The sequence below is a fragment of the Photinus pyralis genome, unplaced genomic scaffold, assembly GCF_008802855.1.
Source record: "Photinus pyralis isolate 1611_PpyrPB1 unplaced genomic scaffold, Ppyr1.3 Ppyr1.4_LG4, whole genome shotgun sequence".
Taxonomy (NCBI): Eukaryota; Metazoa; Arthropoda; class Insecta; order Coleoptera; family Lampyridae; genus Photinus; species Photinus pyralis.
In genome coordinates, this window is record NW_022170511.1 from 10,399,825 (window position 1) to 10,471,913 (window position 72,089).

Sequence of the window (72,089 nt, forward strand, 5' to 3'; positions counted from 1 at the left end):
AAAAAAGTTAGCGTTGGTCATGAGATCCGATGCCGGGGTAGCGTGCTGGCGTGCCAGTGTTAATCAATTTGTATTTTGTTATAGTGTAGTTATAGGGTAATCATTTTATTCTTTCTCGTACTGATAATACGTCACAATTTGTTATTATTTACATTAAGCATAGAATGCTGATATTTATTTATTGTAGTATGGCGTGTCCAAGCTTTTGTTTTCAGTATTGTTACTGAAACAGGTTTGTTTTTATGTACATGTTGATATGCCTTTATTAACGAGCTCCTAGCGAGTTTATAATCTTGCGGTGTCTGTCTGTCCGTCCGTCCGTCCGTTAGCACGATAACTCATAAACGAATGGACCGATTACGATCAAATTTTGCAGGTGGATCCTTTATCAAATTTGTAGATCGGAGTTCGTGAATTGGCAATGTAGCCCAAAAAATAAAGTAGGCCCTTTTGACATCTCCGTTAGTTATGAACCGAATTGCATGAAATTCAATATGCGCATAGCTTTAGCCGTATAAAACACAATTCCAAAAGTTGAGCCTAATCGAGCAGCATTCACAGTGCCCTTTGCGCATCTCGACCATTTACAGACCGAATTGCAAACTTTCTTATTTATGAAGGTATTTAAATGAAATTTGATACATAGCCACTTGGAATAAAAGAAAATTTAACACCAGTTTCAAAATTTGGTTTTGCGCATGCGCAGTGCCAACTTTCTTATTTATGGAGGCATTCAAATGAAATTTCATACATATATACTTTAAATAAAAGCAAAACTAACATCAGATTTAAAATTTGGTTTTGCACATGTTATAGCCATACCCAGGAGCTCGTTTGCTATATTTGTTTAATTTTTATTATTCTATTTAGTATTTATTTATGGATTCACGTAGAAATATGTTATCTGTATGATGTTGGACGAATTGTTTCCTCCGTGGAGTGAGTACCTAATACAATTTCGATTCTATACTATGTGTTGTCTCCTCAACTCGTGCGGACTGCACCTCTTGTGTCTAAAGGTATCTGCCCACTACACCGTACCGTATCATGACCGTACAGCGTACTATGAACGTATCAGGCACGGAAAACATACGATACGGATTACTATGCCCACTAGACCGTATCAACACCGTATCATAGCCGTACGTAACGGTTATAGTGACCGGAGCATCCACGTGTCGTATCCGTACGGTTCCCGTTGGCTCGGATGTACTTGTAAACAAACGCGTTAGGAATAGGGTGCGAAACGAAAATTCGAGGGAGATACTGGGCATTATTTAGACCTAGTAGATGACGAAAAAAATGTCATATGTACTTCCGTTTGTTCATCATTTCTGCACCTGCGCGCACCGGTTTGGGATCGTCGCGTGCCATGCACGGAGCGTATTGGCACCGTCAAAATATTCGTTGATGCTCCGTCCATGCACGTTACGGTGCTGGTCGGTGACTAAACGATCTAGGGGCATAGTCCCATACTATTCCATGCAAACAATATTTTTTTTGCCTCGCATGTTCCTATTACGGTCATAGTATGATACGTTGTAGTGGGTGCAGTGCAGTGGGGAGACACTCACGTTCAGTTCGCCGGCAGTCCGTGGAATGTCAAGTTTTGGCCGGCCGGTAATTATCATTACTCAAAATTACTCCGGATGCATTAATCTTTCAATTGATACGAAAGTGAGATGCCTATATTGACCGACCTGCGTAGCTCGGATGAGTTTACATTAGTAGCTCTAACTTTGGCTACAAGGGTCCTGGGTACGAATCCCAGGTAAGGCATGGCTGTTTGTGATTGTATAGTGGGTTGAGTGGGAAGAGTAGCTCATTAGATAACACTCCGCCCACTATAAAATAAAGACAATAAAAAAAATAACAATAAACAAGTTTGGTTTGATGACAGTTTAGAAGGACGCGGACGTAGCGTTAGATTACGTCCTAAAGAGAAAGTAGGTAATTTGGATTTGAAAGAACAATTTCTCAAAAATGAATTAGGAAACTGACTTTTTTTCTGAGACAATGTAAGGTCTAGCAAAGAGTATACAACGTATACTCTTTGATTCCAGTTAACTGAACGGGGAAAGGAAGGGCCATAGATGCGGTAGATTGCGATTTCAATTCTTCATAGTGTTCGAATTATTTCCAATTAATCTATTTCTTTGAGTGAATCGGATTCTTCCGATATTTTGGTTTGTTTTCTTTTTTATTTTTCGGGCTCTTGATTACTTTAGGTTCTTCAGATTACATATTTGGTTTTTTTGTAAATCAGATTCAGATTATTCAAATTCTTCAAATCTTTCGTTTTGTGTAAATAATATCCTTTAGATATATGTGATCCTTTATGTTCTGCTGTTTGTTTTAATTCTTCCGATCCTTATTCAAGTTCCACAGCTCCAGCAGATTCTTTCTTTTTATCGAATTCTTTCAGTGTTTCAGCTTAATTTCTTAAAATCTGTCAGCTTCGTAAAACTATTTAAGTTCTTTGGTTTCTTCGCATTTATTCGACTTTTTGATTTTTCAGAATAGCTATTTAGATTTTTTTGATCTTTTAAGGTTCTCAGATTATTCGGAATGTTTTTTCTCTTTCGATTCTTTTAGATTATTACAATTTTCTAGATTCATCAGACTTCAAATTGTTTGTATTATTCAAAATTGCATGCTTCCCATTCTTCATTTTCAGATATCCGTCGTATTCTTTTTAATTCAGATTTCTTTGATTCATCAGTTCTGTCAGACTTTCAAGATTCTTGGGTGTCTTTTAAAGTTACTCACATTTTCAAATTCTTTACACTTTTGTTCCTCAAATTCTTCAAGTCGAAGCTTTTTTAGATGCTTAAGATTTGTCGGATCCTTCAGTTTCTTTCAATTCGTTCGATTATTCAGATTCTTGTGGTGCTCCGACTCTTCAAACTATTCCATTTATTTGAATTCTTCCAATTCTATTCCTTCGAATTTAATCCTTCTGAATTCTTCGATTATATGTATACTTTTTCGAATGCATCCGATTTGGAAGATCATTTTGTTACTAATAATTCATCTGATTTTTTAGTTTCTTCGGATACTTTTGAGATCAGTCAACTTCAAATCCATCGGATTGTTAAGATTTTAATTCTTCCGGATCTATAAATTCTTTAGATCCCTCAGATTCAATTTCTGCAACAAAAACATTTTAATAGCTATTTTGCGAAAACTTGCGAAGTGTCGGCAAACATAATGAAATGGCTAATTTAGACATCACTTCAAACGCATTCAAATGGTCACCGATATCGACAAATCTGATTAAATTTCGGTGATGGAACCACGCGGCACTTGTGTGATATTTTATACGTCGACTCAAGTTACATTGCTTCTAGGTATCGAGGGTCAAATTAAAAGGATTGCGTGAGTCGCTGAAAAATTTGTCGTACCAGTTAGAAGACCATTAACGCCAATTAACAAATTGTCGTACGGACTATACTTTTAGCAAACGGAGTCGTGCAATATTTGTGTTATTCATAACAGCATGTTTCTCAATGCAAAGTTGGTAAATTTGAAAGGATGTGATTGATATAAAAGCGCACTCACCCTTCGCTTTGAATTTATAATAATTTTTTATTATTTTCACGATACACACATAAAATGTTTAAATTTGTGTGCGAATTACTGATACATGCGCGGCAATAAAGTAAGTTTGGGGTTTACATGACGAATTACAATGCATCAATACAAATACAAACGTGACTATAAAGGATAGAAGAACTATACAACAGAATGATGGTTACATTCGGGAAGGCATTAGTATGTTCTTGGTATCGTAACTGAATGTCGACACGCTAAAACACCAACTTTGTACATGATCGGAGTGTGAAACTATTATTTCTTTGTTGTTTCTTACATGTGAATATGTCGGGAATTGTCTTTTTTATTATTTCCATAAACGATTGTCTTGTTCTTAAACGTTTTGTTTCTTCTGAACAAGAGGAGCGCGGAGGATCTTACACAGGCGGTTTTTGCAACTTTGCAGACGATGATGTATAATTTTTCTTATATCTCTGTTCATTAATAATAACGCAAAATACCTGTTCGTTACTAATGGATAAAGAAGTGGGTATAGTCTTACGACGATTAGAAAATAGTTACATGGTATTTGGGTACATACCTCAGCACAAATAGTCTATCACTTTCGCAAGTCAATGACACAATTCGTTCATTATTCGAAGCGTTTCTGCCAAATTGAGAGTGGCAGATTAATAAGATTGATTGACGTATCATAATGTAACAAATTCATTGTTCTTCTACACTAGAAAGGCGTACCTTGAACAGAAAGCGTTTCGTGCATTCTTTACGCTACTTTTTAGCATGAATACGTTTGTGTAATCGATACAAGATGGAAATTAGCGTTTTCTCATTGAGAAATGTCGTAAAACTGCGCCATTCTTGCCTTTATCTGCAAATAGACGATTACTTGCATATTCATTAACATTTATTATACTAAATACTTTCGTTGTAACATTTTAAGTTAATGTAAATAAACCTGGCTAGTGTTAAACTCTATTTGACTAATTAGATTAAAGTTGAGAATTTGAAGAATTTGAGTATTTTTAAATTGATCTATCCGTCTTCGAAGTGAAGTGACGTGAAAAGTATCGATCAAATTCTTGTCTTTGTGCTTCTTCATTGTAATATCATATACGTTACATTTTGTGTTCTTATAGTTTAGATATCCAAATTTTTAGAATGGGAGCGTAAATTTGTATAACAATTTGTGTTTTTACGATGTTTGAGCAAGTCATCTTTCTACAATGGAACTTTTTTTTATTTATAATAATAATATATTGATAGATTGATTGATTTTTTACTCATTCGTTTGGCATACATACGTACAGTGAAGCTTCTTTGAACCAAGCACTAAGCTTATGCAAGTAATTATTGCATAAGTTTGTGAGTAATTTCTCGTCCTTATGGGACACCAGCAATGACGTGTCATCCGGATATAAGAAATGGAGTACTTCTGTCCCGAGGAAAGTGAGTAGATCATTTATATACAACAGAAACAGCGTTGGTCCCAGTACCGATCCCTGCGGGAGCCCAACATTATAACTTTATTCTGCGATTTGAATATTTGCTTGGTGCCGTTTACTAGTCCGGTAATAGAAACAAACTGTTCCCTGTTGTAAAGGAAAGAGGAGATCCAGCTGAGTCCAACACCTCTGATGCCATTATTCTCTAATTTTAAGAGCAACTTATCAATGTGTACGCAATCAAAGGCCCTTGTAAGGTCACAGAAGATCCCTATTGGACATTCTCCGTTGTCTATGTATTTAATTACCTTACAATAAAAGTTTTGTAGGGCGTCTGTTGTTGAGCATTTCGGTTGAAAACCGAACTGTTGTTTCGACATTAGTTTGTGTTTTGTAGTGAAGCTTTGGAGGGGTTCAAGGAAACAATATTCAAATATTTTAGAGAAAGTGGAGCTGAGGGCTATAGGACGATAATTGCGTATATAAGTTATTAATTTTTAACATTTTTGAAAATTCTCCCATGCTAAATGACAGATTTTATAAGGTATGTCAGTGGAGATATTTTTGATGGTAAAACTTGTTTTATAAGTACTGGTGTTATTCCGCCCGGACCGGTCGAGTGTTTATTTTTTAATTTGGAAATTATAAGGACTGATAGTTCACTAGTGGTACTTAAATGCATGCAAAACAAATGTATGGGGATTATTATTCATTTTTGGGAAGTAATGTGAAATGTCGGTTTCGGTTTTGTTGATTATTATTTATTAAGAGTTTGTGCTATGTGACGGAAAAAGTCCTTAAAATGATTGGCTATATTTGTGGGTTGGTTCACTGTTCTATTATTGACCTCTCAATAGATCAACGGTGCTGCTCTTATTTCCACTGTTACGCATTGACTGACCAAATCGCCAATAGGGAAGTCTTTGAGTATGGTAATAATTCTTTAGTTCAGGAAATTGTTTTGTCATGACGAACAAATCGTAATTTTTTAGACGATGATCTTATACCATCGTCAAACCATGTTTTTGATGGGCCGTTCACTTTATGGCGTCGCCTTAATATGGGGAAATTGGAATTAAATTTATTAGAGAAAACATTATGACACCATTTTTATGCATCATTGATATCTCTGCATTCTTTTAGAGGGCACAAATTTACGTTTTCTAGACAGTTTTTAAATTTTAGCACCCTATTTGGATAGTAGGAGCGGTTAAGATGGGAGACCGGGGCAGGTTGTAACAAAAAATTTACTTTTTACTCTAATCTAAACAATTTTACTTGGAAAATTATAATATATTTTTTTATATCTTTTCTTACATCTAACCTACAAAATAACACAGTAACGATACTAAAAAACGTAAAAGTATAAGCTAGGATTTTTTTTGAAATGCTTGTTGTATTTGTTACAACCTGCCCCGTATCAGGGGCAAGTTGTAACAACACTCAGGGTAAGTTGTAACATATAGTAAAATTAACTAAACATTCGGTTTCTTAGCAAAAACTAAACACATGTAACTATATTATTGAAAATCACAAACTAGAGATATAACTGTTTATATATTTTATGTATTAGTCTTCATCGGAATCGCAGTTATGACAAATATAAGGAAATCCCCCATCAGTGCAGGCTTCGTGTGACCAAAATTCACAATGGAAACACTTAATCCATTTTTCTTTAGGCTTACTTCTGCTAAATGGCTCAGTGCAAACCAAGCAAAAGCATTCTTCATCAGAACTACCATCAGATTCTACCATAACTTTTCTTTTTGCCTTTTCAACCTTTTTCTTTTGTATCTCTTTGGTTTTCTTCGACTTCCGGCTGTTTTGTTCTGCCTCCAATTCGTCTTTCTCTGGAGTATCGGTTAAGACAGCAGACTTTCTTTTCTTCCGACCCCTTGTAGATGTTTTCCTTTGTTCAGCTTTCGGAAACGGGCGCACAAATTCTGGAGAAAATTCTTTTGGCACTTGAATTGTATGTTCTTGTTTATTTTTAGGGCTCAACGAGTCATTTTCTGGGATCACTTGTTCACAATGAGCAGAAGAAGTAGATGGCTGGGACATGTCTTGACTATTAGCATTTGAGGAACCAGATAATTGAAGCACAGGCGAGGTAGCTGACGATTCAGCGTTCGGCAATGGTTGATCCGTTACGCCAGCAGGCAAAAACTCGTCATCAGTAAAAATGTCTCTGTTGTACGGTTCAATACCTGACACTTTAAACCCTTTCATTATGTTTATAGGAGTCAATGCTTGTGGAAGAGCATCTCGAACTAAAGATGGTATGTCGTATATGGTCATTGATTTACCTGGGTTATTCCTGAGCCAGGCAGCTTGAGAATTTGACAAATATTTCTTAAAGGGACCATACACACTCCTATCTAATGGCTGAAGCCGGTGTGAGCAATGCGGTGGGAACGACAGCATTATCACGTTATTTTCCTTAGCAAAATTAATAGTTTTTATTGCTAAGTGGGACTCGTGATTATCGAGTAGCAGAAGTACCGGATTTTCTCGAGATGGACGCACGTGAAACACAAAATGTTCCATAAATTTAAAAAATTCGTCAGATGTCATCCACCCTGACCCATTTGCAGCACCAATGCTTCCAGGAGGCCTATCTCGTATAAAATAGTCATGGTACTTTTTTCTGGGAAATATAAATTGCGGAGGAATAGAGTTTCCTGAGGAACTAACAGCAACCAACACAGTGACGAGTACACCTCTCTCGCTTGATGTGATACCACCAACTTGCTTAGTTCCCTTTTCCGCCAGAACCTTGCTAACTTTTTGGACCGTCGTCACTCCAGTCTCGTCCAAATTCCAGATAGTTGCTGAATTAAAGTTATATTTGTCTCTTACGCTTGCCAGTTTGTCAAAAAATGATGACACGTTCTGTTTATTAAAACTTATGGCTCTTTGTAAGCTAGTCGCCTCGGGTGTCCGAATTGAGAGATCTTCGTGCTTCTTTAAAAATTGTGTAAGCCAGTCCTCTCCGGCGCATTTGTTTTTATTCCAGGAATCAGGAACTGTGACATTATATGTAAGAGCGCACTCATATGCAAACTTTCGCACTTCTTTTGGACTAAGGCCAAAATAAATTTTCGATGCATGTTTAATGTAATCCACAAGTTTTTGTGCTTGATTTTCATCAAAAACAGGTTTTCTAGAGTAACCAACATTTGATAGACTAACGGGGCCTTCGTTATGACCAGAATTCTGAACTTTTCTTACATATCTGTGAAGCGTTACATGACATATGTTTAAACTTTTAGCTACAGATCTTTGCGATTCATTGTTATTTAAAACACGATTCACGGCTTGTTCCATGTCCTCTTTCGAGGTATTGCCTCTTTCCGTTTTTTTCTTATAGGTCCTCATTGTAAAATTACCTATACAAAACAAAATATAGGTAGGTAATTATTAATTCTTAAACCCGGGGTAAGTTGTAACGTGTTACATTTTGCCCCGGCGAGTTTGTTACAACTTACCCCGATGTTGATTTTTCTCTTTATCAAGTCACAACAAAAAAGTGTATGGATATTTCAAAAAAAGAACTAGTCAAGCATGTAGTCTAGAGAATTCTGATTCATATAAGACATAAAACTCAGATCTGTACAAATGCATCTACCAGGAAATCAAAAAAAACCAAAAACATGCAACATTTACTTACGCGCCAAAAAAGGTTATTCCGTCGTATTTCTAGAACACGGCAGTACGCACACTTCCACAACTTACATCAGACTAACCGTTTTGAAGGCTCTTTCAATAAATGTATATTGCGATGTTGCCAGATTTTTTCAGTTTAACAGAATTTGCAGTGTTACAACGTGCCCCGTGTTACAACCTGCCCCGGTCTCCCCTATATATCATTCCTCGTTGTAAGATAAGGCGAGCTGATTGGGTCATATTTTTCAAGAGCGATATCTACAAAAAGTGTAAGTAGTGGGAACGCGTTTGTGACCGGTATTTCCAGTGTACGCATCCAACCGTCCAGTAACCAGTCCCACAGCAGCCCAGCAGAGCCCCCAGAGCCGTCCCTGTTTCAAACAGCCAACCGGAGCCGATTCGGAGACCAACCGGTCTACAGCCGCTGCGTGAAAGGCACAGTTAAATTTATTTTACATTATCATTCTGGTGGTCGCCTCTTACTTCCGGTTCTCACCCCACACCCACACCTATGCAACCTACAAATGGAACACTCGTCCTTTCAAGCTCCTCTTACGACTCCGTCATGTCCCACCACTCGATAAACTCATCCGAAACATACTGCTATTGTATGCACAACATTCCGCACAGCATCACCTCTTAAAAACAACTATATAACTCCATCCTCAACTTTAACCTACAACCGATCAAGCTAACGTTCAACTTTAATCACATCGCCTTGATCGCAACAAAACTCCCCATTCCCTTGACATGACCAAAAACTTCAACACCTTTTCCGTGACCCCAACATTACCTTTATCCAACTCTAATAAAGCCAAAAACCCACATACCTAAACCTCCGTTCTTTTCCTGCGCTATCCGCAATGTCGAGCGCCATATTACAGAATCCGAAGCCCTTCAACCCATACCTCTCTCCAGAATTACCCGCGCCCTGCGCATCGTTTTCCCACCCTCGTCCGCAGCATAGCACCAGTAAATCCACCTTAGAGTGTCTCCTCGAACACGAGTGTTTGCATGTTTAGCAGATACTATCCATGCGAACCATCTCAAAACACTGCTCCATGTGCACCAAAATTGGCCACCTCTCCTCAAAATGCCCTACCCGCATCCGAATCTGTCCCTCCTGTGGTGAAAAGTTTACCACGGTACCACTGAGTTTAGGTGCTCTACAACGACCGTTATATTTAAAGGCAAGATTGTTACGTTTACATACTTGTGCTTTCAGTGTGTATCAAAACAATTATCGATCGTATTTCGTTTTGCTTTTGGGAACCTTTTGTTCTATAGATAGTCAATTAGTTTAATAATAATCGATCATTCTCGATTAGGGGTTTGGTTAATTGGGGAATTTCAATTTTACAGTGAATTTACTAAGACTTGTGAGTAAGAAAATAATTTTGAATATTTGGGGGAATATTTGTGGTATTTGTGTGATACGCTATCCCAGTGCTTCTCAACCGTTTTTTACTGGTGGCCTACTTGTGAATGTTATTTATCTCTGTGGCCCCCTCTGCGTTAGATCAGGGGGGTCTGGTATCTCCCCTAATGAGGGGGATTATATCCTGGGAAATTTTTGTAGTTATTTAGGTGTTTTTAGACTCATTTACGTTTTTCTCAGATTGCACAAAAATACGAGTATATAGAATAGAGGTCATTAAATGTGGCATTTCAATATTTTAATCACTTTAGAATTAGATCAAAATTAATTTGAGTTATTTTTTAGTTATCAAGAAACCATTTTCAAGTTCATTTTGTGTTGACGTTGAAATTTTTTTTAAAATGCGTCGTTGAGAGTTGTATAAAAACTAATCTCTACAGAAAAATAATCCTAGTGGGCAGTAGAGGGGTGTTAGACGTGTTAGAAAAAAAAACATTTTCTGGTATCGCGTCTATCAATAATTGTATTGTGTGTTAACGTTTAAATTTAAAGTTGTGATTAGGACAAGGGGTTTATTGTTGTATAATTGCTATCCAATAATTGTGGAGACAATTCTATTTTAAAATTTGTTGAATTTTTGTGTTTGAACATTTAAATTATTATAATCAAGTTATGGGGAATCAAAAACAATTCGGTGGATAAGTTTAATTACAACGAACACAATTTTTTTTGTGCAATTGGACGCGAAACAACAACTTCGCGTTCGCCATGGCGGCCGCGAAATTCACTTTCGCGGCCGCTGTCATGGCGACGGCCGTTAAAGTAAGACAATGTCATATATATTTTGACAATCAGCATGTAGGCAATTACAAATCTTTTGGATAAATGTTAATATCACGATACACTTACACACGGTATGCTCATTATTTTTCTCAAATGCGTTTTTTACTGCGCATTACGTCACCTGCGAACGTGTGGCGCCAAAATTCAAATGTTTACGCACGGCCCGACCCAGTACACATGTCACGCGTGACAGTTTGCAACTTATCAGTTGTATCTACGAGCTTTAGGGTTAATTTGTTGATAGCTAATTAATCATTAGTGAAAATTCCAAAATGCCAGCTTGTGTAGTGGCTCAATGGGGCAATTCTAATACAACAACAAAAGGAACGGAAATAAACTACTTTCGATTTCGGAAAATTGAAGACTTTTCTCAAAAATGGATTGTTGCAAGTCGTCGTAATGACAAAATTAACAAAAATGGTGTTACGGTAATATTAAGTAAGTGGTGTATTTAAGTCTTTCCATTGCTGTTTAGTTCTATAGCCTGTATTTGTTCTGAACATTTTGAAGCACCGCTAAGGGAACGACTTCTTAATTAGACCTACTTTTAAAAACAGCGGACATTTGAATCCTGATGCTATACCTACTTTAAAAACTACCAAGCAATAATGAAAATCAAAATGAAAGGGAAACGGAGGAGAGATTCAATCTTTTAAAGATAACGCATCAATTACATAATATTTACTGAAAAAGCCGCACTTGATGTTTAGAGCCAATATTTTTGATTAGAGTTTATTTCATACGATCTCGAAATTCCAGAAATACCCGACGCGACGATCCCTACACAAATCAGTGTGATTTGTCGATAATTTTGCTCTATATTCTGTGGTTTTGTTCGCACGTGACGTCACGCTAGATGCGCAAGAGCATACCGTTGTAAGTGTATCGTGGTTAATATTAAGCCTACAGTTCGTATTGTTACTTATACTTACTCCTGAAATAAAGTCTAAAGTGTTAGAAGCGTTATACTTTGAAACTGTAACATTTTGATTTTCATTAGAACTCAAACTGACAGGTACACTTGAAGTCCTTGTACCATTTTTCGTACTGCCGCTTCGATTTTTCAGGTACTAACTCATAACTGCAACACAGCAGAATTCACAACAAGTTTTATTTCCGGAGGAGTTCCGGATATCGAAGAATCACTTTCGGAGTCACACATTTTGACTTTTCTTTCACGAAAAATTATTCATTGTTTATCTCATTTCCATGGTAAAATGAAAACTGGCCGTCTTTCTATTTGCGAAGAAAATTATTATTTTCGAAATCTCATTTTTATTATTGACGATTCTACGCAATTGCACAAAAAATGTTGTGTATACCACGGCCGCGTCATTCTTTAACGCCCTCAAAGTTGCCTTGCCTCGGCCGCAAGCGGCCTCGGCGTCAATCTTCTTTTCGGTACGTTAAAGAATGACTTCGCGGCCTAAGTATACAAATAACTATTTTATTCCCCATAACTTGATTATAATAATTTAAATGTTCAAACACAAACATTCAACACAATTTAATATTTGACAATAAACCAGTATTACTTTTGGTACGTAACTGGATTTGTACTGTTATTACTACTCTCGTATCTTCTCAATTTCATACGGGGAGAATTAACATATAAATTAAATGGCGTTCAACCCTATTGGTTAGTGGTAACAAAGGACGAGAACGAACCACCGCTGTGATAGATCTCAAGCTTTTATTTTATTTTCCAACTCTGAGCTAGTTGGCCGTTTATGCGGCGGGTTTGCTAACTTTCGCTACCGTTATACGGTTCCTCCCTCTGATTACCTGAGGCTTCCGAGAACGTTCCGAAAGCGCGGACCTTGACCAGAAGCAGGGTTTCAGAATCTTCTGGTGGCGCTCGACTTATCGTACCGCCGACCGTCGCCGTGATAATAGAAAGAGGGGAAAAATTGACAGGTTGACCAATCTAACGATGCTATAAGAATTTAATGTACAGGGTGGGCGCTTGTATGATAGTGCTGTATGATTTATAAACCAACGCCCCAGCATTGAATTTATAACTTCAATGGCCCCAGTATCACCCACACAAAAATACTGAAATGTCACGCAGATCTTCAGTGGTAACGTTGCGTCTCCAAAATAGAATTCCTACCATGAAATCCCTCAGGAGAAATTATCCTTAGGTAATGTATACATAAACGTAATTTTCGACGTTATCAGCAATCAATCTGTGTTCTCATCGCTACTGCAAAAGGCAACCTACGTATTTCGTTCATATTTCCCTTTTGTAACTGTTCCTATTTATAGAACATGTGCACTCCATATCGACTTACCAAACAAGATTTAGGATTGATTTAGTTTTATTTGTATTTTAATCAATAAACACGTTAATAATTAGTGTCGATATTCTTTGCATGGTTTCGCAACACCTTGTAAGGGTTCTTGGGTAGGCACGCGGGTAAGCTACCCAAGATTGACTCCAAGATTCTAAATAAAATTGATGTATTTTCACAATGATATTGTACACCCTGCATATACAATATCATCATCAAAATTATGTTGGTATCCCTGGATGCGTTTATGGTCTTCGGTGGTATACCCGACAGCTACATCAAGATGGCGTCGATCGGGCTGATGCCAACACAACTGCAGATTTCGATAGGCCTCCGGCTCCATCATATTGATTGCCAAGGCTAGTACGTCCGCGATGAATGTTTGAATATTAGGGATAAACTGCTGCTCTTGACTGTGCTTTGTCCGCAAAAACAGAAACTATAGCCACTATAGGTCATCCAGTGACACAATTGTTTGATCATTGTCTTTTGAAGTAGTGGAAAAATCATTAAATGATTACACATTTTATCCAATCTCACACTCACTCTCATTAAAGGTGTGCGTAAAGAAAGCAGTGGTACCACACTTTCTAGCGTATGTTCTACATGACAAACGTTCTCTAATCACAATTTCGTGATCCATTAGTTTTTAATAGTACTTATTGTTATAGTAATATAATAAGTATTAAAATAGAGATATCTTCAATTGAACAAGCTATAAAACATTGTTGTTGAACTTACCCCACGTACAAACTGTCTACAATAAATAATAATACGTATATGCGTTGTAAAACCATTGACCCTTGTATGCCTTTTGTATGGATTGAACAGTTGATTTCGTATTCTATGGGCTAACTAACCTTCATATTTGGTTGCAACATGACTCGATCGCATTGTAAATCCCTTTGAATTATTTATGGGTACCTTTACACTAAATAAAATTCATAATCACTTGTTCCTAATTATAAATATAACCTCTAGTTTGGTAACCTAAAAATTATTTATGGTAGTGGTACGAGTGTTATAGATGATTAGTCTAGGGGAAAGAAGTAGGTGTATTTTTGCTTGAGATAGTCATCTGTGCAAAAAGGATAATTTTGTCTTCTTCATTTACTGTCGTTTTGAAAACAACGCAGTAACGCTTATTTGTTTAACTATACACTATACAACACTTTAGCAATTAAGAGTTAATTTTTTGCTGATAACCCAACCAGGTAATTAGGTTGAAGTAGTTCCTGTTATTATTACACAACTAGGTAGAATCCTACGGTTGTTAGATGTATGCCGTGAAGGTCATAAATAAACCCAGGTGAAGACCTTTGTATTATAATAATGTTATTCCGTACACGTTACTAGACAATTCTTTTCGAATTGACACATCAAACCGTGCAGTGCTACTCTGTTTGTGTAATGATAATTTTAACCAGTCAGTCAGTCAAAAACTTGCTTACATCATCGCCGGTACGAAATCCAAATTGGTCAATGACAGTATTTATTTATTTTACAGTTTGATTTGTGTGAAAAAGTTCGACTTTCCCCTCGCTGTATTAAGGCTAGAAGTGCTTTGTTTAAAGTAAATTAGTTCAAAACGTTAACGCTAATCCGTTAAGATGATCGCTCTCTCGCTCAAAGTCGTTCTTAACAAGCTTAAAATTTTCTCAGTCTTTATGGACCAAGCGAGAAACAGAACGCAGAACTCGTTTTGGGTATCGTAAAACATGCATTAAACGAAATGAAGAAAGTTTACTACCGTAACGTTATTTTGTATACAATAAGTAGCCTTACTTCTGTTTGATTGTGTACGTGATGAGTTTTTTTCTTTATAGCAAATTGTAAAAGAGAGTATAATTTCATATTTAATTGATAGTAGATGTTAAGATGTAATAGATGCAATTATTCCACTCTACTCGATTAAGATTATTAGTTCAGTTCATAGGGCAGTAACGAAAAGGGGTTGAATTAGTTTTATTTTTTTATATATTCCATTTTTATGAGATTTTGGTAGTTAGTGGGTGATGTTTCAAATGATGATTTAAATAAAGGGTTTAGAGTTAGATGTATTAGGGTAGCGCGGTGTTTAAGCCATTGAGTATACGGAGTGGCTCCATTAGAGGGCTGTTCATTAAGGGATTTTGTTATTTTCAAATTTTTAAAGTCATGTGATTTTTAATGTATTTGGCAATTTATAGTTTGTGAGCCAATAGTTACCGGATGCGTCGTGATCAGCTAGTGGAATGGGAAAAGTTACTGGCGACAGTTTGACGGCGGATAACACAATCTTAATGTTTTTTACGTACCCAAAACAGCTGATTCAGAATTACTCATAGTGATGCCATGGCGGGGCGGCGCCAGAAGCATGAACTCATCGATTTTGAAATCGTTTTGATCGATAGCCTTTACATGTTAAGTGAGCGACTGGGTGCTGACACAAACAAAAAAAACATTGACCCTTAAAACATGTAATTTGAAAATTACGAAGGCCTCAATAAAAATCCGTAAATTCCAATCAAATCACTACTCAAATTTTGAATTGAAATTAACACTCAGATTAAAAGAAATTTGTAAAATCAAACAGAAAATTAAACTTTACCTGGATCTCAAATCGAGATTCAAATTGACACACAATTGATTAATAAACTCCTAAATCGGATCGTAAAAAGCGGCAGAGCATCTCGGTTTGACCCTACGGGGTCATTGGATTTGCCCCATTTTCAATAGGCTTGTTTCATGTGCCATATAGGTCAACTAGGTTCAAGCGTTCACCAGAGACAGAGAGAATTTTTTGACACTCGCGGTCATTCGGAAATACGACTTTTAATACGGCTCATATTCAATAGCACTGATCCTTGAACTCGTAGAAATTGATTGGTGAAGGTATGACATCGCTGTCTCTTTTCCTTCCCGAGGTAGGTGAGGAACAGATGGACGGACAGACTGAGACGGACTAACAAAACCATCACACTTCTTTACACAAATAATAGGCCATGCAGCTTCAAAGAGTTACGACCGAATCTATACAGGGTGGTGACTAGCGTAACGCATCATAGGGATTTCAATGTAAAATTCTTAACCTGCGATTATTGGCTCCCCAAATTATTTTAGAGAAAAAATGTATTAACGTTTTTTGTAGAAAAAAATTGTTTCCGTCAATCAACCGTATTAGTTTTCAATTTTTTGCATAATAAAGACGGAAAATTGGAAAAATAAAAGCCCGACCTTTTTCAAAAATCTGCGATGCCATTTTATAATACAAAAACTACGCCAATATCCGTCATGCCATGGAATGTCTGCTATAAAAACAAAACAAATTCTATCAATAAGTACCTATTATATTTAGAACATCGAATTCAACATAAAGAAAGGCCAAATTACTAAAAACGGTTTCCTAATATAACAATTTACAATAAATGTTCGAATAAGTCACCATTAACTGCAAGACAGTATCCAAGTCGATCATAAAATCCATTTCGAACTGCTGTTAATTGATAACTGGATATCTTTTTGTTTTAGAAAATTCCATGGCATCGCAGATTATTGAAAAAGATGCGGGTTTTATTTTTCCAATTTTCCGTCTTATATGAAAAAAATTGAAAAACAATAGGTACGGTTGATTGACGTAAAAAAATTTTTTTACACAAAACTGTAATACATTTTTGCTCTAAAATAATTTGGGGAGCCAATAATCACATGTTATGAATTTTACATTGAAATCCCTATGATGCGTTACACAAGTCACCACCCTGTATATCTTAAATCGTTTAGTAATAATAATACCCATTCAAAGCCAAAGGTATTGCGGGCGATACTGCATGCACACATTTCAAGGCTTATTATTCCTAAACGGTTTGTTCGTTTACACATTCGTCTTGACATATTGAATATGCAATATAGCTAGCATGTATATATGATATTTTGAAGAATGTGCATACATAAATCAAAAATTAGCTTTGAACTTCCATGAACCAATACAAGCAACCATAATTATCGTTTTCCAAATTTCCAGACAAATTTTAAATACGTCCATGAAAGTAAACGCGGAATGGCATTTTTGCTTTTCTGTTTTCTACGTAGATCCCAGGCTTTATTATCCAAAGATAAATGCAAAAATAATTAATTAATATTTAATTTATCTAACAAATTATTTCATTTTCATTAATTAACCTTAATAAGCTATTCGTATATTCTTATACTTTATATATCGTTTATATGAATAAATAACCTTTCACAATGTTCAAACTAAAAACGTTACAATCAATAGTTTTTCTTATCCCACCCTTAATTGGCGTCACTATTATTCTCGATAGAGTAGTAAACCTTATCGGAAGTAATCGAATTTAGTAAAAAAGGTAAGAGTTAAACTTATCTGATAGGTATTTGAATACATTTGTTTTCATGGAAATTAACTGTTAATCAGGTAGATTTAGCGGCAACATGAACGACTGGTTTTCAAGAGAATAAAGTGTACCTACTATTTTCATTCTACCTTCTACCTTTGGCAGTATAGTTGAGCTTGAGGTCCCGTTAAGTGCATACTTCAGACGTTTTAATGTCGATGTTTCATAAGTTCTGGAATTACTTATACAGTACGTGACATTTTAAGAGTATCATAAAAGGTTTCTACGAAAGTATAAAGTGATTATTACCCTTATCGTAGTTCATATACCTATGTAATTATGTTTTTTCACTACTAGCGTCTGATGACATGATTATTAACCTTTTTTCCACTTGTAAAGTAGGTTTTCTCGGCATTTGTTCAAAGTGGTTAATAATTTTTTATTATTAACTAGTAGTCAATAATGAGAACTGTCACACTGTCACTTTTAGAAAACACAACCCGAAATTTCGCTCAATGAACGTTTAGACAAGTTCTCTAAAACGAATAATTGCCACCATTCGCAATTTCCAGAGAAATTACATACCTAAAATTATCACATTTTGAAAAAATTCGAACGAAATTACTCTTTGAAAAATCTCAATGACAGAACAAAATACGGCCTGTTTGACTTGTACTTCCACGTACTTGATTGACATGTTAAATTAAGAAACAAACAATTCTGTCCAACCGTTAACTCTCTTATCAATATAATATGTTAATTTAGAGGATTTCAAATGCTAGTAGTGAAAAAAATAGTATATATACCACGGTAGAGAAGTCTATTATTGCCTTCGCACCTTACACCCCTCGGCGCAAGCGCCTCGAGATGTAATCTTGGTGCTCAGGCAATAATAGTGGACTTCTCTACCTTGATATATAATGTACTATTATACCTATAGCTGAAATAATGCAGTCATACTTTCATCATCGAATCTATTGGTTTATTTTAGAATTGCAGGCACTTAATAAACCCAGGATTTTTTCATTTGTTTTTATTATATATGTGCAGAAATTGTTTTTTGTGACTATTTGGCGAATATGCGATATGTTAAAATCCCCTGCAGAACGGCTACTGTATTTCTGCTCATATACCTGGATTTTAAAAGTGCCGATATGAGCTTTACACTGTCAAAAATAATTCGAGAGATGAGCTCGAACCATCTGGTTGGGAGGCCGCTTTATTCAAAATACACATGTGCCAAATTTCGGTGCATGGGCCCACAGACGGATTTTTTTTCTTTTAGTTGCATTTATTTGTGCCCTTCTCCTAGTAATTAAGAACAGGTATCCATCTCAGATTCATCAGTCACGAGAACGATCTATGTCGCTGCAGGTGGGGAATCTACGACTAAAAACGTAAGTATGGAGAATAAAATCTCGAAAAAATCAGAGTTAAGACTAATTTCAAACAACGAAAAACTATAGGACAAAGGTGGATGATTTGTCAAAAGACGAGGGACGCATCCTCACGACAGTTGACTAAATCCTGGGAGAGGCGGCGACGCCAGGCATATGTCAAAGTTCCGAAGTTTCAAGTATTGATTGATTAAATGAACTTTTGATTGTAAATGTGTTCACTTTTGGTCCATGTTAAAACGCATAAATAAAGGGATATTTATTAGAAATTTCGACGTAAGGTTTTGATCTGGCCATATGATTTGTAAAGGCGTTATCGGACAAATGAATTGGCTTTATTTACTAACAACGCCATGTGCTAGATAAGTAAGACAGGCGATATAATAAACGAGGGTGTTAAGCCTGACTCTGGTTACGGTATTTCTTGATTTGACAAGAGCTTTTGTGTTGCACAACATAACCTTAATCCTTTATAACCTCATACCTACACAACCGTAATCAGGTTGTCCTCCAATGGTCTATGTTGGGACCAGTTTTGTTTAGGGTTTTTTATCAACGACCTTATGGACAGTGTCTACAATACGCAGAGGATGCGATCCTTATGAGTTCAACAATCATATCATCTCGAATCTCAACTGTTGGTTTGTATATTCCGCACGAGGGACAAGTTACAAGTTCCAAGGGTGGGACCCTGCAAAAAAAAACTGTTTGGTTTAGAATGTGTGCGATATGAGTAGATTTACTAGTTTCTGATGAGTAGTCACGTGTGCAGAGGTACCTTGTTTTGTTATCCATTTCTTTGTTTTGAAACTTACTTTTAACCTGCTATCATGCTTTGTGCATGTGATGTATATTTATCATGTTTTATTTATCAAGGGTGAATGAAGGGACCAAATTATCTTGCATATTAACAACATTTTATTGACTATTGAAATAACTGATAAAAATGCAAAACTATACGAAATATAATTCATTATAATCTCTTATCTTACGTCATCCCGACTTTTGATTGAGTGCAATTTCCCTACCTAAATCCGAATCAATGACTTGCAATAGAGTCCACTCTATAATAATACCTACAGTAGCGAAAAAGTTTACAAATGACATGAAAAGCATAAAGTACGTACAAACTTGTAAAAACTCGTTCCAATTTGTTATGATTTTCTTATTGTCAAAACTGACTAAAGAATTACACCACTGCCCCACTTGTTTTATAATAACTGTGCGCTTCACTAAGCGTGACCCGTAAATTGTCTTACACTTTATTCCACCAACTCTCGTTTTTCACACATCGGGTTTTATATTCAAAACATTGCTTTGTATTTGATTTACTTCGCCATGAATATGTGTACACTACACAGTCAAAATGAGGTGTGAGTACATCTAATTCGCGAGCAAGAGACCTTCATGTTATATTATTATTACAAATTTACTTGGTGTTAAATTAAGCAAAGCAGAACAAAGCAAGGCCAAGAAAATTAAGACACATTTATCTTACAATTTCTGTATATGGTAACTTCGGCCATAATTAAATCAACATATTCGTTATTGTATTACGATATGATTGAGGTGATTCGAATCGAATACAATTGCATTTAACCATAATAGTAAAGTCGCATTGTCATTTCTCGCCCAACCTTATTCGAAACTTTTAATTGCTAAAAGGAAGTCTTCGTGCATGTCGATTAAAAGCAATAATCTATGACTGCAATGAAAAGGGAACCTTTAGTTAAGAAGACGTCGCCAGCCGCTAATTTGACTAGATTAAAGATACAGCTGTCAGCAATTGTTTTATATTAAATGTGACCGTCGAGGGGTCAACCCTCGGTTTTATTACCACATCTCTTATTTTGTCGTGGACGATGACGTAGTCCGATAGTTTTTCCGTTTTCTATGTAAAAGGTTTGCATCGCACCTTTCTATAGAAGAAAATTCCGAGTAGTTTAGAAAGGTGTTTGGCGACATTGAATGCTAATCTCGCGTAATTATTTATTTCCTACCGTGCCAAGATTAATATTTTATCTAATTTTTCATGCCCGCTTACAAGCGCGCTAAACGTACATTTCTAATGTGTGGGCCGTGACAGAATGCAATTCCTCAAGTGCACAACTAAAAAAATGAAAAACGACTTAAATTAAGTAATTCATTAATTAAGATTACATTTAGGGACAGGTCAAAGAAACAACACAAGGTTATCGCACAGAAGGTTAATGAAAACGACATGCGTTTCAGTACTTACTACTTACGGTGCTATCTGAAATGAAATTGTACACAGATTGCCTATCAGAAATCTACGACTTTTAATTGGTTGGTGGCCTGTGTAGGCTAGAATTTTGTGGATGGTTTACGAGGACTACTAATTTTTTGTGAGTTTCCGTAACGCATTGTGAATAGATTTTTTAACTCGCATCCTCGTTTTAGGTGGTTATAATTATTGAATTGAATGCGATTCAAATAAGACAAAAAATGTTATTTCGTGTTAATCAGGATACAAATGCGTAAAAAAGTAATGTATTAGTTTTGGAGTTTCCCTACAAAAAGTACCGAGCGTCAATTTCTGATTTCATTTTTCTGATAAATTCAATGCAATTTTGACTGAAACATAAACTTGGCTAATTAATACCGTTAAGTTGGGGTGTGAGTACTGAATCGAAATTTTCTGGCACCAAATTATTACCTACTACTCTTTCATACTGATCAATCTCGCTTTTATGCTGCATCGGCAAATGCTTTGAGCACATTCCCATTGCCCTCAGAGAATACCTCGAATCCCCGAACCTTCCCCCTTTCAAGATATTTGTTGCCTGGGAATCACGGCTCCGTTAACTTAGCACCACCATTTCAAATTTTTGACTAAAGACAGATTGCGCTAGAATCTCTATGGCTAGCTCCAGCTAGCGCCACTTTGAGTTCAGCTAGCGCCATTATAGATTTTGCAGAAAAGCCCTTGATTTTCGGGGGGTGCTATGTTAACGCCAGCACCACCATTGCGTCCGATCATTTCCAAAAGCAAGCGCTGTGTTCGTCAGACCTAGCGCCAGCTAGCGCCACAAATTTTAGAGCTAGCGCCACCCCCCAATAGTGAGGGGAGCAATTTTTCCTAGCACCACCATTTTGTCTTTTCATGTAAAATTTTTTATAATACCACCGGTTTGTTTTTTCGTGTTCAATTTTTCTATTTTGCTGACATCTCCCAGATAGAGTCACAATCTTAAGAGTAGGCGCCACACCCAAGTAGTCTGGGACAGTTTTTCCTAGCTTTATGACTTGGCACCACTGAAATATTTTGGATTATTTTTCTAGTAAAACGAGTGGTGTGGTAGCTGAATCTGCGGCAAGTATTAAAATAAGGAAATACAGTTCAATTATTATAGAACAGAACCATATTTTTATACCTTTCGCAGTAGAGACATTGGGACCTTGGTGTAGAGAAGCTCGAAAATTTTGTGGAATACCTGGGAAAACGCATTACCAATATTACCTACTTGGGAACCCCGAGCTACCACTTACTTACGACAAATTTAAGTATTGCCATACAACGTGCAGGTAACGCGGCCAGTCAGTGTCATAGGGACCACGATCCCCATGGAAGAAAATTATCATTTATTAACGAGCTCCTAGCGAGTTTATAATTTTGCGGTGTCTGTTCGTCTGTCCGTCCGTTAGCACGATATCTCGATAACGAATGGAGCGATTACGATAAAATTTTGTAGGTGGATTCTTTACGAGATTCTTTATCAAATTTGTAGATCGGAGTTCGTGAACTGGCAATGTAACCCAAAAAATAAGGAAGGCCCTTTTGACATCTCCGTGAGTTATGAACCGAATTGCATGAAATTCAATATGCGTATAGCGTTAGCCATATAAAACGCAATTCCAAAAATTGAGCCTAATCGAGCAACATTCACAATGCTCTTTTCGCATTTCGACCATTTATAAACCGAATTGCAAACTTTTTTATTTATGAAGGATTTAAATGAAATTTGATACATAACCACTTGGAATAAAAGCAAATATAACGCTAGTTTCAAAATTTGATTTTGCGCATGCGCAGTGCCAACTTTCTTATTTATGGAGGGATTTAAATGAAATTTGACACATAGACACTGAATAAAAGTAAATGTTGGAAAATTAGTAGTTGTGATAAGTTTTTCTTAAATATTTAAAAAACTATACTATTTAGCGCGAAATAAAATAAATAATCTACAGTAAATTGCGAACAAAAATGGCCTCATATATAATCTTGCTAAATTGAACCATTCCAGAGTTACGGAGGGTGTAACAGTAGAAATTTTTCATCTTTTTTTTAGATTCTTTTGGAAAGAATATGAGATTATCACTAAGGAAACTATTTTTTTTGTTAAAACCGGTTAAAACAAATTGAGCTTTAGTGACCGGTGGTATGTTACTGATAAGTCCTTGAAGGAACGATAACCTTACCACCTTCTCAAGGGGGGCCATTTTTTCAAGAGAGTTCCACTATGAGGGACAGTAATTTCTGGGGAGTTGCAGGATGTGTTGTTATTGCTCTCAGGTGTTCGACAATCTTGCATTCCCACTTCATCGGGTTCTTCTTCTCATGCAGCCACCGCTGCACCTGATGGTAAGTTCTAAATGAATGTTCTACCTGGTAGCTGCTGAAGTGGGGAGAAGCGCAGCCAACTTGAACAGTGAATGTATAGGATGCTTTGAAATAGCTTGCAAGTAACAATGGTAACGAAAACAAGCCAGATCTTCAGAGTTCTTTACTTCAAACATGATTTCATTTTTCCAGAAATTCGAAAAAATACGAAAAATGCCTACTTTTACACCTTCCGTAACTCTGGAATCATTGACTTGAGCAAGATTATACACAAGACCATTTTTATTCACAATTTAATGTAGATTATTTTGGATATGGTACTTTTCTCGCCAAACCCCATAGTTTTCTAAATATTTAAGAAAAACACCAAAAACTACTAATTTACCAACTGGTGTAACTTTTTACCAAACAATATGTGGACTGTATAGAACAATTTGCAGTTAATGGGAAACTTTTACTTTTGATGTTTAGGTTAAGCCGTTTTGTCGACTAATTGCACGGTACTATATTCTGAATTTTTAATTTTAAAATTTCCATATTAGGTACTGTTTCTTGTGAAATTTTTCTGTTTTGTGCTCTACTCACTAAACAATTCTTTTTGTAAGTCACAGTATTAATTTCACTACCACAGTATTGCCAGCTAAATCGTTTAGAACACAGCGCAGTGCAAAATTTGAAAATTTCAACGAACGTACCTACTCATAACCTATATAAAGTAGTTAAATCAATCAGCATATTTGTTAATTCTGCTAAAAAAAAAGAAGCAGTTCTTATATACTTTTTTACTTTTTTATATACTTTCCGTAGCTAACTAATTTTTATGGTGCAAATAAGGCATATGTATTTTATATGATTAATACACTCCATTAATATACGACCAATCAGCTAGGTGATTGTTTCAAATTCTAACCAATCAGATGATTTTTTATCTGATTAAACCCTAGGTAGCTTTTTACAGCGATAAAAATGCGTGTAGGAATACGTAAAATGTGTAGTGGTTGTAAAATTTACTGTCTTTTATTAATCTCCCTAAAATACACTCGACCTTGGTCAGGATAATTTTATTTTTAATTCACTCAAATTTTGTTGCCTCCTGGAAAAAGCTCTCGATCAAAAGCATAATATTAATAAAATCGCTCCAGCTGAAACTGTCACGATTTTATCACATTTTTGGTCTCGAGTTTTTTCCGTTGCAACAAAACTTTCGTGTAAAAATAAAATTATCCGATTAAAAATCAAGCTCTTGTGTATTTACTCCCGATAAATTATATACCTATGTACGTCACGTCGACTACTATCTAAAGGTGTTTTTTAACAATACAGATTTACCAACATTCACACAATTGACGCGCCTGTAAACCCTTGACGTGACAAATAACTTACAACTTTTGCGCATTCATAAAGGATTTAAGTAAGTTTGTACCTGCATACCTCACCCTCAGTTTACTTCGAAATGAAGGGTTACAATCTTGCTACTTTATATACAAATTTTAGTATTTTTATTGGAACTTTTTACTTTAAACAGAACGATCAATCCAAAAAGTAAAGGATTTTAAATTGAAATAATTTGATTATTATTTCCGACCTTAAGAGGGACAGATTTGCACATTCGGGTTTAAAAAAGGTAACGAGTTTGACCATCCCAGATGCGGTGTCTGCCCGTTAGCACAATAGTTCGATAACGAATGGTCCGATTACGATGAAATGTTGTAGTTGGATCCTTTATCAAATTTGTAGATCGAAGTTCGTGAATTGGTAATGTATCCCAAAAAATAAGTAAGGCCCTTTTGACATCTGCGTGAGTTTTGAACCGAATGGCATAAAATTCAAAATTCGTATAGCTTAAGCTATATAACACGCAATTCCAAAAATTGAGCCTAATCTATCAACATTCACAGTGCCATTTTCGCATCGACGTGTAAATAAATATAGAAAACGAGCTCCTGGGTATGCCTACAGCATGTGCAAAACCAAATTTTGAACTTGGTGTTAGTTTTGCTTTTATAATAGTGTATATGTATGAAATTTCATTTAATTGCTTCCATAAATAAGAAAATTGGCACCACACATCATGCACAAAACCAAATTTTGAAACTGGCGTTAAATTTGCTTTTATTCCAAGTGGCTATGTATCAAATTTCTTTTAAATGCTTCCATTAATAAGAAAGTTTTCAATCCGGTTTGTAAATGGTCGAGATGCGAAAAGAGCACTGTGAATGTTGATCGATTAGGCTGAACTTTTGGAATTGCGTTTTATATGGCTAAAGCTCTACACATATTGAATTTCATACAATTCGGTTCATAACTCACAGAGATGTCAAAAGTGCCTACTTTATTATTTGGCCTACATTGCCAATTCACGAACTCCGATCTACAAATTTGATAAAGAATCCATCTACAGAATTTCATCGTAAACGGTCAATTCGTTATCGTTATCAAGAGATCGTGGTAACAGACAGACGGACAGACACCGCAAAATTATAAACTCGATAGGATTTATAATTGCGCTAGGTTAACTTGAGCGCTAGGTCTACAAGAACAGAAAACATCAAATTTTTACCCGAAAAGACAAAATGGTGGTGCCCCCTCCCCCCACACTATTGGAGGGTGATGGCAGCTCTAAAATTTGTGGCGCTAGGTCAGCAGAACACAAAACGTCAAAATTTTACCCGAAAAAACAAAATGGTGGTGCTAGGAAAAAATGCCCCCCGCACTATTGGGGGGTGGCGCTAGCTCTAAAATTTGTGGCGCTAGCTCTGACGAACACAGCGCTTGCTTTTGGAAATGATCGGACGCAATGGTGGTGCTAACGTTAATATAGCACCCCCCGAAAGTCAAAGGCTTTTTTGTAAAATCTATAATGGCGCTAGCTGAACTCAAAGTGGCGCTAGCTGGCGCTAGGTCAGCAGAACACAAAACGTCAAAATTTTACATGAAAAGACAAAATGGTGGTGCTAGGAAAAATTGCTCCCCTCACTATTGGGGGGTGGCGCTAGCTCTAAAATTTGTGGCGCTAGCTGGCGCTAGGTCTGACGAACACAGCGCTTGCTTTTGGAAATGATCGGACGCAATGGTGGTGCTAGCGTTAACATAGCACCCCCCGAAAATCAAGGGCTTTTCTGCAAAATCTATAATGGCGCTAGTTGAACTCAAAGTGGCGCTAGCTGGAGCTAGCCATAGAGATTCTAGCGCAATCTGTCTTTAGTCAAAAATTTGAAATGGTGGTGCTAAGTTAACGGAGCCGGGAATCACTTCAGTCGTACCTTCAACATCAACTGGAAGGCTAATTTCTGCCACACTGACTTGCAGTTCATCCTTCCTAAGAAAACTCCAAAATGGACAACACAATAATTTACAGAATACTGGCACAAAAACTCATGCACACAAAAACAGGGCCTCAGACGTTAGGTGGCCAAACTTTTTACAACAAGAGCCATTTCTTTTTGTATGAAATTTGCTAGAGCCACACTTCCCATGATTGAGAAGAGGGCGGGGAGGGGTCTGGGTTTAACAAATGATTTATTTATCATTCTTTGTGGTTAGGTTGGAATAGCACTTTCAGGTGCTGATTTGGTAATTGCGACCGTTTTAACACAATTTATAGTCGAGTACAACGCTTCAACATCATAACCTGATCCACACATCGACTATTAACTCCAGATCCACGAGCTCTGTTTCTTTTAATATGTTTTTTGAAAGTGGAAAACTGTTTCGGTAATTTGATTTTTATGAAATTGGGGATTTCATGTTTTTTAGCATTATAGAGGAACTGTAGATGGTGTGTGTTTTTGTGTTTTGGAAAACTGTTGTTAATTAGGTACATCAACTTCTAATGGATTTCATAGAAAAGCAATGGCGGGTCCAATTGTTTTGTGAGTGAGCCGCAGTCTTTGGCCACCGTTGTACTATATCTAAGTAAACGAAACAAGTTAAAGAAGTAATTGTAAACGATTTACAAAAAACACATTTTCACTTGGCACTTGCATTCATTTTGCATCTGTAAGATGCAACTTCTGTTAAAATCGTAAAAATCCGGCCACAAATGTGAAAGATAGCGTTGCATATGTGCAACCCATTTTGACGTGCTACTTTAATTTCAGTTTATAAGAAGAATTTCATTTCAATGCTTTCTTAAATAAGAAAGTTGAGAATTTCATTTCAATGCTTTCTTAAATAAGAAAGTTGGCACTGCGCATGCGCAAAACGAAATTTTGAAACTGGCGGTTGATTTTCCTTTATTCCAAGTGCCTATGTATCAAATTTCATTTAAATACCTACTTTTATAAATAAAAAAGTTTGCAATTCGGTTTATAAATGGTCGAGATGAGAAAAAGGCACCTGTGAATTTTGAATCCATTCGACTCAACTTTTGGCATTGCGTATTATATGGCTGAAGCTATGCCCATACTGAATTTCATGCAATTCAGTTCATAACTAACGGAGAGCGATCGGACATTTCTAAACCAAGTTATCGGTCACACGGACAAATAAAGGGACAAACAGACAAAGGGACAGACCAACAGACAGACGATGACAGCAATACAAAATTATGAACGATCTCTAGGATCGTGAATAAACGGCAAAAGTGTAAAATTATGGAACATGTAAAAAACGGTTTTTTGGTTTTTTTACAATAACTTTTTTAGCAATAAACGCAAAGAAATTCCTTCTTTGGTGCAAGCCTCGACACCATAACGAACCAAATAGCGAAAAAAGTAGAACAATAGCTCCTAAGATAAACAACTAGTAGCGTCTCAAAGAACGAGCGGACGGACGGACGGATAAAGTGGCCACAATATCGCATTTTTTAAATTTTTGTGGAAATGCACTAAAAAAGGTCCCCTACAATTATCCCAAAAATACAAGAGTAATTATCTCAAAAAGAAAATTTCAAAATGAACAACACAAATAATAATCTACAAAACTCGGGCACCAAAAAAAAACTCTGGCACAAAAACTCATAGACATCAAACCAGGGCCCTACGTTGGGCGCTAAAATCTTCAACGCCAACTTGGATAATAGCCGAAGCAGAATAAAACTACTTTGTTAAATCTTGCATTTAATTGTTATTACCTAGTTAAATAAATGGTTGTTTAATTTTACCAAAAATTAAAACCCTCTTAGATGTTGCAACACTAATGGGTAGGTATATCTGTAGTCCTACATGCTGAATCCAACAAAACACAATAACTATTTGTGTATTAAGAGCGCAAAATGATATATTGTCGATTGAAAGAGACAGTTGACGCGCGACGAAGGAGCGCGGCAATCTTGAAATCGACAATCAATTTGCGCTCGAATTACACACAAGATTTTTTCTACAATCGAGCAGTTCACATATTTCCAGAAATTTAAATTTTTCACTCAAATCATCATAATCTTATACCCAAATGAAAGATGTCATTTACTCGTTGTCATTGGATACTCTGAGCAATGCATATTTGATTTATAGTTAATAATTGGGAGAGCGAGCGTTTTTTTCTATTTTGTCGCTTATAAGCGACAAAGTGACATTCCTCGAAAAAGATGACGTTTGCGTTGTCAAATACGAGCGCAAATGCCTACTTTGGATATCGATTGTAGAAAAATGTGTATAAATACATCGTAAACCCGATATCATAGAAAAGTTAAAATCATATCTAATTCTAGCACGCACAATTGTTATAAAAAAGAAACCCATTGAATACTGATTAAACTTCTAGTAAGCATCCACTGGAACCCCACCCAAAGCAATGTAAGTAAACTGCACGTAAAATACGTACAACTTGATTTTTCTGTGGCTGGTTATTCATGATCAAATTTGGTACGTTATTAAATTGGCATGATTTTACATTACTAATTGCACAACAAACTCCAAATAATCAACGAAAAAAGGCGAATACACATTTCTCAAAACGTAAATGGAAACAAGTTAAAAAGTAATCGTAAACGATTTACATAAAGCGCATTTCCACTTGCATTCATTTCCCATTTGTAAGGTGCAACTTCTGTTAAAATCGTAAAAATCCGCCCACAAATATGAAAGATATTTGCACATGGGCAATCCATTGTTGACGTGCTACTTCAATTTCAGTTTATGAGAAGAATTTCATTTCAATGCTTTTCTAAATAAGAAAGTTGGAACTGCGCATGCGCAAACCCTTTAAAACTAATTTACTATAACTAACTAATAAACTAAGATTTTCCTTTGTTCCAAGCGCCTAAGTATCAAATTTCACTTAAATAGTTCCATAGATAAAAAAGTTGGCACGGCGCATGCGCAAAATAAAATTTTGAAATGATTTTCCTTTATCCCAAGTGCCTATGTAAATAAAAAAGTTGGCACTGCGCATGCGTGAAATTGGCGTTTGATTTTCCTTTATTCCAAGTGCCTGTATATCATTCAAATACAAGTTTGCAATTCGGTTTATAAATGGTCGAGATCAATCGATTCGATCCAACTTTTGGCATTGCGTATTATATGGCTAAATCTATGCCCATATTGAATTTCATGCAATTCAGTTCATAACTAAAGATGTCACTCGTTCACACGGACAGATAGATGCAGGCGACAGATAGCCAAAATTATTCTCTAGGAAATGATTTTCCTTTATCCCAAGTGCCTATGTATCAAATTTCGTAAATTCTTCCATAAATAATGAAAAGTTGGCACTGCGCATGCGCGAAAAGTTAAAAGAAATAACTACATGTGGCCCTTCTACATCTTCATGCCTGGTGCTATTTTGTTCTGGAAAATGTTTTAAAATAAAATGTTGATAATAGATTCAATATACCTCTGCATTACTTGTTTTATTCATCCAACAAATCTGCTAACGTATAACTTTTAGCTGACTGCAAAGCAAAAAATATGCGGACGTTTTATACCAAATGTGGATCTTTCGTGTTTATATAACCGCCGACAAAGGACTGATTATGTAACTCGAGGAAAAAAAATGTGGAAAAATCCTAGTTGTAAAAAAGTCAAGGTTAACCTAGTGTTGTCTTAACGAAAAACTCAATTATAATTATATCTGCAAAAACGAATTCCTCCACGCTCAGAATTTCAGCGATGGCTCGGATTGAACGAATGTGGAAAGTGAAAATCGTTGTTTTAAAAGCGATTACGTATACGTCTTGTCTACCTGCTTCAAATGACCAAGACAGTAGTAGCTTGAGGGAATAATAAACCACAACGAAGCCTGCATATAAATACATAAAGATCGAACATCGACTACATACAGATTAATCTAAACAGATTTGTGTCTTTTTTACAGAAACTCCTAAAAGTTGTTGTTCCGGATGCCATTTCTTTTTAATCGTCAACAAAAAGTACCTAAAAAGTCAATGCGGAGAACCAGTTCCACAACCCTCTCGGCGAGTCCGCTTCTTTTTGTTTGTTTATCTTGAAACTCCATACCTACCTATATAACCTATACCCAGTTTAGCGAGATTTTAAATCTCGAGATACATTTTTCACGTTACAAGATATCATTATGTAAGTAACATCCTTCGTAAAAGTTGTTTTGGATCGTTTTTTAAATATTTTCGAATTTTTGTATACATACCTAACCTACCTTTTTACTTAAAAGTAGCCCCTCGTCCTATTATATTTTTATTAAACATCTTTTAACATTCTAGTTCACCTTACGTAAGAGAGTGTGAATACAAAATGGTGTATCATTATGGGTTCCGCTTACTAATAACCAAATACGTTTATGGGATATATTATGTGAATATAAAAAATTGGAATAAATAACCGCTCCTTATTATTTAATTACAAACGCCCCATGTACAATAAGGCTTTTATTCATTTGAGCGATTCTAAAGATTTTGCTGGCTTTCTTGGAGTACCCGGTAACACGTATGCAATTCCTGTAACTGGCCAATACATCAATATTTGACAGCAAAACATCTGAAAAGAAAGTCCATGCCCACAGGTAATTAACCTTAACATTAAACCTAACGCTAAACAATTTTAGGTATTTTAAACGTGAAATGTTTTTCTAGGTGATTGCAACATTTTTTGTTTATATACAAGGCATTTCCATGTAATATGTCTTCAGTTGCAATATCTTCTGAACACCTCAAATTCCCTAATTATTTATATGCCAACTTGTCATGAGCGATTCGCACAGATTTCTTAATCCAGCCCGAGTCAACCTTTACCCGATTGCGTTTTGAAAGTATACTATTATTGTTAATGACTTGCAAACGCATTTGTAACAATTTACTCAATGTAATATAGATATTGTAAAAAATATGTAATACAAGTAGAAGTCATGTTTCTACAATCGATATCAATCAATCAATTAAAATAATTAATAGAGATTGTTTTTGGAGGTAACATATTCTCGGGACTATTAACCAGAGAGTTCAAATATTGTTTTTAACTATGTTGTAATACAACAAAAATCTCTCTCTTCCATGGATGGGGGTAAGCTGCTGCATGTAGTGTTTTGAGGCGGTGAAGTGGTTGAGTGATGTGAATACTGGAATATGTGCTATTGGTCGGATGTGGATGGTGGTTGAGTAGTGGACATGGTGTATAGTAGACTATACACCATGGTAGTGGGACTATAGCGGTTGCGGTGCATCTTGGCGGTTGTATGAATAAGCAGAGAAGGCTATTTTTTTTGGTGGATGCTGCAACCTGAGATCAGTTCTGTTTTACTTATAAAGGATGTAGCAACGGGATGGTTTGTTTGCTGTATGGTTAGGTAGCATGGATGTCAATGATTGTTTTTGGAGGTAACATATTCTCGGGACTATTAACCAGAGAGTTCAAATATTGTTTTTAACTATGTTGTAATACAACAAAAATCTCTCTCTTCCATGGATGGGGGTAAGCTGCTGCATGTAGTGTTTTGAGGCGGTGAAGTGGTTGAGTGATGTGAATACTGGAATATGTGCTATTGGTCGGATGTGGATGGTGGTTGAGTAGTGGACATGGTGTATAGTAGACTATACACCATGGTAGTGGGACTATAGCGGTTGCGGTGCATCTTGGCGGTTGTATGAATAAGCAGAGAAGGCTATTTTTTTTGGTGGATGCTGCAACCTGAGATCAGTTCTGTTTTACTTATAAAGGATGTAGCAACGGGATGGTTTGTTTGCTGTATGGTTAGGTAGCATGGATGTCAATGACTCTTCTACGATGCGAGGGAGTGTACATACGTGGAGGAGGTTTAGGGTGCAGTACAATCGACCTGTATAGTTTCATTCTGAAATTGACAATTTGTTGATTTTCCTCCGTATCTCTTAAACGAGCTAAAATGTTCCAATGCTACCATTTTAAGCTTGACCCAAATAAAGCTTAAGGGTGTTGAAAATGTCTCTTTATCAAAAGGAGTTTGATGTCTCCATTTATTTAGTAATTGCCCGTGAAGTGAGAAAGTTTGTTACCCACCAATTCGTGAAGGTGCTACAATAATTGCCGCAATGATTAATGAATCAAAGCCTCAAATGGGTGTAAAGATTAGTATCATATAAATGACCATTGTTTAGTATATGATTAATGTCACGTTTTTTATATTTTTCTTATAATTAGCTAAACAGTTTAGGTCGAGGATAACGCTATTTAAAATCGTACACAATAAGCAAGATGCAGTTTTAATTACGTTTGAATATTATATTGATGTTATCTATTTTTAGTAAGGAAATATTAACAGGCATGTTGCATTATACTAGTTAATTTATTCAGACATTATACAAAAAAATTCCGTCTACAATAATGTGAAAACGAGTTAATGTTGTGTATTTAAAATTCAGATTGTTAAAATAAATTATATTTTTCTTCTCTTAAATTTTTAGGCTTAGAAAGTAAGTTTTGTTTGCTTAATACAATTAAATGTAATGATTCTGGTACATATGCAAATTAGTTCCTTGTGTAAGTATTTTTGTAGACTACGCAGTGTGCGTATTACACACATTTTGGAAATCGCAGCCCGCGAAAGAGAAGAATGGAGGATATCTGAATTGGCAGCTAAAGTTAAGCTTAAGAATACCCTTCGCCTTCGCCGCGTGCTCAGACCAGTTCAGTACCTCCTCTATACAAGACAAATACCGCTGTACAAGTGCACAGGGTGACCACATAATACGGAGCAGGCCTTAAAACTACAAGTGATAACCTCGCAGTCTCGATATCTTTTTTTGAGATAGACTCGATGCTGAAAACCAAACTGGTGTACTGAGTGTCTTTTGTATTTTAGTTACGGGCAAGAGTTACATTTTCCGATTTTTAGATGAAGCCTATAACTGTAGCTAAAGATGCCTTTGACTATAAAGAGCTTTTTTCTCTTTTCAAAAATATATCATAAGTGTTGTCAATTCTTCATTTTTTAGCCCATATACTGTAGAAAATGGGCACTTAACACTTCCGTTACTATTCTCGGCCAATGAGATGGAGCACCATTTTGTTGAAACGTTATATTTTTTCTTTCTATTAAGGGAAGATCATCCAGAAGGTCTTCAACAACGAACCGGTTGATGATACAGGGTCCGGCAGTGAAACGGGGATATTAAAAAAAATCTCAAAGTCTTAATAATTAATATTTATTAAACTTTTTTACAAAAATGTAATCTAAATTAGTGGAAATTAGTGGATATATGAAAATCTTCATTTTTTGAAAATATACATCAGTAAGATGGCGTCTTTCGTTTCGAACACATTCTTGAAGTCTTTTGGTGAAGGATCCCATGACTCTGCGTAGCATATCCAATGGAATGTTGTTGATCTCCTGTTGGATTCGCTCCTTCAGTTAGTCCCTAGTTCTGGATGGGTTTTTCTGCATTAACGTTTGATGCAGAACATGACGCGTCGAAGCGATATACTGAAACGTAAATTACCGCCCCGAGGAGTGCCAAGAAAAAGAATGAGTTAGGTTAGGTGAAGCAATATGGAACAGTTACCTATTATAAAATTTGTGACGAGACCCGCGTTAAGCAGCGATGTTGGTAGAAATTCTAGCCAATGGTGGCTAAAAAACATTATACAACGCTAAGTTGCTAAGAGATGACTGCTTAACGCGGTGCGCCTTATTATACGTAAGTTATGAGATGACAAATTGGAGCAGTTTAGTGAAGAGTTACCAGGTTGGAAGTTCAAGGCCATTTGAACTACTGCGCATTAACCAACTGAATGCCACTGAAGGCCAAACGATGGTGTTCTTACCTGAGCTAAATCAATGACATTGAAGGTCAAACTTGAAGGTGAAATAGAAAGCAAAATAATTATTTTTTGTATCGTATGTGTGGCACTCCCTAGGTACAGACTTGTGACTTGACGACGCATGGTAGTCAGGAGATGTTCTGGTACCACTAAAAACTGGTAAGTTGTGGGATTCGAACTCACAACCTGTGTGGTTAGAGTCCGAGTTTTAAACCGTTACAAACTGATTACAGAATTGAATTGAAGGTGAAACAGAGGACAGAATTAAGGGTGAAATAGAGGGCAGATTTGAAGGTGAAATAAAGCTCAGAATTAAAAGTGAAATAGAGGGCGCACAAAACAATTTATAGCCAATTCAAAAAAACAACTGAAGATCAAACGGTTGGTTCTTACTTACCACTAAAACTAAAGCAAAATTTAGGTCAAAATGTAATTCGATTGCGTGACCGATTTTGTGGAGAGGAATAGGATTTATATAAGGCCGTGACACTCTGTTAAAGAATTCTACCGGAGCGAACTATTTTAGGCGCAAATTTTCCGAGAGCGAATTGTTCATGGAACGAATTGTCCGGGGATGAATTGCGCGAAGAGCGCATTGTTCCAGTGCGAATTGTCAAGAGCGAATTGTCCGCACACCAGTTTAATTGTTTTTTTAAAATAACTTCTAAACAGCTTTAAGTAAATCCAAAAATCCTCCGTAGCCGGTTCCTGTAGAATTTTGCTTTGTAGACTATGCATTGTAAAAAAGAATTTGGAAATTTCTATAAACAGCCGAGTTTGTACTGTATAAGTAAGGCCGATCCTGGACCACTTTGACCTTGAGGTTTGCGCGTGCGCCAAGTTCTGGAGTCAACGGAGACAGCCGACAGGTCTATTTATCAGAAACAGGTCGGTTAAACCAACATGATTCTGTTAACCGAACTTATTTCTACTGAACAGAGCTGTTTCTATGGAATACACCTGATTTTAATTAATGCACTTGTTTCTGCTTAACTGGGATGTTTCTGATAAGCTGACCTTAATGCGCAGATCTTAAGGTCAAAGTGGTCCAGGATCGGCCTTGCTTAGTTACTAATTTTTTGTAAACAACTTAACTAACTTCTTCTCAATAAAGCGTCTTAGGAACACGTAAACACATTTCCGATAATAAAGAAGTTAATCTAAAAAATGTTTACCCATAACTCAAAAACAAAGGACTGAAGGCCAGTTTGGTTTTCAACATCGACTTTATTTTAAAAAAAATACATTGAGACTGCGAGGCGAATTTTTGTATATCATTTATAGTTTAAGAGTTAAGTATTCCGTACTAACGACCAACTTTGGACACCCTGTATGTACAACCATAGCGACGGTCTTTTTTATTTTTCAAATGCAATTCCTATGTTTTTTATGAAACTGGAAGAGCAATCAATTGTTTGTACGACAATATTAAATATGCATATGGTTGATATAAAAAAATGGAGAAATTCGTGGTTCAATATTTCGAAAATTTATGAAATCTAGCATGCCATGTGCTGTCAGGAATTCAAGATGCACGGCGTCTGTCCTGTGTGACATGGATCACGGCATGCTAGATTTCATAAATTTTCTAAATATTAAATCACGAATTTCTCCATTTTTTGTATATTATGCAAATTTTTGTTGTACAGAAAATTGATTGCTCTTTTCAAATATCGTAAAAAAACATAGGCATTACATTTGAAAAAAAAAAGTTGCATCGATTTTCGGTTAAATCGGACGTGCTATCGGAAGGTTGAATATGCGATCAGATAGATTTTAATGGCACACATAAAATTATATTTGACAAATAAAAGAGATATTTGAGGTGACCCCCTTATCTAAACGCACTGTATAATGAGAATATTGACATTTCCATACTGCGGGACATTGGTAAATTATTACAGTGATTAAACAAAATTTCGACTACTAGGCCAGTCACCGTAAACACAAAAATTGGGTTAGGTCGAAGAAAATTGCAAGGTTCTGAATTTTTTAGATATTGTTAGGATAGATACCAATAGTGTAAATATAATAATAGTAATAATAATAATAGTTTGCAACCTGTGCTAACTTCGTGGTGCTAAAAAAATCTACTTTTTTCAGTTTTTAGCTAACTTCTAAAAGCAGTCACTCATGACACTTTTAAAGAAGATAAAATTAGCAACAATTTGTGCACAACACCAGCTCTGTACGTGGAGAGATACAATTCAAAAATGGGATATTTTTCCAAAAAGTTAGAAATTTGTAGTAAGCTAGTGTTTCGAACAAAATAACGTCTAAAAACTCATTCTACGAGGAAAGTCCTGAGAGATAAAGTTGTAGAGCTTTGATTTAAGATTTTGTTTAATGTTTCGTTGATCCGTCTTAAAAACACTATAGTGCATGACAAATCAAAGGTTGAAACTGCCCTGCTTGGATCAAAATGTCATTTTTTAATCAAAAAATCTTATTTATTGTCGAATATTGATGCCATTCTTTTGTGTGGGTTAAATTTTTTTTAGGATCTAGAGGTATTTACATACCTTTGAATAGGAAAATGTACCAGGTATTGGATTCATTACAAATATGAAAAAAATTTACATAATTAATTAGATTTGAAACGTGATCACGAGACAAGAATTGAAATTTTATTTTGTGTTTGTATCTTAAATCATAAAAAAAATGTAAATAAAAATAGAGTTGGAACGATATATCATCAATATATTCAAACAGGCCAATTTACATGACTATTTATTTGAGAGTGATCAAACCAGAACATCATCAGGTTTTGATTTTCAGATTATAAGGGGAAATAAAGAACCAAATTTCGCAAGGTAAGAGTCATTAAAAGCTTATTTATTACTGAGCTATCCGTGGATTTTGTTATTTCATTACAAAAAATTAATTGTTACACTAAGTTGCAGTAAAATTTTTATCAGTGCGGTAGAGATTTAAAGTGGGGCTTTCCACTCTTGTAAATTTAACTAAGTCGTTACAGTGGCCCAAATAGTCTCTCCAGAGTCTCTCTAGAAGTCTAGAGGATCAAGAGACAGTTAATACTCCTTGGTGGGAAACTTTTACAAGCTTATAATTACCACTCTAAAAATTAGATTTACATCATTCTGATCTGGTTTGATCACATTGTACTTCGAAATTTCTCCAACAGTTTTTTGAAATAAATCTATTTACACTAGAGTGCCTAGAGCAGGGATGGGGAAATAAATTTGAAAGAGGGTCAGATAAAATAATTACAGCATTTAAGCGGACCAAAGAGGATTGATTATAAGTAAGAAAAAATGAACTTGACAAAATTTATTGTTTCGATGGCCTGGGTGTGACAAATGAAATTATATAAATGTTCATTAATTATAGCGTCGAAATTTGGCTCCAAATTAGTGGGAGAAATTCTCAAAACGCTCTAAAGTGGTTCCTCAAACCATCCTGTTCATCAATTCTTTATTACGAAAGGTATAATTTTCTGTAGAGATATGCTGAATTGTAGTGAACAAGAAATTCTAGATGGTCTTAATAAGTGTAAAGTTATAGATATAGAGGTTAAAAAGCTGAAAAAAAGAATCGATGGGAATCTTGTTGACACACCGAGTATTTTACTCACATTTGATACACCAAATCTGCCGAAAAAAATAAAAGCAGCTTTCTATGTTTTAGAAGTTAGGCCCTATATTCCTGCACCGCTTAGGTGCTATCGTTGCCAAAAGTATGGTCATTCGTCCTTAAAATGTGGGAATGAAGCAATATGTGCCTCTGGTAAAACACCTCATGAAGGAAGTCCATGTACGGAACCTATAAAATGTGTAAATTGCCAAGGAGCTCATTCTTCCCGTTACAGCCAGTGTCCTAAATATAAAGAGGAAGTTGCCATACAGAAATTAAAGAGTACAGAAAAGGTAACATATGGAGAAGCTAAACGTCTATTGAGTGCAACGCGGCCGCAACAACAAAGTTTCGCACAAGTAACTACACGCGCATTACAACCAACAAATATTATTCCTGAACTTGTTAACACCCTAATTCCGAAACTAGTACCGCAAATAACTAAACAATTGAAGGAAGCGTTATTAACAGAGGAAATGACAAGTTTCCTCAAAAATTACAGTTCAAACAAACCTGCGCGGCAAAACCCACCATCTGTTTTTGAAGTTCCGACCATTCGAGCGATGGAGAAGGGCTTTAACCCTTTCTCTGAACCCACCACGTCCTCTGAAGTTGAGAACATGGAAGTGGAATCGAGAGGAGCTAAACGAAAGACGTCTTTCACTAAAACGCGATCCTCCCGAGAATCCAGTATTACTTCCCTTGACGAAGAAACGGTGGTTGAAGCTAAACTAGGGAAGAAAAAGAAAGGTTGGCCGAAAGGTAAACCTAGAAAACCTGGTTCAAGTGCCGAAGTTGCGAAAAGAGCTGAAAAACCAGCTTCTGCTATTCGAGAGGGATCTCATACCAGTTAGTCTGTGATACGTAACCACCTGTGATATTTGTGTCGTATATTTTTGTGTAATACTGTCTGTGATAAGAAACTTTTATGATACACCTATTTTTTATATTTAGATATTTATTGTGCCTGTCCTCATATACACCAACAATTCTTATTTATCTGTTATTTATTACACTGTGCTTGTCTCTATTTAAAAAATAAAAAAATGGATACGACAAAAATTATCCAATGGAACTGTCGAGGACTATCCAATAATTTCAACGAACTGAAACTTCTCATTCAAAAACACACCCCATTGTGTGTTGCTCTTCAAGAAACGCACCTGAAACCAAGGTCAAAGTTTACTGTTAAAAATTTTAATCTAATAAGGAAAGATTTTTACTCACCTGCTAGAGCCTGTGGAGGAGTGGCTTTTCTCATTCAAAAAGGCACACCCTATAAACAGGTTCAATTAAACACAACCTACCAAGCTGTGGCAGTCCAACTTGAAATTGACAAAACCTTTACAATTTGTAACATCTACGTTCCCAATACAACATATGAGGTAAGAGAAATTGAACAAATTATAAATCAGCTTCCAACACCCTTTGTTCTTGTCGGAGATTTTAATTCTCACAACACTGTTTGGGGCTCTACCTCAAATGATGCTCGAGGCAAAGAGTTATTGAATCTCGTTGAAAATAAAAACTTAAGCTTGCTAAATGACCACTCACCTACGTTCTTCAATGTTAGGTCATTTGATTCAATCGATGTATCAGTATGCTCACCAGCTATACATACTAATTTAAAATGGGAGGTGGAAAATGATTTATATCATAGTGACCACTTTCCCATAGTTATTACAGTCCGAGGTCAAAACTCTGCCATTAAAACAATAGCCAAGTACAAAATTAATCTAGCAAACTGGGAACGGTTTACACAACAGCTCGTCTCCCCTAGTCAGGATAATTTAACTCTTAAAGCCCTTACCTCCTCCATTATAAATGCTGCTGAAGCCAGCATCCCAAAATCAAAACCTGGCAAAATAAGAAAGATGGTTCCATGGTGGTCATCTGACATTAAAGCAAAAATCTCGTTAAAGAAAAAAGCCTTGAATAAATTTTGTCGGAATCCCACAATGGATAATCTTATAGAATTTAAGAAACAAAGATCACAGTGTCGCCGAGCAATACTGGAGGCACAGAGAAACTCATGGCAACAGTACGTGTCCACAATGACACCGGAAACTACCAGTAGTGAAGTGTGGAGGAAAGTGGGAGCTATATCTGGTAAAATCAGTTTCAATTACCCGACGTTTCTGCGAAACGCTGATGGCAATATTATAAATGATCTGCAAGAAATAACTAACATTATTGCTGATCAATTCTACAAGGTTAGTAGCTCCTCTAACTATCCTCCCACCTTTTTGGACACTAAACCTGAAAAAGAATCTTCGTATATCAATTTTAACACAGAAGAAAATTTAGATTACAACTCACCTTTTACTCTGGAAGAATTGCAGACTGCACTCCGTAGTACCAAGTCATGCTCACCAGGTCATGATGGTATCCATAACCAGATGCTTCGTCACTGTACCTCTGAAATGCAACAAAGAATATTAAATTTCTTTAATAATTGCTGGAATGAACATACTTACCCCTCGGAATGGAAACGGGCAGTCATCGTCCCTATACCGAAACCAGGAAAAGATCCGCTACTGGCACAGAGTTATCGCCCTATTAGTTTGACATCTTTCTTGGGCAAACTGCTCGAGAAAATGGTTAATGTGCGGTTGCAAACACTTCTTGAAAACTACAATGTGTACGTACCTTATCAAACTGGTTTTCGGAGGGGACGGTCAACGACTGACCATCTTGTCAGACTTACTGACAGAATTCTAAGGGCGTTTGACAGTGGCGAACACCTGGTTGGGGTATTCTTTGATATTAAAGGCGCATTTGATATGACTTGGAGATATGGAATACTCCAAAAACTCTTTAAGTATCATATACGCGGTAACCTACCAAAATTTATCAAATCCTTTTTAGAAAACAGAACATTCGTTGTCAGGGTGGGCGACGCCTATTCAGAGGTACAGGTGTTAGAGAATGGGGTGCCGCAGGGATCAACACTAAGCTGTTCCCTATTTGGCATTGCCATTAATGAAATAGCAATGGGTGTCACCGAGGAAATAGATAAATGCCTGTACGTTGACGATCTGATGATCTGCTGTTCTGGTAAAACAATCGGTGCCATAACCCGTAAATTACAAATGGCAATAAATAAAATATGGGAAAATGCAAGCGCTGTCGGATTTGTGCTGTCGGAAGAGAAGACTAAGGCCATTCACTTCTGTCGACTTCGTAAACCTCACTACGACCCAGTCCTGTTTATGAATGATCGAATTATAAATGTACCCCAAGAGGTCAAGTTCCTGGGGTTAACATTTGACCGTGAATTAAGATGGTCTAGACACCTGCAAAACATTGTTACCACAAGTAGGAGGTTGCTGAACATAATCAGAGTTTTAGCTCATAATAAATGGGGTGCGCATGCTAAGACTCTACTTAACATATATAGAGCATTGATTTTATCAAAAATTGATTATGGTAGCCCTGCCTACCTCACATGCGGTAACAACACTTTATTAGGAGCACTAGATAAAATCCAGAACCTGGCAATAAGGTATTCTCTTGGAGCATACCCAACAACTCCTGTCGCCTCACTTCACGTGGAAGCAAACATTCTTCCTTTAACTCTTCGCCGAAAGCAGATTCTGGTCAACTATTATCTTAAAGTGTCTCTAGATAAACAGTCACCCGTCACTTGCCTCACAAACTTCACTGAGTAGGAAGCAAACATGTCTTCTTGTTCCTCTTCTATTCGTCAAAGCCTATTCTACGAAGATAAAACTAGATTAGAGTGAAGTCTGCTGAGTCTCTCCAGCAGAACCCACCTCCTGCTTCGTGAATCACAAATGACTCTTAGGCTTGTAACGATAGGAGAAATGAGCTAGAGAAGAACTGAGACACTTAGAACTCCATGAAGCAAATTTTGCAATTTGTCTTAGTTCGATCACAAATGCTCGTCTAAATAGATGTAGAACGATAGGAGAAAGAGCTAGAGAAGAACTGAGACACTTAGAACTCCATGAAGCAAATTTTGCAGATTTGTCTAAAATAGTTCGAGGCAGGCTTGTAAAAGCTCAAATAAATGAGTTGGAGTGACCAGTGGAGGGCATCTGACACATTCTTGAAGAGGGTCAAGCCCAGCCTAGGACCACTGTTTCTTATTAATACGAATCGTTCCGCTTTGATAAAACTATATAGACTCCGGCTTGGCCATACTGCCTTGACACATGGTTTTTTGTTGGCCGGTGAAGATCGTCCTCATTGCGTAAGGTGTGATGTAAACCTAACACCGGAGCATATAGTTTGTGTTTGTCCAGAATACCAAGATGCCCGTAACCTCTATCAAATAAGTGACATATGGGAAGAGAATTTTAGCACTGTAAATAAATGCTCAGAAGTACTGCGATTTCTAAGCACCATAAATGTGATAAGTAAACTGTGATAAAATGTTTGTAATATGTCCTATGACTGTACGTTTGAGCTGAAAATCTGTGATATATATGTAACTAGTAGGTATGCATCTTAAAACTGTGATATCTTAGCTGCTATAAGTAGGAAATAGATCGGCAAATGGCCTTAGAAGCCGAAGCCTCAGGTGGGGTTTTAGTGGGTATGCCCAAATAATGGGAGAGTACCACACTACTCCAGACCTCCATCTGGAGTGTGCGTAATGCATTTCCCCACCTGTCCAAAAAAAAAAAAAAAATTAGACGACTGGTATATTAACCGCGGGCGATTTGGCCCGAGGGCCGCTATTTCCCCATCCCTGGACTAGAGCTTAGCAATCATTTAATAGGAACATAAAAGAGTGGGTCTCATTTTTTCACCTAAAGTTCATAGGCCAAGTCGGATACCTATTGGAGCCAAGCACGCTTGCACGTCGCTACCCGATTTCTTCTAGAAAACTATAATTATTGTAGTTCTTCGAAATGGCACAGAAATGACCCAGTTAATTCTAAAATCACGCCATTCGTATATAAACAAACTGATTGCAAAGTTCATTATCAATGCATTCGGCAATGCCATTGCTCTATTACGGTTTTTTCCCTGACATATCAATTTTATTAATCATTCCAAACTCCCCCGTCCAATTTAGAGCGAATCTAATTTTAAAATGTTCCATGCTGAAATACACGTACTCTATCTTATCATCGTGATAAGAAAAACTATTAGTGTGGTATCTCGTTAAAGCAGATCGAGTTCGTTTCCATTAAAAGTTGTTTTTATGTCTACTCTAATTGGACCTAATAAATTACGTAATTTTTAAAATTATGGCTTTCCACATACGTTACAATTACATTGTTTATAATTACAAACATTGTAGTAAATAAAGTGATTAACATAAGCATTAGTCCACCGTCGTTCATAGGAAATTTTAAATTTAGTGTCGCTCAATGAAAATTACTGCATTTATTATAATTAAACCTTTAGATGCATTCCGGAAACGGCGTCCTAGCTAATGTAAAAAAACTTACAAGGATACCATGCAAAACGCAAAAAAACGAGATTCGTGATTCATGCACAGCATACAATTACTACAGACTGTTCACTCTAAATGTTAACATGCAATGAGTAAGAGAACACGTATTACAGGTGTTCAAACTGCATTATGGAGTACTCATCTTCCTACGTAAATACATACAAACGTAATTCTACTCAGTTTTCTACTTATAAAATTGAAAGTATCGACACGTGATAGATATTACGTGCAACTGATGACGACTTTGATCTTTAGAAGAGCATGAATAGCACCTTTCTTAGATTTTTCCCATATATCTATTCTATTTCTATAGAATATTTGATCACAAAGCTTTATAATGGGTTTTATGTCTTACTAACATATAATAGCACATTTTATATCTGTGATACGCGGGCATAAAGTACCACTTTATGCCCTAGGGCATTAAGTATCACCATAGTATCTCATTTATACTTAATGACAAAACAAACAAATATTTGCAGGTCATTGAAAATTAGAAACGTCAATTATTAATATTGTCAATACCTACTAAATCACAAGATTGGCCTTATTTCATATAGTTTCTGGAACTTCTTGCTCATTCACGATGAATTGTATTATTTAAAATTACGTTTGACGTTTGCATGGTTTCAATCACATTAACAAATTCGAACCACGCATACACGATCAAACATAATGAATTATTTTGTAAACGAATTTTGACGAAGAAAACTATTTGTAAAACATAAAATTGTGTATGTACCCCGGGCATAAACTGATGTTTATACTCTAGGGCGACTAAAAAGGTCGCCCTCGAGAATATAAACATCACTATTATGCCCTTAATACATAAATAAGTATTACATGCGTTTATAAAAAATAACCTTATGACAAGTATTTTAACAAAATATGATAAGGTCAGTTTCTCGGATGAGCTTGCACGACCTCTTAAAATTGCTCATCATGCTCTTTTGAAAAGCTATACCTACACGTTTGCGTTAAAACAGTCCACATGACTAGTTTAACCCTTATGTGAGAAATGCGGTACAAATGCACCAATCACGAATTCGTTTTGAGATAATTCATTTATTCATAAAGTTATGGTAGCCAACCTCTAGAGCCTCTGCAGGATAGATAGTATACTCGTGAAAACTTCCTTTAAACAATAGTTAGAAAAATACGGACACGGGATAGTTTATATGAAAAATTAAAATTGAAATAAATCACATGTACCACTGATTGATGCTGATATGCTGTTATTTTATAATGAGCAAATGTGTTGATTACATACGCCACAAGCTTGTCGTGTTTTTCGATATTTTTTGGTTGTTCGGCACATCTACAACGTTCCTGGGAACTCCAGACATTTGCACGTTAGCATCAGAGCAAACTTTGATGACGACCAACCTTTGAACTTTAAACGGCGAACAAATTTTGGACTTTGAGCTTCACACTAACTTAATTTCGAAGATCGTCGCATCGTTAACCTTAGTTTTGAAAGTAATTGTCAGGAGAAGCGTGAGATAACTTGGCGGCACCTGAATTTCACCTCATGGAATTTTACATGGAGTAGAGCATAATATGACTATTGTTTGCTATGGTCCACGACTGCTCAGCATACGCTATCCATGACATCATTTAATATTATTCGATATGCCTGAATGCGGGGGGCTTTATAATCCATACTCTCCTCCAAAGTTTAAACTTGAGGTCAATGACATCACACACTTAACCTCCGCCTTTAGACGTTCACTTTGAACAATCGTAACAAAATTACCAAGAGATAAGCACACAGTAAGCTCGGGCGAAGTAGAGGTGAGAGGGGGTGGATAACGGGGTTTTCATACAAAAGCCAAAACGAAGCAAAAAGGAAATGTAGTAATAGTAAACCGAATAGGCGGCACTTAGTCTTTAGTAAATTTCAAAAGATAAAAGAGAATACTTAGCGATAGGGGGGACAGGAGATACTTGTTCTGGTCTTGAGCAGCTAAAGAAATCAAATAATTGAAAGAGTTACAACATAAACAAGAATTGTTGTCACAATTGAGGGTGATTTCATATAAGTATCAAACGAGTGAAGAATCAATTTAATTCAAAAAGAAACACATCCACCTTTAAAATAAGGTGTAACTGATCGACAGGGGTTGCACTCCCTAAAAAACTCCTTAGTGTATGAAAGATTTAAATGTCCTAAAATGTAGTTTTTTTTTTAATTTTCAGATTTTATGTTGACTTATAGCTCTGTGTCGGGATTTTGGGCAAGTCAAGTACTAGTCCTTGCGAGAGGGTTCGAGAAAGTCTCCAAAGATGTACCTGTGGAATCTGGTAATAGAAAATTGGATAGAGCTGCAAATTTTTCGTTAAAAAACAACCGAAAGTGAGGGCAGAAAGCAGAAGCGATTATTTTTCTTTTTTAGACCTTTCAAAAATATTTAACCAAGGGCAAAATTAAAATTACACTTATAACCAGCTGAGTTTTGGTCACTGGACGTGGCTGAACGGAGAACCAACAAAACTGGTGGAACTCACAATTCAAAATAGAGTTAACGCCTTAAATTAATTGTAATCTACGGTGGGCCAGATAAAGATAGGAGTAAAAATACCTACCTACGTCACGTGAGTAGTTAATGAATTATAGGAATGTATACCTCATTCATAAGAATTTCTCGAAGATTTGCATAATACGGCAAGCCCTAATTTACAGACTTCGATATTTTTCTTAGTAATTACTAAGGTTCTGCTCTATTACGTTCGTGGTTTTCCTAATCAGTAGGTAAGTTGTATTACCCTTTCATATTTACAATTACCATCACAATGTGGCTTACGTATTATTCTGCAAACTTGCAAACTACCAAAACAGAGATACGAGTACTTTGGAAAAACTTACGTTGTATGTCGATTCACGACACCATAATGATTTATCTAATTAACACTTGTAGACCGTCCGTTACGAATTTGCATAAGCGTAATATTACATTTATATAAAAAGTGCGAAAGTAAAAAAATATGAATGTAAAGATCGAGGTAAAGATGAAAGTCTTGGGAAAATTGCTGGTATAATGTGTTAGGCGTATCCCTATTGTTATTAAAAAGGTAAAAAGGAAAATAGGGTCAAAATGAAAATTGTCACTTTTAGAATGACTAGATTTCTTAATTAAAATAAGTAGGTACAGAAAAATTTTTATTACAAAATTTTTAAATGAAGTATACGGGGCCAAGTAAAGCAGTTATCCGAACTAACCTCATTTTTTTAAATGTAACACCCTGTATATCTTAATCTAAAAAGATAACATATTTTTAAAAATATAACACACCAAGGATGATATTGGATTTTTTGGCGATTGATTTAAACTTTATTACTTTGAACCACAGTAGGCTGTGAATATTTCCTAGAAACGAAATGTTGACATTAGGCCCATGATCAGGTAAAAATGGTATATCCTGTAATAGGTTTGTATAGCAGCCCAACTTTTATTGAACCTTTAGGGTTTAGGCGCTTTTAGCACCTTTTTTGTGGGTAGGTATTGAAGATACCGCCGCCAGAATTTTAGATTTGTGGATGTTATTGTGAAAGGTTAATACTGAATCTAGGTGAAGTTGTCACTTCTGTCTTGTCGTCTTAATCCAAATTTTATTTTCTAAAAATTTTAGGAACAATTTACCTCCGAGAGAAAAAAATGAAACTGGACATACTCCAATCAAACCATATCAATATCCCTGACGATGTTCCCTTAAATGAAGTAAGAGTGATTTACTTTCAGCAAGATGGAGCTCCTACCCATAACGCTCTTCGAATAAGACGGTAGTTAAATACTCAATTGCATCACCAACCGATGGAAATAAGTTTAAAAGGGAAGGTTAAGAGATCAAGAAAGGGAAAGATGCAAATATAAAGGGATACAGTTAGTTAGTGGGACAGAGGGGGTTCAGAAGAGAAAAAAAGATACAGAATAATGATGGAGAAAGAAACAAGAGGAGAAATAGTTGAGAGAACAAAAAATGTACAACAGAAAATGTAAAGAAAAAAGATGGAGAGAACAAATCAGGGAATTAAAAACAGTACTAACGAGCACAGTCGTCTTAATAAGTAGATAAGAGGCCTTTAGCATAATCATTAGATTTCCAATAACAATGGGTATAACTGGACTACCGAATTTCGGAATTTCAATCCGGTCAATTAAGTAAGCATAATTACCGGTAGCCAAATAGATGCTTTGCAGCAAACCTCATCTGATTTGGTTGGGTTTAGTGTCGTTGGAGCGTAGCGATTAATTAAAACAGTCTTAATTTTGAGCGTTATTATACGAGTTCGCTGTGCTGTCTGGAACTCCCAGTTTCAGAAATTGCAGAGGCCGTTATTTAGAGGGGATCTTTCGTATTTTCAATTTTCTGAAGTTTTCCGTTTGTCCATCCGTTTACCTGTGGTTTCCAAAACTGCAAGACCGTCCCGCCGACCTTGACCAGGAGTGAGGGAGAATGACTTCTAGTAGCGATTGAGATTTCTACCGACTAGCGTCGCCTGCGTCGCTTTCACCGTCTGTTGTAAATTAAATTTGATATAATAATTATAACTTATTTTTTTAATTATGCTGGTCACGCACAGAGTTAGACACGGTCAGTCATGTCATAGTCAAAGACGCTTTTAATCGTTTCTGGATGTAAGCAGACGGTAAAATTCGAGGAAAATAGTGAAAGAAAAAGAGAATGAGTAAAAAATGATTATAATCAAGGTTGAACACAAAAGGAATGTGAGAAGAACAAAGAAAAAAACTATGGAAGAAATTGATACGGACGTGCTGATGTCGAAAGGAGACGAAAAATAGGGAAAGGGATGGAAGATTAAGTGATACGTACAGCAACAGAGGGTGAAGATAGAAAGCTTACGAGGACACATAAGGGAGTGATCGCAGAAATACGAATACTTATGGGAGGGCAGAAAAAATATTAAGATAATGGCGAGGTTCATATGCGGAAACGAAGAAGAAAAAAATGTAAAACCTGAGGAGAGGAAGAGGAAGACATAGAGCACATGCCATGGAATTGCAAAGAAGTGGAAAGGGCGAGGGCAACCAGGAGTGGAGTCCTGGAAGAATGGGGAAGAGGCCACCATGATGTCTTCACCTAACACCTCCAGACTTTTTCCTTTGGGGAGTGGTGGAAAATAAAATTGAATCAAATTATTCATAAGGCATTTGCAGAAATAAAACATTACACATCCTGAATGCCATAAAATCCGTTATAAAGAGATAGTCAAACAACGAACATTTGGAGTTTTTCCTTAATCTCTCCATTATTTCGTGTCAGTTTCTATAGTTTTTTAAAATTTGTTTTCTTGTACCAACTATTTCTTCTATTCTTTATCTGTTAAAACATATTGTGTATGCATCAGCTAATATGTCAACATTAGTTTCGTTTCTTTTGTTCTTAGCCTACTGTGGTGCATAGCAATAAAGTTTCAATAAATCCCATAGTAAACCAATACCATCCATCGTGTGTTATCTTTTTGAAAATAGAATTGTAGGTATATGCTATCTTTTTAGATTAAAATATACAGTGTGCTCCGTTTAAGAAAAATGAGGTTAAGTCGGATAACTTTTTTTAGTTGACCCCGCATACTTATTTTAACAAGCATAAATTGTGCACAAATTTTGTGAAGATAAAGCGAATTTTTTTAAACCGAAATAGCCCAGTAAATGGTTGGGTTATAAGGTAGTGTCATGCTATCAATGTTAACTTTCTTAATTGGTAGCTATCCATCTTATAACGACTCAAAACGGGGTGATATTGACTAAGTGGAAGAAGAAACTTAGTCAATATCACCCCGTTTTGAGTCGTTATAAGATGGATAGCTACCAATTAATTCATGCCATCCACTTTGTTTACTTTCTTGGTAGATGATTAATAGGGAGGATGCTCTTTACACATTTATATGCCACCTGGCATACATTAAAAATCGTCCGACACTCGATTCTGCAGATATTTGTCTGAAAGCCCATTTTGCGCGTGAGAGTACTTTCCTCCGGTAAACCCTTTTCGAGATATTCGCCATTAAAGTTTGACGTTACCAATAGATATATTTCTTCCAGACGTCCCACCCAATCGCTCTTCGTGAGTACGCTTTTCCGACAATCAGTTCTGGAGAATATATCCGATCACGATAAGGGGTCGAGGAGAAGGCTAAGGTTGGTAGAAATTAATTTCTTTCGTTGAGACCTTCTAGTAGAGCACCATGAAGGATAAAACCAGTTTCACTCCCCTCAAACCCCCTTAGACAACGGGTCAGAAGAAACGGCGGAAGTTGATAGAAACCACGGTTCCTTTCGTTAAGACCTTTAATTAGAATACCATGAAAGATAAAATTAGTTTAAACGGAATGACAATCAATTAGGCAAACCCACTCATTATAGAATGGCTAAAGGTAGTTTTCGGGTAGGAGGCAGTCAGCAAAATGTACTATAAACATCGAAAAATCGTAAAAATTAGTGCCTTCGCAACTACTAAACCAATCTTTTATGCCCCCTCAAATAAAGAAGATAACATATATAGTTGATAGCTACCTAATGAGTTGATACCGTTAACTTGTCAAATGTGGCACGTCGAGGTAACTATATCGCTGATAAATGTGCAATAAAAGTAAAATTTGAATGAAATAAAGTAGAGTTCAGTTTCTATATGCGAACACCTGTGTTGTAAGTATAGGATTACCGGTTCTAGTTTTATTACACTTCTCCGTGCACGATCAGTAATTAATCGACAGGCTGGTAGATCGAAAATACAGGTAGGTGTATCAAATTTAATCCTAAACTTTCCCCTCCGCCGATTTTCAAAGTCTAATCTCTATCTAGATCACACTAACAAAAACTATTGAACCTTACTGAAGATTTATAACACGGAAGATGCTTCTTCCAATGGAGGCCAGTGGTGAGTAGCCCTAGGAGCACAGAAGTGTAAAAAAAGTTATAGAGAATAATCCTTGACAGGCGACTTTAATTGTTCATTAAGATTTAATGCTTCTTCAATCTATTTATTATATTGATAAATTGATCGTTATACTAAATTGTTTTCTAAAAATAAAAATAAATTAAGCAATTTCCATTAGTATTTGGCAACATTAGCCGAAGGTAATAGGCGAAATCACTCACAGTTACATAATTTGCCACTTCATAAATTTTATTTCATGTAAGGTAATTGTGCTTTATATGGTTTAAGTCAGCCGTATTTGATATGCATGTGAAATATTACTTTATCAGAAAGGAATGCCGATTGCAGTTTTGAAGTTACTGGAAAGGTAGGTATAAAATAGTCCGTACTGTGGTAAACTTAATTTTCCACTCAGTTTTTCCTACACTCTTGAAGATTTATCTTTCAGTAGCACAGAGATCAAGGTGAGATATCTCGTTTATAATAATTAAATTTCTGCACTCGGTGGACTACATCGACGAGTTTTCCAAGTTTACAGGTTTACTACCGGAATAAGAAACGAAAACTGCTGCTGTGCATAGTCAAAACAATATAATGAATTTGACCTAGTTCCTCATAAATCATAATCCTGGTAATTTAAATATTTTTGATTTTCTTGATATTTTGAACTGTTGCCTGTGTCCGTTTATCTCTGTACAATGTCAAAATGTTTTCTATGTACCATTTAAGTATCTAAAGCTCTTCTGAAGCTTTCACTAAACATTCTTCTCAGGCTTGCGTTAGAATGCTTATTGGCGCACACGAGATTTTCCCTTAGAATTTGTTTAGAACTTGCCCTAAGAAATTTACCACACATTTTCCATAGATCCGAGATAAGATTTTTAAAAGTTCTGGTGCGATACTTCAGCGGTTCTGGACATTTCCTCACTTGTGAATCTCTCGTGAACCAACACAATTTTTTTGTGAAAAATGTTATTTACAGAAATTTCTTGGTACATAAATTTGAATACTTATTAAAAACAATAATAAAATAGTTTGGCATGGGCAGAAAACTATTTTGAAGATTAAGATAGTTGAAGCAAAAGAGGTCGTTTATGTTAGCAGAAAACCAACATTTGTGGTGATGGTGGCCAAGTCTATTTGGATTCCGCTTTCCACCGATTTAATTTATTTGATTATCAGCTAATTACTATAGTGTTGACTTGCAAACAATCATAATCTTTGAACTGCATTCTTGAAAGTACAAATAGGTGTGATCTTTGAAACGCTAGGTCTATTTAGAGCAGGATTTAGAGTCACTTGTTTGCTCATATATTTTTCAATTTAAAATTTCTGCCTGAATTGCGAACTAATTAACACTTTTTTTGCTTGCTTTTAGTCCTGTTAGGGGTGTGCGGAAAATTCGATAAAGTTGCTACCGTTTGTCGTCCAATTAGCCATGTTTCACACAGTAGTGTCGTATCGTCCGATCCTAGGGTCCAGGGTGAGCGTGCTCAGAGGGACTGAGTACATCTAGGGATATTCTCCGCTGCTATACTCTTTCCAGGTTGTGGACGTACCAAGGACAACATCACCACCACGGCCCTTTACGCCTACTAGACCAGCTAGAGCTAGAGAAGCATCACAGTACTGTTCAGGTTCACGAAGAGTGTTTCATTCCACAGATCAGGGGATGCTTCTCCACTCGTAACCAATAACCTATTGAGTTTGGTAACCGATATTTAAACGCACTGAGAGCCTAGCATTTTGTGTAAATGTAAACGAATCATAAACCGCTAATAAATTGAACACGTAGTTACAGATGCTAATTGGCATTAAATCCTGTGTAGTAGTTACCTATCCATTTAAAGGGCAACGATGTGTGAAAGTAGAAGACTATCGAGTATTTGAAGATAATTACAAGTAGTATTTAGCAGATGTCCTTTGAATTAGCCTCAATGAAGCCAAATGCAAAATGGCCTCGGCGTATAGACCATTGGACTTGCTAAGTGCCGGAAAATGTTTATTTTCGATGATTGCATTAAAAATGGTAATAAAATTCGAAGGTAGGCGGTGAGCAAATGTTATATTGATTATCTATGTTATTTACCTACCGACATTAAATCGTTGAACTTTCATTTAATCTGGAATGGTACACTGGATTGATATAATGTTTATGTTGTTATATTAATGGAAATGCGCTATAACCTTGTTATTGATTTACATCAGCCTAATGATACGATACGCACAACTGGTCCATTTAGTTTCATTCAGGTTTGACCATTCTCAACTCTGAACTGAAATGGTATGTTTGTCTTTGCATATCCACCTTTGACACCTTTGTACAAGTATGGGCAATTAATTTGAAAACGGCCTTTACCTATTTACATTAAAATTTGATCCTTAAATGTTGTAATTTGTTTACACACAAACCATGCCATTTTAAAGGGTAATGTTTGGTGTATTTATTGTTCACTAATATTGAAGTAGGTATGTACTATGTACCTCCTTAATATTCTCAAAATCAAAATATTGAGCTTCCTGTCATTGTCTATTACTCACATATTTTCAATTATCGATTCATTGGAACGTTACACTTTCCTTTATAGGACTGAAATAAAAAAAAATTGATACAACTGAAAACTGAATACCGAACGATTCTCGAGATCATTAGGCCCGATAGTCTACGTATGTAGTTGACAATAGCGACCTTTCTTATATCCTTAAGAACATGTGCACCCATTTTCAAAGCGATCGCACGTTTCTGAACAAAAGTTATCGTGCAGACAGGCGGACAGACAGACGATCAGACAGGCAGCAATACAAAATTATAAACCTTTTTCCAATACTTAGGTTAATTATAATTTATAATACAAGTTACAAAAAACGTATGGAGGGTAGCTTGCCAATCAGTTGTTTGTAAACTCGTCATAGTTTATAGTACATAGAACATTTTTTTAGGGTTATTTCCTTATTTATTTGTTTGTATGTGTATTTATGTTTCAATCATGAAATTATATAAAGAAAAAACTTAAAAATCCTTCATAAATTAAAATCGGTATAAGAACGCTATGCACATTTTACCATAAGGTAGCGATTTATTTAAATTAACGACCTTTCCTAAATATTAATATGGGTCACCTCATAAACGGACGATATTTATTTGATGCAATTTCAATGCTATACATTTTCAGAACTCGTTACACTAACAAAACTTTAATACATGACTGATTGTACAAACAGAAATGCTTAGGTTTGTTTATGTTTCGTATAGTTTCGAGTAAGTAATAAATAATAATGGAAATGGATATTTGACTTGTAAAGAAAGCGCTCGGGAGGGCAGACAATAAGGGACCGTTGGAGAATAACTTAGTAAAAAAAGGTGCAATTTGGTCGTTCAATGCGTAGACCGTTACTAAAATGTACACAATCGACGAAATTGAATCGTAGAAGTGTCTCGCATTTGTTAATTATATTTAGTTCGAATCCATCATAGAAATATTGCGAATGTAATATCTTTTCATTTATATTGAATAATTGAATTCAATACGTAATTTAATATCGTTTTTGTTTTGCGCCAAATAGGTGCACAAACGCCTCAGATGGTGACGTAGGACCAGGGCAGATTTAATGAAATTTAACGTTATCGAAATTGTGCATTGTGCTTAATTAAGATTAATTAATAGTAAGCCGCGCGAAACTATGCGCTCGACTGTCAATTATTTGTAATTGGAAATGAAATTAAGTTTGATAATTATGCAAGCTGCTAGTAAATTAGATTAACTTAGCTGAAAGGATTAATTAATTACTTTTTCCTCTTATAATTGGCTCATGTTTTAATTTTATCACTTGATGAATATGCGTTGAACGTTTCAAAAAAAGTTATATTTGTTTACATTGGTTTTAAAATGTTTACTGCTACTGACAGTAAGGCCAAATAGTGCCTTAAATTTTGGTTTTGTAGGAAGCAGCCCTAGATGGAACTACGACTATTGTAATAAAGACACTGTTATTCTGTTAGTGAGCCCCCAACCGTATGCCATTTCAACCCCTAATGCCAGTCCACTTTTCTGCCATTTCTGTGCGTGTAGCTTATGCTTAGATTAAGGTATGAAAGGAAGTTGGTCTAGTAATGCGAACGACTCGTTGAGTAATTATTCATGAACATGTAACGGTCCTAATGGTTACAGGCTATCCTTTGCCTTTTCGTAACCCAAGGACCTCTGATATCTCCCCTTTAAACAACCTCCTGTTCGCCCAGACAAACTGTGTATGGTTGGTTGCCTACGTTTCAGGATCACCGGGAGCTGTTCTGGGTATCTCTGAAGCCGGAGATAACAGGTCACCACTATTTTAATTAACTAAACGTTGGTACAATTACAATACAAGAAATATAATGATTAGAAATATATGTACACAAATTAAATAAATATTTACACTATACAGAAAACTAAATAAAAATTGTTGAATGCGACCCAATTGGAAACGTCAAAACGGGTCCTAGACATTCCTTGGTTTTATCTATCTGTAATTTAACCTGGTTAGCATCCAGTATCAAAAATCGGCAGGTAGTTTCAAACACAATTTCTTTTATAATTTAACTTTCAACGGGATCAATACCAATCAAGTAAGTTTTACGTTATAAGACAAAACTAAAACATTATCTACGGTATATTACAGGAGGGCGACGGACGGTAACTGGGACAGAGCGCGGTAATACAACCGACACGTCTGAGGCTCTTTTCTCAACAGGGCTGGTAATCGCTAACGTCTGACCAGGTAAGAAGAAGGAAGTGTTTAGGAACAGGAAACAATTTTAAGACGAGTCCCCTTTCTGGTCTGGTCTCTGTTTATACAGGGTGTTTTTTTGGGAGCTTTAGTTAAAAGTTTCTGGGAAAGTAAAATAGGTAGGTTTTTGAAAATTTGTACTTAGGAGTTACTCTGAAGGCCGAATCGATGTAAAATATTTTCAAAATGGCCGCACTTCCGGAAACACCGGAAGTAGATAGTAACTTCGTTATTTTAAATGGCAACCCCTATTTTTTATTGCTTTTTTGGATTCTACGTGAAATTTCACTTCTTTTGATACCCATATGTCGATATCTACCATTTATGGTTTTTAAGTTATTCTGACTTTAAGAAAAAAAATGGCGGATGCAGATGGTACCTTGATAATTGATTACTTGCAAACGGTTGTAGTCATGGCAACCTATTTTTATCAGTGCATAGAGAATGAATAGGGCTTTCTTTTAGTGCACTTAAAAAAAAGTTAAGTTGCGTACGACCGCCCCTATGGATATCCAAATTTATGAAACTTCAAAGACTAAAAACTCAGTTTTTTTTAATGGAATGACCATGTTCTTACTATTCCATGAGATAGAGAATCGAAATGGGCATATTTTGACAATACATGTTCCTATAGCTATCTTTAACAGTTTCTGACTTATTCCCATTTTATTGAATTGACACTATTTTTTTAGGATTTTCTTTTTAGTAGTCGGCCATGATTCTATAACAATTGAATTTTAAACAAATCTAGTGACACTAATCCATCACCCACTGTTATAGGTTAACATAAGTTTTTCAAAAATCGAAAAATGACTCGCAGTGGTTTCACCTATTTTGGAATTTAATTGTTATTTATGGTGAAATGGGCAGAATCGCGGCGCGTGCTTTCCGTACATTCATTCGAAAACTAGAACGAAATTGTATGAATTTTTGAAATTTTGTACCCCTAATGCACTACAAACCGTTGAAGCACAAGTTATACAAAGCTCTACAAGAGAATATTTAAGAAAATGAATTGAATTGCAAATGCAAGATTAACAAAATAAATTCAATGCAAAATATAAAAAACTTTGTTGAAACATTTTTGGTATGGAATTGTTGCTAGAACAGATATCGCATTACCTCTCTTAATTTCCAGACTTATACGTTGTTTAAGAAATTCAGTTGAACGACTCTGTTTAGATTTTTCAAAAATTTTCTGTCCTATATCCTTATTAAATGAGTTATTTATTAATGAATTATTTAGACTAGAACTAGAATCAGTGGTATTAAAGAATCCATTCCTTGATTTGTTTAAAATTCGATTGTTATAAAATCATGGCCAACTACTAAAAAGAAAATGCGAAAAAAAATGGCATCAATTCCGAGATCAATTCAATGAAATGGGAATAAATCAGAAACTGTTAAAGATAGCTATAGGAACATGTAATATCAAAATATGCCAATTTCGATTCTCTATCTCATGCAATATTAAGAACATGGTCATTCCATTTAAAAAAACTGAGTTTATAGACTTTGAAGTTTCTTAAATTTGGATCTCCATAGGTGCGGTTGTACGCAACTTAACTTTGTTTTAAGTACAGTAAAAGAAAGCCCTATTCATTCTCTATGCACTGATAAAAATGGGTTGCCATGACTATAACCTTTTTCAAGTAATCAATTATCAAGGTACCATCTGCATCCGCCATTTTTTTTTCTTAAAGTCAAAATAACTTAAAAACCATAAATGGCAGATATGACATATGGGTATCAAAAGAACTGAAATTTCACGTAGAATCCAAAAATGCAATAAAAAATAGGGGTTGCCATTTAAAATAACGAAGTTACTATCTACTTCCGGTGTTTCCGGAAGTGCGGCCATTTTGAAAATATTTTACATCGATTCGGCCTTCAGAGTAACACCTAAGTACAAATTTTCAAAATCCTACCTATTTTACTTTCCCAGAAACTTTTAACTAAAGCTCCCAAAAAAACACCCTGTATAGTGTTTGGAAGGAAGTGAGAATGGAATGGTGATGGTAATCGTCCTGGTGGGAATGCCAACAAACATGACGTCTCCGAAACTACCTCCCTCTCGTGATAGAAATGTAGATTAATTCCAGATTCCTACAGGAGTCAAATTAAGAATTAATCTTATTAAATTCCACATCATTACACACACCTCAACCTCGATTCTTTGTTGGAAACCAATAATTTTGTACGACTTCGAGCCTGTCCTATGTGGGAAGTGGTTGGGTCTACCTTGTATTAAAATACGAATGTGAAATTGTAAAAGAGTGCGCCTAAGTATAAACAAGTATAAATTGTGCACAACTCTTGTGCAGATAAAGCACATTTTTAAAACCGAAATAGTTTAGTAAATGTTTGCGTTATAAGGTAGTAGCATGTTAGATGTCAGATGATTAATGGGGAACTTCATCAATAGGTTCCTCCGACAAAGCGTTTTTGAGATACTCGCTCGTAAAGGTTTGACATCACTAATAGATATATTTTTTTCAGACGTCCCAATGGCCCTTTGTGAGTACCATTCCCCGACAATATGTTATTGAGACATAAGGTTTATTTACATCCGATCACGATAAGGAGTCGAGGAAGAGAGTATGGTTGCCAGAAAATAATTCCTTTCGTTGAGACCTTTCATTAAACTACCATGAAGGATAAAACCAGTTCCACTCCCCCCTCCCAATCCCTTCTTTTGATAGGGGATTAGAAAGTAGAGCGGTAATTGGTAGTTCCTTTTGTTGAGATCTTTAATTGGAATACCATGAAAGATCAAATTAATTTCTACCCCCCCTCTCCTCCTTCCGGCCACTTACTGATCTCGAAAAGGAGTCCCGCAGGAAAGATATACCTTGTATAAACCAGTTTATTTCGGTGAGATCTTTCATTAGAATACTATGAACGATAGAACGTGTGTGCACATCCCGCCCCCCTCTCCATTTTCAAAAATTTTGCTAAATAGACTGCGCATCGCAAATAAATAAATTATACTGAGTGTGCTAAACTAATTGAACCAATAATTCAGAACTGAATTTCCCAATAAACCGGAAAATTCCATTTATTATTGGTCGTCCAAAGTAGCAGCGTTTTGTTTTCGTTGCAGCGCTTTGTTCTCTTCGCTTGCTATTTGCTTTGAGTGCTCGCGTTTGTAAATAAAAAAGGAGGACTACTTCTATGAAATTCGAGAGAGTTGGTATGCTCTTCACCTTCAGAATTGTATGTCCAAAGAAAACTGCGTGAACTGTATTGGGAAGAAATAAGCAGCACGATACCGGAGAGGCGGAGACATCTAATCACCAACCGCGCAAGGCGTCGAGGTTTAAGAGTCAAGCTTAGAACTTCAAATCTTCACCTCATGGTTTCAATATTAGAACTTCCAGTTTTAAGGTTTAAACTTAAGATTGCAGGCATCTTTCAAGACTTTTACTTGTTTGTTGTGACGTTAAATTACAACCAAACGCGAGCTCTGAATTGAAGATAAAAATACTGACAAAAGGAGAGTGGAGAGTATGGACCCAGGACCGGATGTATCGACAGAGGGACGAAAGCTTCAAATACGAATATCTCGCGATCGTTTCCAGTTGTGCAGGTATTAAGGGACAGGACTTTTTTGGAACTGTTACTGTTATTAAATATGTGTTTTCCAACTAACGGGCAGCTAAGAAGGCGAGAGCGGGCCATGTGCAACCAGTGTGGATGTTTTTTTGCTCAATGCAATGCTTGGATTCGTTCGTTGAACAATATAAAGCGGCCATCGGGGCTGATGGGGTGTCCATTCCATTGCTTCGGACTCGTAGATCTCTTAATGTGCACATCAATTTGGAGATTACAGTGCCGTGCATGCAGAAAATATGCCACCCTGTACCTTATCTATTCGATTATAACAAATGGATACAGTAGAATATCGAGAGATCCTCGAGATCGTGACAGTGATGACCTACCTGCGCACCTACAAATCCATAGCGACCTTTCTTTTACTCCTGTCACCTGATGTTGTATTGTTATATACCAAGCGATGTCTCTAAACCAAGTTATCGGGCGTACAAAGCTACAAATTCACAAACAGGCAGATTAGGGCGATTGTTATAAATTACACAATTGAATCCCTACCGAGATCGCCCTCTCCATTAGTTCCTTCTTCATGATAGTGAAACGCCGAAATTATCATAAAAAGGTGGAGAAATCGCAAACATTCACCGTTGCAATATCATTAACGGCGTGGTTGTGCAAATAGTCGTGAAACATTAAAACCTGGCACTTATTGTTCAGGTCTAAAAAAGGTGTCGAAAAACGTGCCTGCGTAAAAAACCAACTTTAACAATACCAGAACGCCAATAAACATTAACAGCACAAACACATATTGTCTCGAGCCAATATAACTTTGCTTAAAGCACATAATTTACGTTGCATGTCCTCAAATATTCCATAAAGCTATAAATATTTTTAAAATTCTACCGCAGATATAAGTTATGGGAAAATAAATTTCGTCGTAAACCTCTTCAGACAATCATAAAAAAATGAATGTTCAGGTGAATTTAAAAACGAGATTTATTCATATATTGACGGAAGCAAAACAGGAAACGACTGCCACGCTTCCTTGCTGGCCGGAAAAAACTGTTTTATCATAAGCGGGACCCTCCTACAGCGTATCATAATTTGTTTTGGAAAACAATGAGGAGAATCTTTACTCTTTCAAACAAACACGCACCATTTCGTTTACGATTGTCCCCACTGAGCGCGCCATTTAGAGCATTAAATTTTTTCGCGGTGCCAAATCAAACAATATGCTTTTATTGTTAATGAACAAAGTGCATAAAAATCGTTCAGGTGAGTAAAGTAAAAGTTTCGAGATTGGCCAACGCGATTTTCCCGGCTCTAAAATTACTTTTAATAATGAAATTATATGCATTAGTTGAGTAATACAGTGGTACGATCCCATTATTATTATTCATTTCTGTTGGTGAAAGTGAAGAAGAAAGAATAGTGAAACTGGTGACGTGACCGTGACCTAGTGCATATGGTGAAGGAGGAGACCAAAACCACACCAGTAGCATGGGTTGACACGCGCTGTGGAGCGCAACGCGAAACACACCTACTCTTGCATTCAAATTAATTTCTTTTTAATGTTTTTTATAGTAAGTTACTATCGGTCGTGGTGTTGAGCATTTCGTTGACTTTTTCAATTAAAAATGTGTAACGTCACGTTATTGGTAGTAATAAGGTAATAATTATAGAAATGAATTAGTTACTCTTACTTGGAGGGCATATTTCTGCGTATGACCGAAAACATACGACGGATAAAAATTGGATTTTTAGAAGCAATGCAAGGGAATGGGGTATTTTTACTAAGAGAAGTAGCTAAGTAAATGGTTGATCGCGACACAGGGCCGGCTCAAGACAAAAGTTACGTGTAAGGAAGCACTAGCCCCTGGCAGCCGTGCTAAAGCCTAAATAATGGGAACTTTTGGCAAGCAGGTTTTTAAAAATATAGAGGTTTATATACTTAAAACATATTGTAACGTAAATTTAATTACGTGATTTATTTATTTACAATTAATTAACAAACATTTATAACAATGTTGAAATGAATTGATTTATAACACCCAAATATTATTTATCACTCGCATTGACACAATTTATAACAGTGGGAACTATTTATTACTTCGGTGTTGAAATTGGAACTTTCCTGAAACGTAATTTGATTTGCTTATATAGCCAACTCGAGTATTCTCGACTGCTCCCGAATGGTCTTTGAACATTCTAGAACAACATTTCCCGGAAAGATTACATCACATCCGCCTTTGTTCCTTATCGCTGATTACTAATCTTTCATGGCGCCTCGATATCTATGGAGATTTCTGGAATATTTGCTGCATAATTTCTTACTATATTAGGAATTTTTTCAATTTATGTTATATCTTGATCGTTTTATCTTAAAAATTCTTGTCTGTACCTTAAGCGGAGGGTTACACCGCTTACGCCTAAAGCCAGCCCTGATGCGACAATCTGCTATACTGCTATAGTGTTCTGCCAGTTTGGCCAGTGTCTCATTGTAATAATATAGGGGTATAATATTTGCATACACAGTAGGGTTCCGAGACCCATCACAGAACAGTATTCATGAGTCATAAAAATAGTTACATTTGTCATTTATGCAAAATACTATTGCCTTGGAACATTCATAATAAACTAAAAAACGAAAAAGGAACAAGAACAAAGCAATCTCAATCAACACCTATTGAAGCTCCTTGAGATGCATTCTTTCGGCTAGCCAACATTTTCGACAGTCTGAGAAAAACCATTCAAGAAACCCACTGAGTCGTTTTCTACAGATCAGGGGGAATTATTCTCATTCACATACCCTCTCCGTTCCTTTAAATCGCATCAGTAGCACACACAACAAGGAGGTCAGAGGGTGTGTCCCCTCATTTTGACTTGAAAACCTATGATGCTAGTTTTCTACAAAAAGTATCATCAATGACTAGTTAATCAAAAATTATGACAACACAAGAACAAATTCAATAAATACCCCACATAAAAGAAACAACACTCCGACTCATCGCACAAGTCGACAACAATCATCGTAATTGAATTTTGAAGTTACCTTCCTGCGGGTTGTTAAAATATAAAATGCATGTGGAAATTTACATTCTAGCTATGTGCACAAAATCTCCCAGACCCAGATTCTAAATTACGTCAACACTCCGTAAATTAATCTCAAATGAAAGTTATCCACACCTATGGAAAGTTTCACTTTAACTAACTACGAAACAAAACGCCTTCTCCCGTATTCACACCCTGTGCCAATCTTAAACCTTCCCTTAACAAATAATCTCCAGAACGGATTGTGGGAAGAGAGTACTCACAAAGGGCAAGTGGAACGTCAGGACGAGACATATATAATTTGGTGATGTCAAAGCTTTCAGTGCAAATATCTGCAGAATGGAGTGTCGGAGGGATTGGAATGTATGCCAAGTGGCCTTTAAATGTTTATGTGTAAAGAGCCTGCTCCCCATTAATCATCTACCAACAAATCGACAGCATGCTACTATCTTATAACCCAACAATTGACTAAGCTATTTCGGTTTAAAAAATGCGCTTTATCTGCACTAGAGTTGTGCACTTGTTTACATTAATGGAAACCTGAAATATTTAGTGCGAAACATGTGTAAGAGGTATATGCTCTTATTTCACCAATCTGAAATTTGCCGCAAAGTTTAACTCATTGGGTTTCCGACACAAATGGACCTAATGGAACGTGTTTACTAGACTTTGAGTTAATTAATCAGTTTCTTGACTATCGGAACAATATGAGTGAATGTTGAAACATTTCGTTGGTACAACCAAAGTTTATTTTATAGTCTTTTGTACAAGGTTTGAATCCAATGCAGTCTTCTCCTAAACTTTTATCCAATCCCGCTTATTGTCTTTGGTGCTTTATGGATAATCGCCGAATCATTTCGTTTCTGTACGACTGGAGAAATGCACGCTTTGTAATTAGTTGTTACTTTACTACACCTAACACTCGCCTTCAATGTCCATCTGTTACTATAAAAATTGGCATGCTAATTAGCAATGGTTTCCTCATTGTGCATATTTTTGTGGTTGTTTCAAAAGCGTTCAACTTGCAGGTGGAACACGATTGCGAAAACACTCGCATTTCCCCGCATTTCTTATCAAGTGGTTGATAGTAGCCAGTGACGTGCCAATGTCGTTTTTTTATAGGTAAAAAATACAAAGCGCATTTCAAGGTCATTTGTAAGCTTTTAACTACGTTCATCTCGATGTTTTATAATTGACTTTGAAACGTGCCCACAATTTTACGTTTTAGATATTTTTAGTTCAATGTTTGTAGATAGTAAACAATCCTTTATCAAAAGAGTGTAAATTTTTTTAATGCACCATAAAAGAAAGGAAACAGGAAGTCGTATATACCGGTAATGTTGATGATCGTTTCTCAATTGCATTAGCTACCAGATTTGTTATTGAAATTTCAAGTTCATATTAAAATATTTGGTTAGCATCTTTCCATTTTGGTATCTTGAGTATATTTACGTAATTAAACTGACGTTTATTTTGAAAATTACTTAAAATAGCTTCTTTAGTACGGTTTTAGGCTGTAGGTTTATGTTTAATTTGGGAAGTATTTACGGAAAGTCATCAATTCGGAACGGAACGTAAACGGTTTGAGTTTGTATAGTTGGGTAACAAAGTGAGATGATCATTAAAATGGCCTGAAATCATGTTCTTGCAGGTACTGTCAGAACGCGAATGCCAGAAATCGAGATTTCAGCCTGATGATAATATAAACTTGTACCTATGTTGTATTCATCAATTTCAAAGCATTCGAAATGCTCTAATCTAAACGCTAATGCATTCTTAATGCTGTAACGTTATATGTATTTAAACAGAATGACATGTTAATTGTGGTTTAACAACTTACAACCAGTTTGTGAAGAATAGTACAGCTAATTAATTCTTTAGATGACAATAGAAATGGCATTGTTACATATAGTTACAACATGTCAATTTCTTTTGCCAATTGTTCTTTCTTCGTACCCTCAATACTGTTTGAATACAAATTTAAATCCGTATCTTTTGGCTATTGTTAAGTTCTTCTTAAGTTTCCCAATATGTTTTCAATGTACATTGAACCCATTACATTAGCAGCCTCAAAACATTCTCAACAGAGGGGTATATAGGTACTAACATACCGGGTTGTCATTTCGAAACTGCGAACACTGAAGAAAAGAAATTGTTTTTGGTAACAAGGGTCAAGGGGGTTGCTTGAAGCAAGGTTTACAGTTGGCCCTGTCAGGTGCCAGCCCCCTTCCAGAATTTTGCACTATTGCAGCGTTGGAAAATGACATGTGTCACAGTAGTTTATTTAGAAAACGTGAGGTTAATGCTTGTTTATTAGTTGATTTGAATTTCGCACCAAGTGAATGCGCATCATGGCTGCCCCCATGTAGGTGTCATTTGTCAATTCAGCATTAGCAGTCCATCTTAATTTATAAGTTCGTGCTCTCACCGCACCGCACCTCCACATAGCCTCCACCTTCCGGCTCCGCCGATCCCTCCAATTCCAATACTCCGCAACACTTGACCCACCCAGTTTCTCTTTCTCTTTCCAATATTGCTTAACAGTTGTATTTCTTCTTCCGCTCTCTTTAATACTTCCTCATTTCTAACCTTATCACTTCACTGCACTTTTAACAACCTCCTCCAAGTCCACATCTCGAATGTTTCCAGTCTTTTTAATTCTCCTTTATTTAATGTCCATACCTCACACCCATACAACAGAACACTTTAAATTAAACATTTCATCAGCGTTTTTCTCAATCCTAAATCCATCTTACTCATACAGTGAGTTTTTTTTAAATGCGAACATAGGAGTTTACATGCACTGTAATTTCCCTATGTTCGATTTAAAAAAAAACACATCAATATATGAGGTGTGTGCGGTTCACATTCCCAAATCGCGCAACTTGTGTGACTATGAACAGCAACTTCTATAGTCTTTATGATGAAGAGCACTCGGTAAGATTTTTTTAAAGAAGCCATGTGAGGCCATAGCAACTTTAGGATACATTTTTCTTAAACTTACGATAACTTGAACTTACAGGCCACGCACTGACACCACAACTCATTGTGAACCAACCTTCAATTATTTGTAGGTCATGTGCACTTGGTATTCTACTAATTTGATCTATTCAATACATAAATGAAGAAAATAAGAAAATAAATACCGAAAACAATTACAATAAATGTCCGAAGTGTCCTCCTTGACATTCTAAGCAATAACCTAACCGATTTCGTAATTAAATTGGACGGCGGTATTTTTAAAAATTTGACAGCTGTCAATTGTACCTACTACTCATTTGAACTACTCAATAGATTGATGTGTTTTTTTAAAAATCGAACATAGGGAAATTACATTGCATGCAAACTCCTATGTTCGCATTTGAAAAAAATGATCAAAGTCCTCGTGTGAGATCGAAGGGACTTCAGCGCATTTTTGTGTGGCAGATCAGTGTTTTATTAGCCAATATTGACGCCACCATCAATAAGATCTTGCCGAAAGCTACCACGTTCACTTTGTCGGTACCATTTTCTCACTTACCGTGCACTTGCAATTCGCGTTTGAAGTTTTGACTCCACCATCAGTAAAATCCTTTGGGGGTTACCATATTCCCTTTGTCGACACCCACTTCTGATCACCCGCAACAATTCGGATTTGAAGTTTCGACTCCACCATCAGTAAGATCTCGTCGGGGGTTACCACATTCCCTTTGTCGATACACAGTTCCGACGTCCCGTTCATTCGTAATTCACATTTTGGTAGATTTCGCTAAAATCCCGGCATAAAATCGTATTCAACTTTTGGGTACTTCACATAGCTCGACCTTCTATTAGTGACACGAGAAAGAGAGACCGCGATTCGCGCTGTAAGAAACTTTTGGGCGCCCAAAGTCGACTACCCCTCGAAGCGCGCCGCGCAAAAGGTGGTTTATTTCGCCCCTAGGAAAAAAAAACAAAATTCCGCCACGCAGGAGTTGTGCGCGTTGACAAGATCTTCCCGACGACACCAATTTGAAAACAATCGGAGAAAAACTGTAGAAGAAGATAGATAAAAACTGAAAAATCTCCAGGTTAGTATAATACGCTCGGGGATGGCGTCCAGATGTCGTCGACTCCAAATCTTGTAGCCCCATCCCTAACGTTCTTAATTACACGGCCCCGATAGTTACATGTACACTCCTTGTCTTTTTACAAGCGTTTTTCTACGGGCGCGCATTTACTGCCAGCCAGCCAGCCGACCAGCCAGCCAGCCAGCCAAAGTGAGATTAAAAGCTACTTTTTACAAAAAAAAATTTTTGCAAAAATGCGCTAAAAATTCACTGTATACGCTGTCTTGGCCATTCCAATTCTGATCATTATCTGCTTTTGTCTCAGTATTTACTTGTTTTCACTTGTCCCAACTTCTCTCCCCTTACCCTTACATCCATTACTTTCTCTGCCCTAACTTTCATTACCTTCGACTTCTCGTGGTTAATTCTCATTCCATACGTGTCTTCCATTCCTTCCAGGCCTTTCAAGATTTCATTCAATTCCCGGTTGTTTTCAGCAAATATGATCATATCATCAGCAAACCTGACTGACCTTACATTTCCGCACACTTATTTTCCTCCATATAGATATTAAATAAAATTGGTGATAAACTACATCCCTGCCTAACTCCTCTTCTTATTTCAAACCATTCAGATGAAGAATACAATTTTTAGTTAATATTAGTCAATGGCTTTTGTATATTATATAATTATGAAATTGCTATCTGTTTGAATTTGCAGATAGAGTATAGTTTAGTTTTACAGCGGATGTGACACATTCTTTTCGGGAAATATGACGTGTTAGTTCGAGAACATTCTAGAATATTCGGTAGCGAGAAAGATGTGGGTTTGCTATATAAGCAAATCAAAATCTGCTTCAGGCGGTTCTATCATCGTAGCGCCTGTGTTATGTTATAAATTGTGAGTGCAAGTACTAATTTACTACTGGTTATAAATGAATCAATTACAAGATCGGCAATCAACCTTTACGCGTTCTAAATTATGGTGATAGTAAAATACCAGGGTATCTGAAACCGTGTAATGTTTCTTTTGCCGACACTTACTTTGTGTATTAACTACAAGAACGCCTACTGGTATTACAGGTTGAAATAGAGAGTGGTTCACAGAATCAAGTTGGAGGCTCTATTGGCCCCAGTTATGGAATTAATTCATCCTTTCAGCTAAGCTAATCTAATTTACCAGCAGCTTGCGTAATTAGCAAACTTAATTCCATTTCCAATTACAAATATTTTCAGCCGAATACATAGCTTCGCGCGGCTTAATTTTCATTAATAATAAAGCACATACACAAATCTGTAACTCCTAACTTTAATTTAGTAAATCCGTTTATTCATATCACGCGCAGATTTGTATATTATTATATTATCTGTAATTCAATTAATTCCTATTAATTGAAAAGAATTTACTTTGTAGTTAATTTGCACTGAATATAATTAACAAATGCGCATTTCTACATTTTTTCCCCTATAAACGGGTACGCTTGGCTACCTGCCGAACGCTTTCTTTAAAAATTAAATATCCATTCCTTAAGAACAACATAAACAATCAGGCATGCTAAAAACGTAAATTTTCTCTACGAAGTTACAAAACGCGTACGCGTTTATTTCTTTAAAATTCTAGGTAAAGTTAAAGATTCTTACTGCTTAATTATTAATTAACAAGTATCTAAAACGGATCACTTCATTACATAACCTATAAACACTACTTACCCAAGAAATCGAACGCAGGCGATCGTGAGGGAGGTTGAAGCAAGAGATCGGAAGACAATATACTTAGTAGCAATAAGTTTTTTTAATGTGAAGTAATTAAATAAATGATATGTTCTATTTTGTTTAAGAATTTTATTGGAAATGGTCATTGGTAAGTTTAAGACGCTGGTAATGTGCCAATTATACGCAGTAAATCTAAAATGGGCCAGCAAATGGCCAGAATGACATAAATTCAAGATTGCTAATGCTGGGCCATCAATGTAAGTTGTGGGAGGGGTTGTTGCACCCGCAAAATGCAAGAGAATCAAACATCTCAAATCGCACAGTAAGAATCAAGTAATCGAGTCAAATGCAGATTTAAAAAAATAGTAAAAATATGACAATAAATACAAATGGTAAGCAGATAAATCAATTTATTTTATTTAATATGAAAACACGCCCAACACATCTACAGTTCAATTTAGGCAAAACAAAACAACCCGTAAAATGATGAATCTCGTTTTGGTTTGGCATAACAAATACGATTAGTAACGGTACTTAAAAACAAAAGCTTGGAGCACACCATGCTTCAATAAACGAATATCCGCATTTTATGTAAAATATGAATACATAATAACAAATTATAACACGAAATTCAGAGTTTAATGGTTAGTACAAGAAAGAATAAAATGATTACTACCTGTAATTTCATTTTTCAATTAGAACAAAACTAGGAACAAGCAAAATAAACATTGAGAAAGAACCTGGTGCTCGTAGACACTGCTGAAGCTGCAGAAATCCCTGCTCGGCATCTGCGCAAAACGGTCGAAGACTTATCACGATTGCTGTATAGAACGTATGTACGTTTGATACTTTTGGCGCATTTTTGCAAATTTAGTTCTAAAGAGCTAGCTTTTATCTCACTTTGGCTGGCTGGCTGGCTAGCTGGTTGGCACTAAAAGCGAGCCCGTAGAAGAGCGCTTGTATAAAGACGAGGAGTGTACATGTACTTATCGGGGCCGTGTAATTAACACGGGACGGGAATACAAGATGTAGGGTTGGGCATCTGGGCGCCATCCCCGAGCGTATCTTCTACAGTTTTTCACCGATTGTTTTCAAATAGGTGTCGTCGGAAAGATATTGTCAACGCGCACACCTTCTGCGTGGCGGTATTTTGTTTTTTTAGGGGCAAAATGAACCACCCTTTGCATGGCACATTTCGAGGAGTAGTCGACTTGGACTTTGGGCGCCCAAAACTTTCTTAGAGCTCGAATCGCGGTCTATCTTTCTCGTGTCGCCAATAGAAGCTCGAGCTATGAGCAGCACCCAAAAATTGAGTACTATTTTGTGCAGGGTTTTTAGCGAAATCTACCAATATGCGAATTGCGGGTGAACGGGACGTCGGAGGTGAGTACCGAACTACCGACAAAGGAAATATGGTAACCCTTTGCGAGTGCACTGGAAGTGGGAAGCGGGTACTGACAAAGTGAATGTGGTAGCCTTCGCCAAGATGTTGGAGTCAATACTGGTTAATAAAACACTGATCTGCCACACAAAAATGCGTTGAAGTCTTCGATCTCACACGAGGACTTTGATAATTTTTCCTGTACTGCTACACTTCAAAAAACACTGCGCATATTCTCACCAGCTCAAAAATAAACAAATAGGTTGCATATCAAGGACAAACCAAAAGTTGAAAAAAGTTGTGCAGTGTTATTTACTTGCGGATTTTGCAGCAATAATGAAAACTCATAAGAACTGCACTCAGATTGTGTACTTAATAACATAAATAATTACCGACTGTGAATTGCATTGGCAAATGAGCCTGTTGGAGGCTATACTTGCATGGTATAAAAAGCTTACTAGTTTACTGCCAATATAGAAAAATGAAACTAAAAGTCAGCGTTTCCATTTACAATAATTTTTTTATAAGTCACAAACGTGTTTCGGGTTCAAGTTCAAATGAGAAGCCCTTGTGTAACAAACTTAAAGGCGAACATGTATTCTTCATCACGCCAGTGCGGGACGTTTAAAATTTCCATCTACTTGTGTCGTCATTCTGTTTTTCTAAATAGCCCGTTGAAATTGAAACCATCTACTTGAAATTCGTAGAAAAAATACCGTACTTTGGTAGTTGTAAAACTAGACAAAAGCTATCTTCAGTCATCATTTTACTATTCTTTTTTTTATAATTACGTTTGCGGTCACAACTATAACTACCTGTTAGCACGGCAAACATATTTCACAATTTTTCAGCAAACTATTCTACAAGTTTTTATTATGATTAGTTACCCACATTTAAAATTTTAATTATCACTAACTCAAACGGAAGATCTACGAAGCGCAATTAGTTTTGGATGCTTAGACAGAAGGTTATACGATTCAAAACCCTGTGAGCGAAGCTGAAGTGATTATCTTGATCCGACAAAATGAAAAAAAAATAGGTCGAGGAATAACGCGGTGTAAAGTTTAGTGTGGCAAATAATAGAAGCAGGTTTACCTTTACAGTAAACATGGTAATTAGGGAAGTGGTAGCATACCTGACTATCAGCTGATGTGAATAAGCATTTTTTAAATTGACCGTGACCATTCCAGCGAATGCCTACGTGCAGTCGTATACCATTACCAACAAAAAATTAAACAGGACGATTAGAAATATAGGTAACTTAAGTGGTGTTGTCTTCATACAATTTTAGGTCAGAAGGGTGATTAATTTTTTTCGCGATATTCCCACAGGGGCGTTCTAACGCTACCCGTATATGTACTTTTTTGGTTTGCTTAGGGTGTGATAAGCCGCCCTGTGCGTAAGGGTAATTCTATAACCGCATCTAAACATATGTCATGTCGAGTAGCCTATTAGTTGTTAGTCATTCTATTCATAACCACTTGAGAAAATCGTTAGATTTAAATCTAAAAATGCGAGGGGGGTGTTTGTTTAAAATCTCCGTTATTATTTCCAGTTCATGTACAATATTCAATTGAAAATCACACCCTTTTTATTATAATGCAGTCATTAACATCGTTTTGAAATGAAAGCGTCGACGGAAGTGATTTAAAAGTGTAATTCGTGAAATGTCGATTCCATTAATGTACAATTGTCTGTAAAGGTATTGAAATAATCTATATTTACACTTTTTATGACCGCTATTTGATTTGTCCAAGTCACAGAAATTTTCACTGAATCACCGATTTAACTTCTATAAGACATACGGTGATTTGTCTGGTGTTCGTTTTCTGTTTTACATTAATGGTACGATTTACTGGAAGCACTGCACAGAAGCTTTCAGATTTTGTAAAATCACGAAGCGTGCCAAAGCAAGTTACTAGGCACTAATAAGCATTAACAGTATTCATGGCAGTGTACGATGCTCTTCTACAATTTTAGACGCCCCCAAAAATTTGTCATTAACTTGACCTTTTTTTTCACCAGCACCCTCTTGGATAGTTTACAATTTCCTCGGCCTCAATAATTTGTCAACGAACGTGCTACAAACGCAAGTATCATTATTTGCTCTTTTAAACTATCTCCGCTCCGGATTTTGCTATTGCAGTGTGATTACTAGTTCGATTAACTCATCTTCAGCTTTTCTCTCCATCTGGAATCCTCTGATCCTTTAGATCCTTGCTTTTTTAGGGGACTTTTTTACAGAAAGAAACTCTCCTTTTGTGATTGTTCTGTCGATTCTATGTGAATATCTGGAGGACGGATTGTCGGTAGTCGGTACTCACAAAGGAAAAGTGATAGGTCTCCCCGAGACGTAGCCAACGATACGAGGTTTGATCTGATCGGATCATTAGTAACGGAGTGTATGAAGGGAATGTCGGAACAGAGTACTCAGAAACGGGAAAGCGAACGTTTTAACGAGACGCTGGTGCATGGGATCAAAACTTCAAATGCGAATATCTTGAGAACGGAGTGTCGGAAGTCGGTACTCACAAAGTGAAGATAAAAGTTTTTACTATTGCATGTTTTGAATATTTCGAAAAAAAACCCGCCTAATATAACAATGAAATAAAAGGAAAGCTCTCTGTGAACGGAATAAATTAAAAGGAATGCTGGACTTCAATCACACTTTTATAGGGACAAGGAGACATCTAACAAAGGAATTTTATAACACATAAGACAGGATGTTTACAAATAAAATTTGTACGTTAGGTACCTCATATTTTCGTACAAGTAACTAGCTGGAAAATTTCAAACGCTAGCCAGTTTTGATAAAACATCGCAAAATCTTAACTGTAAATTACACAGAATTGTGGATGACCCTCAAAAGTTTGTACAAGTAGGTATACAAAATTTAGTGTACTGATTCTTTTAACATATTAAGAACCGAGAACCAGAGCTTGGTATGGGCACATTTTGGTCAACATGAACCTTAAACCATAGGCTGCAATTGACACGTGGACCACCGTGATAACGCCCGTTTTCTTTTACGATCC

At 36.3% G+C, this 72,089-nt stretch overlaps 1 protein-coding gene and 1 long non-coding RNA gene across 2 annotated transcripts; both read right to left on the reverse strand.

Annotated features, from left to right (window-relative positions):
* Nucleotides 1-6,338: 6,338 nt before the first annotated feature.
* On the reverse strand, nt 6,339-8,719 carry LOC116168869. Its single transcript, XM_031484865.1, has 2 exons — nt 8,668-8,719; nt 6,339-8,386 (listed from the first exon to the last, which is right to left on the reverse strand). Exon 2 carries the CDS (start codon nt 8,373-8,375, stop codon nt 6,567-6,569), a length of 1,809 nt encoding a protein of 602 aa, XP_031340725.1. The 5' UTR covers nt 8,376-8,386; nt 8,668-8,719; the 3' UTR covers nt 6,339-6,566.
* Nucleotides 8,720-39,207: 30,488 nt separating this feature from the next.
* LOC116168892 lies at nt 39,208-41,857 on the reverse strand. Its single transcript, XR_004144867.1, has 3 exons — nt 40,710-41,857; nt 39,460-40,650; nt 39,208-39,395 (listed from the first exon to the last, which is right to left on the reverse strand). It is a non-coding gene; the product is annotated as an uncharacterized LOC116168892 (long non-coding RNA).
* Between the last annotated feature and the right edge of the window lie 30,232 nt (nt 41,858-72,089).

Bases quoted from the DNA above. Each gene is read 5' to 3' on its own strand.
- LOC116168869 (XM_031484865.1), bottom strand. From the start codon at position 8,375: ATGAGGACCTATAAGAAAAAAACGGAAAGAGGCAATACCTCGAAAGAG.